At 37.9% G+C, this 72,089-nt stretch overlaps 2 protein-coding genes across 3 annotated transcripts; both read left to right on the top strand.

Moving 5' to 3' along the window:
• The first annotated feature begins 29,499 nt into the window (after positions 1 to 29,499).
• Positions 29,500 to 67,357, top strand: LOC109095473 (gastrula zinc finger protein XlCGF7.1-like). Of its 2 annotated transcripts, none has more exons than XM_042720989.1 (3): positions 29,500 to 29,803; positions 65,658 to 65,732; positions 66,043 to 67,357. In XM_042720989.1, exons 2-3 carry the CDS (start codon positions 65,699 to 65,701, stop codon positions 66,936 to 66,938), a joined length of 930 nt encoding a protein of 309 aa, XP_042576923.1. In that variant the 5' UTR covers positions 29,500 to 29,803; positions 65,658 to 65,698; the 3' UTR covers positions 66,939 to 67,357. The 2 variants fall into 2 exon arrangements, with proteins under 2 accessions (XP_042576923.1, XP_042576922.1); XM_042720988.1 differs by lacking the exon at positions 29,500 to 29,803 and adding an exon at positions 59,436 to 59,655 and having other exon boundaries at positions 66,043 to 67,356.
• LOC122136617 (zinc finger protein 239-like) lies at positions 47,977 to 56,982 on the top strand (the record flags this gene model as incomplete). Its single annotated transcript, XM_042720990.1, has 2 exons — positions 47,977 to 49,935; positions 56,933 to 56,982. Coding segments are annotated over exons 1-2 (738 nt in total), but the record flags the coding sequence as incomplete, so codon positions are not given.
• Positions 67,358 to 72,089: the final 4,732 nt, after the last annotated feature.

Below are 72,089 nucleotides of genomic sequence, written 5' to 3'. Positions count from 1 at the left end.
AACAAATCTTATTTAATTATTTAAAACACTTTTTAACTCTCATGGTTCTCGTTTCCTGTTTACACAACTGGTATTTGGAGTCCATATGACCCCAACAATTGAAGTAATTGTAAAAGAAAAATATACATTTTACTCATACAAATATATATATATATATATATATATAAAATTTTATTTATTTATATTTTACTTCTCATCTATACATTAATGCTGTGTACCTATTTAACACAAAATATCCTCAACTATACCATTAGCGTGAATGTAAAATATTTCCTTTTTATGAAAAAATAACTTAAATGATTATCCAAATTTAATTTAAGTTGTTTCTGGATATTGATCTAGGTCTTAGGTGTAGAATTCTGCCATCTGCTGGTTAGAGATAAAGCTAAAAGGATTACAATAAGAAATACATTGTTTTGACCCCGCAGAGGGCCATAAAGAGCCATTCATTTTACTGGATGTGGCCAACATTTGGGTATCACAACTTTTGTGATGCATTTTGTGAATTTATTTATATATAACCATTAGAAAAGACATTTAAAAAATAAATATGTTTTCAAATAGTCAAATTTTTGTATTTTTTATGCATTTTGAAATGTATGTTTTTACAAAATGCCACAGAAATTTGATGGAAAATTCCACATAAGACATAAAACATAAAATCAATAACAAACTACAAAAAATTAAAAATGTAAAACACATGGTAAAACAATAGTCAGTCCACGCATATTCTTGCATAGCCAGACCTTCAGACTGATGGTTGAAGGTCTGGAATTCATGGCAGCTTTCATTGGCCAAGGCCCGCCCTTAGGTCGTTTGACCGACATGTCAAACAACCAATCACAGTTTGTTTCGTTCAGTGTTACGAAAAAAAAAAGGGTTTTTTTCGCATTTCCCATACTTTTTCAAATACCAGATTAGTAAAAAATTTACATACCTTCAGAAAAAACGAATCAAGCCCAGTTTGTTTTTATATAAATATAGATACATGAAAATAGAAAGTGTAGAAAAGTCACAAAATCGTATGAAGGGAACAATTTTTTAAACTAAGGAAATCTTTACTGGGGTCATATTTGGGCCTTTCGCACCGCAGGAGCCTTTTCATAGTACCAGAACTATTTGTGTAACTACCCACTTTTGGGCGTTTTCACACCGCCGGAACTGGGTGCGATTTTAGTACTGGACTGCCTTTTTCGAGAACCAAATTAGCTCCTACTCCGGAGCAGGGTCGAACCAGTACAACTGATACTACCTGTGACGTAAGTATACATTTATTGGCCAAACGTGTTCAAAAACGCCCTCACCAGCAATGATTTAAAATGCCGTGTAACATACTGTAAACATTGTGTCAACTTATTTTGCAAGTTTGACGAACAGCGATAAATATACGGATGCTGAAGAGCAAATGTAAGTCAGTACTTCCAGTTGTCGTTGGAGATTAGTCCTCCATTCCGTTCTTTCAATCGCTTTACGTATACATCGACATTCCATGTCCATTATTGTGAACCTGCGAGACACAACCAAAACACCCTCAATCCTCCTGTTATTAACGTTGTTCTTCATTTGTTAACATTGTTAAAAGCCACGCACATATGATGCCGCTGTCGACCGGCTTACGTCACGCCCTAGTACACACTGTCGGTGCGATTGCAACCCTTTAAATGGTACTAGGAAACAGTTCGCGCAAAATCATCCCAGTACTTTAGTACTGTACATTTAGTTCTGGAACTAAAATGGTGCGAAAGGCCCTGTTGACCCTGAGGACAGATTGAGGGTTAAAGAGACCTCGTCCTCTGGTGTGACATCTTTGTCCTGTGGTGTGACAGTACAGGCGTCACACTGGGGGGCATTTTATGTCACACCACAGGATGTTTCAGCCTTTTTCTGTCAATTAATGACGTTGCTATTCAGAGCTAACCTGTCATTAGCAGTTAGCAAGAAACATTTGCATGATTTTCCATGATCGTGTAGTTTAACATAGTTTTTAATGTGATAATTATTTAGGGGTGTCACACCAAAGGACAACAAAACGTAACACTTTTACAGTGGTTCCAAAAATGTTAAGTATTTGAACAGTTCTGAGACAGAAATTGACCATGTGTTCATGTCATGGGCTTCACAAGGGGCTTCAGTTACATAATCATAAATGGGGTCCTTCAGCTAATGTAATTTTATTCTGGAATTGGCCAATTTAAAATCACGATATGGTGTCACACCATAGGACATGGTTTTCAGAGTCAAAATATATCAAGTTCCTACGCTTTCAGAAATATATGGATGAAAAAAATTATTGCCATTTACTAAAATAGACACTTGTACAATTATTCCAGAGGTATTTATTAACGTTTTTCTTTTTAATCTATAAAAGTTGTAATATACTGAACCATGCTTGAGACAGTCACCCCATAGGACAATTTAGAGATTTGGCTCAAAAATAAAAATAAAAATCTAATAACACTGCAGCTTTTGTAACAATAGGTCCATGTAGGACAAAGAAATCTTTAACCATTTACTGCATTTTAAATAATGACAACATTAATTATATTCATTTTTATCTTGTGGGACAGTGAAAGTGGAATGTCATGTCAACAACCCATTTAAAGACATTACACATTGAATGTGGTCACTTTTATGTTCACTTTTCTCAGCTATTAACAGGTTACCAAAAAATAACCATTTTTACTTTTATTTCAGAGTTCATTGAAGAAAAAGAGGACAATGAAGAATCAAGTGAAGTTGAGAAGAAAAATCATGTCACAACTGGAGGAAAACCCTTGAGTTCTCAAGACAAACAGAATGATTTAAAGAAAAGAAGAGCCAATAAATCTTTCACCTGTACTCAGTGTGGAAAGAGTTTCACACACAAAACAAGTTTTGGTTTTGTCTTGAGTGTTAATTGTGAATTGATACTTTTGAGTTGTTGTCAATGTGGGAATAGTTTCACACAATCAGCACACCTTAAGGTACACATGAATGTCCACACTAGAGAGAACCAGCATGCATGCGATCAATGCGGTAAAATGTTTTTATGGGCTTCAGTTCCGAAGAAACACTTGAAAGTTCATGCAAAGAAGAAGCCCCATACATGTCCTTTGTGTGGTAAGAGTTTTTTGCGTCTAAAAAATTTGAAATTACATCAGAAAATACATGCTGCTGTGGAAAAGTACATGTGCTTTGAGTGTGAGAAGACTTTTAGTTCAGCGACCCATTTAAAATTGCATGAGAGGATTCACACTGGAGAAAAACCTTATAAGTGTTCACACTGTGACGAGATTCAGTCAGTCAATACATCTGAAAACACACATAAGGATCCACAGTAGGAGAAACTTTATAAGTGTTCTCACTGTGACAAGAGATTCAGTCAGTTATCAAATCTGAAAACACACAAGATGATCCACACTGGAGAGAAACCTTACAAGTGTTCACACTACTACAAGAGATTCAGAAAGTCAGGAGACCTGAAAACACATGAGACGATCCACACTGGAGAGAAACTTTATAAGTGTTCTCACTGTGACAAAAGATTCAATCAGTTATCAAATCTAAAAAAACACAAGAGAATCCACACTGGAGAGAAACCTTATACGTGTTCTCACTGTGACAAGAAATTCAGTCAGTCAACAAATCTGAAAACACATGAGAGGATCCACACTAGAGAGAAACTTTATAAGTGTTCACACTGTGACAAAAGATTAAAAAAGTCAGGAGACCTGAAAACACATGAGAGGCTCCACACTGGAGAGAAACTTTATAAGTGTTCTCACTGTGACGAGAGATTCAGTCAGTTATCAAATCTGAAAACACACAAGAGAATCCACACTGGAGAGAAACTTTACAAATGTTCTCACTGACAAAAGATTCAATCGGTTACCAAATCTGAAAAGACGAGAGGATCCACACTGGTGTAAAACTGTATCTCTGCAATGCATGTGGGAAGTGTTTCATTCAGTCATCTGCTCTACACAGTCATACAAAAAAAAAAAAAAAAAAACAATCAGAGTAAGGCCCTGGACACATGGAGATGTGTTTAGCTTTATATGTAAATATTTTGTGTTTGTCAGACACTGCTATGTCATGTAACATGACTACATGTTTGTGTTCATGCTGCAGAAGCTACTGAGCCTATTACCTTTACTAAACTTACTAGTAGAGCTGCACAATATTGAAAAAAACCTCACATTTTGATTTTTTTTCTGCAATATATATTGCGATATGAAGAAAAAAAATCACCAGATGACTTGAACAGCTCTATTTGGAAAAATTAAACAAAAAACAATGATTGGGGTGATTTTGTAGGTGAATAAATCAGCATAGAAATGAACAAATTACAAACATGGATAAATACAACAGAAAAATTATACAAATTAAATAAACAGTGCTTTATATTCTTCAGGTAAGTCTAACTGTATTCAGGTACAGAAATTGAATAATCAAATGTAAAATAGTACTGCATAGTCTTCAGTGTATAAATTAAGTCTAATAAATCTGTGTTAAAGCTAAAAAGGTGCTTTTTCTCTGTGTTTTGTTGTTTGATTAAAATTCATGACACATAAAGCCTCAGGAACATTAAACTGCTGTGAACCAAAATACTATCCATTTACTTTCTCAGTTGTTTACTGCAGGGGTCGGCAAGTAAGTTTGGCATCAGACCAAAAAAAAAAAATTCACCACTAGATGACGGGCCAGAACATAGTCAAAGGATAATTTAAGAAATTTATTGATGAAAAATGCTACTGGAATTGCCTGTGACAGGCTGTTATAGTGTATTTTGTAACTGGTAGTGAGCTGTTACTCTGTAAATCCTGTAGGAGTACAAAAAGCCACATTTGTGTGGCGGTGTCCAGCAGAATATGCGAGCGGAGTGGGGCATCAACAACTTCTAAGAATTTAATAATCACTCCGCTCCGGGTTCACCATTTCCCACTCCCGCTTCACTCCTCGCTCACTGATATCAGTAACACCACTCCGCCTTTGCTCCATGTCCAAGTATTTCAGCATGTTTGAAATAGCACAGTTCTGTTCATAACGTATATTTAAAAAAATTAAATAACAGGAGAAAGTGGCTTATTGGAACACTAGTTTGCAAACTTTTTTCCTACCACATGACAAGCTGTTAAACTGTTAAGACCTGCAACTTTACCTGCGCGACTTCACTGAGCAACAAGCTTAAGTATTATTTTTATCTTCCCTTTACACACTCCCATATCCTGTCCTCTATTTTCCATCTCTATTATGTGTTTTCAAAACATTCCGGTTGTCTTGACAAAGCTCTAACGTCACACACAGATGGCAACGCAATCTTGCTAACCTGCATCCTATCTCTACATCCTCTACTGCACCTCTTTCTTTCTCTGTGGGTCTCTGGAATGGTCAGTCAGCTGTCAACAAAGCAGACTTAATTTCTGCTCTTACTTTAAAATCCACACTCAGCATCTTGGGCTTGACTGAGACCTGGATTCGTCCAGAAGACTCGGCAACCCCAGCTGCTCTGTCTAACAACTTCTCTTTCACTCACTCCCCCCATCAGGTTGGCCGGTGTGGCGGAACTGGTCTGTTCATTTCAAACAATTGGAAATACTCAACCCCATTCTCCCCTATGCAGTTATAACTCATTTGAATCTCATGTGATTACTGTAACAGCTCCTATAAAACTCCAGGTTGTTGTAGCTTACCGGCCTCCTGGCCAAATTCTAGGTACCCTCCTAGAGGAGCTGGATGGGCTGCTGTCCTTATTTCCGGAGGATGGCAGTCCACTTTTAGTCTTTGGTGACTTCAACATTCATCAGGACAAGCCTTATGCTACAGACTTCCATTCACTCCTTTCTTCATTTGTTCTCAAACACCTTACCACTACCATCACGCACAAATCAGGCAACCAACTTGACTTAATTTACACATGCAATTGTTTTGCAGACATGTTAGTAGAACCCCTACATATCTCTGACCATTTCTTTATTACATTTAAACTAAGTTTTGCTACCTGGTGGCAACAAACTTTATTTTGTTTACTTTTGGAAGAAACCTATGCTCCCTTTCCACTACCATCTTTTCCTAAGTAGTATCCTTCTTTCTTCCCTCACCTACCCATTTCTCATCTCTGGATGTGAATACAGCAACTGACACTTTATGCTCTACTTTAACCTATTGTCTAGATGATACTTGTCCTCTCTCCTCCAGGCCAGCACGGGCTGCCCCTTCTAACCCCTGGTTATCCAATGTTCTTCGTGAGCATCGGACCAAACTCAGGGCAGCAGAGAGAAAACGGCGCAAATCAAAAAATCTGTCAGACCAGAGTCTTCGTTTTCATCTTTCTCTGCTGAAGTCCATACTGCCAAATCTTCATACTTCCACAACATGATCAACAGCACTCCAGACACATGAAATCTCTTTAAAACATTTAATTATCTTCTTTGTCCCCCTCCACCACTTCTATAGCAGCTGATGATTTTGCCCTATTCTTCACAGACTAAACTAGAACAATCAGTAGTCAATTCTCAGCCTCACGCACAGGACCTCAAACCAACCACACCCACTGCTAATACTCCCATTTTCTCCTTCTGTCCCCTCACTGAGGCAGAAGTATCTCAACTTCTCCTCTCCAGACATCCTACAACATGCCCTCTAGACCCAATCCCCTCACACTTTCTCCAAGCAATCTCTCCTACACTCTTGCCAGCACTCACACACATCAACACATCTCCTCACAAGCACCTTCCCCACTGCATTCAAGCAGGCTCGGGTAACCCCACTGCTCAAAAAACCTACATTAAACACTTTTCTTATAGACAGTACAGACCTGACTCTCTCCTTCCATTCATAGCAAAAACCCTCGAACGACTTGTTTTTTTAACCAGGTATCATTGTTTCTTTCACAGAACAGCAAACTGGATGCTAACCAGTCAGGTTTATTGTTTGTTTTTCAGATAAGAATGTTGTACTGCCAGTCATGGAAGCCTTGCGGTTTCCAAAAGCGAATTGCAAAAGCTGATTCCAAATCATCAGTTCTTATCCTGCTGGATCTATCTGCTGCTTTTGACACTCAGTCATCAGAACCTCCTGTCTGCTCTCTCATCACTGGGCATCACAGGGATTCTACTTTGCTAGTTTAAATCCTATCTCAATGGTAGGTCTTTCAGGGTGGCCTGGGGAGAGGAGGTATCCAAAGCACACCAACTGGTCACTGGGGTTCCTCGGGGATCAAATCTTGGACCCCTCCTCTTCTCCATATACACTATATCACTGGGTCCCATCATACAGGCACATGACTTCTCCTACAGGCACATGACTTCTCCTACCATTGCTATGCTGATGACACACAGTTCCATCTCTTATTTCAACCAGATGATCCAACGGTAGCTGACCAGATCTCAGGCTGCCTGGCGGACATCTCAGCATGGATGAAAGAACATCACCTACAGCTCAACCTGGCAAAGATTGAGCTTCTTGTCCTCCCTGCCACTCCAACTCTACAGCATAATTTCACCATACAGCTAGGTTCTTCTACAATTACCCCATCAACTTTGGTCAGAAATCGTGGTGCAATCATGGATGACCAGCTGACCTTTAAAGACCACATTGCAAAAACTGCTCGATCTTGCAGGTTTGCATTGCACAACATCAGAAAGATCAGGCCCTTTCTAACCGAGCATGCTGCACAACTTCTTGTCCAGGCCCTTGTCATTTCTAGGCTGGACTACTGCAATGCTCTTCTGGCTGGATTTCCATCAAGCACTATCAAACCTCTACAGATGATTCAGAATGCAGCAGCATGACTGGTCTTCAACGAGCCCAAATTACGCCTCTCTTTATCTCCTTGCACTGGCTACCGGTTGCGGCTTGCATCAAGTTCAAGATATTGATGCTTACATATAGAACAGCCACAGGCTCAGCACCCGCCTACTTCCACTCACTACTACGAATCTGCATCCCCTCCAGAAGTCTGAATTCCGCGACGCCTCGTGGTACCATCACAGAGAGGCTCAAAATCACTTTCCAGAACATTCTCGTTCACCATTCCTGGCTGGTCTTTTTTTAACAAGTCTTTCTCTTAATTTATTCCTTCTCTTTCTAGCTTGTACTTATTTGAACAATGTCTAAAACTTGGTATTACAAGCACTAACTTTGTCTGTTTGCCTCTTTATGAAGAATCGCTTCATGTATCCACTGATGCTAAGTTGCTTTGGATAAAAGCGTCTGCAAAATGACTAAATGTAAATGATGTAAACGCCAGCCAAGAAAAGAGGCAAAGCAACAATCACAATCTTCTTTTATCTCTTCCTTGACCATGTGACTAAAAATCAAATGTGAAATATAGTGAAATAGCACAGTTCTGTTCATAAAGTATATTAAAAAATAAAATAACAGGAGTGTTTCAATGTGGCTTATTGGAACACTAGTGTGCAAACTTTTTTCGTATCACATGACAAGCTAATAACATGGTTGTCACTGTCACCATTAAAAGGTATAATTGCTGCATTTTGCGGTGCAAATTTAGTTTGTGATGAAAATGTATTTATTTATGATTTAACGCCATGTCAGCAGCAGTAGCTATATTCATGGCAAGAGGAAACATTTCAATTTCACAATTCAGTCATATATATCATGTCAAAACAATTATATAACAATTTTGTTTGAAAATTCTATATATATATATATATATATATATATATCAATGTATGTATGTATGTATATATATAGAATTTTCAAAACACCCAATTATATATATATAGAATTTTCAAAACAAAATTTGTATATAATATTGTTTTGACATGATATATATGATCTGACTGACATGTAGGTTTTTTTGTACTATTTGAATATGTATGTTTTTGTGTATGTTTGTACACACACACACACATATATATATATATATATATATATATATATATATATATATATGTATATGTGTGTGTGTAAAATAAATAAATATGTGCAAATATACAAAAACATACATATAATAAAAATAAGAAGAAGAGCAAAAGTAATAAGAACAATTATATAGTCTTTCAGTTTAATGCATGACAAAAAAAATTAAATTGTCCCAGAAGAATTATTTTTAAAAATGTCCATTAATATATTTTCTGAATAAAAAAGTTGCCTAGTATTATTTAAAATTGGACATTGTTTATTAAAAAATATTATAATTTTTTCTTGATTAATTTTCTCCTTTCACAGACCGGTTTCTCTTCCCCTTTCAACAGATAAGAATGAGTGAGTCTTTTTTGAACATTTTGTACATTGTCTGATCATATCGGTTTTCAAAATTATGTTTGTGATGAAAACAACAGTACGTTTTCGTCAGTTATTTTAGGTCGATGCATGTAGGGTTTTATGTGGGTGTATGCGCGCATCGAGTTTATATTTATGTGCGAGTGTTTATAGGTGGATATGCATGGATCCCTATCTCACGGCAATTCATACATATTTTACGAGGTGGCTAATTTGTACGAATTCATACGACCACACTCGTACAAATTCATACGATTTTTACCAAATCGTACATATTTTACGAGTTGCACAATTTGTATGAATTTGTACGAATGACCTACACCTAACACCCTCCCCACCCCCCAAACCTACCTGACACTGGGGTTTAGACAAATCATATAAAATCATACAAGTGAGGCTGTATATATAAGGATGTTATTCACAAGTGTATATGCATTCATTACTTACATACTCTATTAGTGCTATTGGATCTTAGCTTTGCGTTCAACACTATTGACCACAATATTCATTGCATAGACTAGAAATCTTTGTTGGTATTAATGGAAGTGCATTAGCATGGTTTAAATCGTACCTATATGACCACCATCTATTTGTAGCAGTGAATGAAGAGGTATCATATCGATCAGTGCAGCATGGAGTACCGCAAGGCTCAGTACTAGGGCCATTACTCTTCACGCTTTATATGTTACCCTTGGGAGATATCATCAGGAAACATGGTGTTAGCTTTCACTGTTATGCTGATGATACTCAGCTCTATATTTCTTCATGGCCCGGCGAAACATACCAACTTGAAAAACTAACGGAATGCATAGTCGATATAAAAAAACTGGATGACGAGTAATTTCTTACTACTAAATTCTGAAAAAACAGAGGTGTTAATTATAGGACATAAAAACTCTGCATGTAATAACCTAGAATGCTGTCTAAGACTTGATGGCTGCTCTGTCAATTCTTCGTCATCAGTTAGGAACCTAGGTGTGCTATTTGATAGCAATCTTTCCTTAGAAAGCCACGCTTCTAGCATTTGTAAAACTAAATTTTTCCATCTCAAAAATATATCTAAATTACGACCTATGCTCTCAATGTCAAATGCAGAAATGTTAATCCATGCGTTTATGACCTCAAGGTTAGATTATTGTAATGCTTTATTGGGTGGTTGTTCTGCACGCTTAATAAACACACTCCAGCTGGTCCAAAATGCAGCAGCTAAAGTTCTTACTAGAACCAGGAAGTATGACCATATTAGCCCGGTTCTGTCAAAACTGCACTGGCTACCTATTAAACATTGTATAGATTTTAAAATATCTTGCTTATTACTTATAAAGCCCTGAATGGTTTAGCACCTCAGTATTTGAACGAGCTCTTGTTTAAATTATAGTCCTCCACGTCTGCTGTGTTCTCAAAACTCTGGCAATTTGATAATACCTAGAATATCAAAATCAACTGTGGGCGGCAGATCCTTTTCCTATTTAGCGTCTAAACTCTGGAATGACCTACCTAACATTGTTCGGGAGGCAGACACACTCTTGCAGTTTAAATCTAGATTAAAGACCTATAACACACTAATATGCTTCTAATATCCAAATCCATTAAAGGATTTTTAGGCTGCATTAATTAGGTAAACCGGAACTGGTAACACTTCCCATAACACCTGATGTACTTGCTACATCTTTAGAAGAATGGCATCTACGCTAATATTAGTCTGTTTCTCTCTTATTCCGAGGTCACCGTAGCCACCAGTTCCAGTCTGTATCCAGATCAGATGGTCACTGCAGTCACCCGGATCCAGTACGTATCTAGCCCGGATGGTGAATCAGCACCTAGAAAGGACCTCTACAGCCCTGAAAGACAGCTGAGACTAGGACAACTAGATGAGCCCCAGATCCCCTGTAAAGACCTTGTCTCAGACGACCACCGGGACAAGACCACAGGAAACAGATGATTCTTCTGCACAATCTGACTTTGCTGCAGCCTGGAATTGAACTGCTGGTTTCGTCTGGTCAGAGGAGAACTGCCCCTCGACTGAGCCTCATTTCTCCCAAGGTTTTTTCTCCATTCTGTCACCACGTCGCTGTCGCCTCTGGCTTGCTTAGTTGAGGACACTTTATTTACAGCGATATCGTTGACTTGATTGCAAATGATTGCACAGATGCTATTTAAACTGAACTGAGCTGAATGATGACATCACTGAATTCAATGATGAACTGCCTTTAACTGTAATTTTGCATTATTGACACTGTTTTCCTAATTAATGTTGTTCAGTTGCTATGACACAATCTGTTTTGTATAAAGCGCTATATAAATAAAAGTGACTTGACATAAGATGTATTGGTAAGGATTTCATTTAAGTGTGCACGTGTATTTTCATATATATATTTTGAACATCCAATAGTATACATGTATATGTGAGTAATTTACATGTGTATATGCACATGTTTTATGTATGTATTGATAACCGAAGTTTGATTTAAATCCTACGTGGTGCCTCATAAAAACATTGTTTTTGCTTCAAAATTATTAAATTATACAATCTAATTATGTACATGAATTTATATACATGTATATTCAAAACATGTTTTTGCAAGAGTACTTAAATTAAAAGATAAACTAAAATTATACAGATTCAGGTTAAATTAACATTTCTTTATTTTTCTTCTTTTGAGGGCAGCAGCAGCTTTAGCAGCAAATCAATCTTTCACATCAAAAGCTGCAAGAAAGCCCATAATTCAGCAGATATTTTATGTAACAAATCAAAGAAACAATGAACAAATACTACTGATCAAAATATACGATGGTTTTTTTTTGTTGTTGTTGTTGTTGGTGTTTAACCAAGACATTTAAAAATAACATTTTAGAGCTGTACCTGCAATAGCGTTATAACTGTGATATTTTTGTTTAAAGTTTTTAATACCGTCACAATCTCATACCAGCCCATGACTACTGCCAAGGTGCATTATAGCTGTATATTTATATCTGAGAATGTTTCTGAGAAGGGACCATCTCACAGTTCAAAAATGTCGAAATTGCCCATGTAGTAGCCTTTATTAAAATACAAACTTTTAGGAGGTACCCCCGTAATAAGAATGATTTACTACAGTAGATTTTTTTCTTTAATTATTATAATTCACCAAAATAATTTTCTGATGTAAAGGGATTGTTCACCCAAAAATTTAAATTTGATGTTTTGAAATCTTTTAATTAAACTTTTAAATTAAATTTGGCACAGTGATGAAACCTAGCCACATTCTGCATTTTGGAATAAAACCACTTTCAAAACATTCAAGAGACTGATGAAAAACTAAGCTAAACATGATCGCTAAACATACAGCCACTGGTAATGTTATTTATTTGTTTTGTGAAATGTCTCCATTTCTCTTTTTTTCCTTTATGGCAGTGCACACTGATTCATGTGTGCAAAATTGTCGGCAACGTTCTGCTAAGTTGGACAGCTTCTGCCTTTTTTTGTAACGTAGCACGCAATTTGTTGTACACTGTGATGTCACAGGCCTCTAATTCAGCAAAGGCACACATATCCACAATCGTTTTCCTGTCCACGCTGCACTTGTGGTAATCCTCTGTTTTGGTTGATCCTTTTGACAGGTACCTCAGGACCTTTTTGTATCTTCCTATTATTTGCTCTGACAAAGAACAACATTTTTCTAGATTATAGTACGTTAGTAATATAATCTAGTAATAAAAACAACACTAAAATCCATTAATCTTAAGAAGTTTCTCCAAATATCATTAGTTTGTAGTTATTCTGAAAGTATATAGCCTAGGCAGACTCAACATGGGAGGAGCATATCATACTCCCAGAAGGTACTATATCAATGAATACATTTATAAATATAAGAAATTTGTTTGCCAGTAAAGGCAGACTTTCTGAAATCTGAAGTGAGTGAGTGTAAAGCCATAGCCACCCATGCATATTTGAGGGCTTCTGAGTATAATAAATAATATGTAACAGTATAATATAGTACTATACAAATTATTAAAATATTAAATTAATTTACTATTGCGTTATACCATAAAATGTTTTGTATTGAGCCAATGTGCTATTGGTCACATATGTTTACATTTCCAGGACAAGAGTTTACTAAACGTAAATTTTTGGAATGGAAGTGAATTAAGCACAACAGAATTAGTAAAAAGAATGCTGAAAGGCCACTGAACATACCTCTTCTGCTTTTTGCAATTTTCTGTGTTTTCTTTCCCTTCTTGTTCTTCTTGGTCTTGTGGGGTGATGAAGAAGAGTAAGAATCAGAGGAAGATGAGGGCTGGAAGGAACTCAAAGGTGATTTGTCTCTCTTGGTATTCTTGCTTCCCTTTCTGTACTTTTTCTTTCTGGTCGCACATGGTCCTCATCAGATGAATCTGTGATGACAATACACCTCTTTGACTCTTTTGCTTCTTTAGTTGACAGGGCTGTAAAAAATAAAGAATCATTTATTGTCATTATTATTAGTGTTGTGCAGTCAAACTATTCCTGAAGTCTCCTCGAAATATTGAATGTCACCCTTATTGGACACAGCCAGCTCAGTTAATGGAGTAGTGTACAGCATATGAGTTCATTTAGTTATGTTAAATAAAGTAGACATCTAAAATGTGCAATGCTGGGGAGCATAGGGAACAGTCTGAAAACCCATGGTGTAGAGCTTTTCACAATGGCCATTATTTCAAACCAGCTTTCTACAGATGGAAATCCAAAAAAGTTTGGAACAAAATGGCAATAAGGAAATGATAAGAGAATTACAGTTTATACAGAGTACAAGTTTTTTTTCTTTTACACTAACATTTGTTTTCTTTCTAGTAAATGTTTACCAAATAAAATGTATAATAACAATAATAAAATGGTCAGAGTAGTAAAAATAATAATAAATATTTTTTTTAAATAAATAAAATAACAAATGATAATGTGGATAAATAACTAACACTTTTGAAACAGTTCCCACTCATTTTCCACATCTTTGCATTTTTCTTCTAGGAACTTCAGAGTTTTCTTCTTTGAGTTAGGAAAAGAGTTTTCTTCTTTGAGTTTATTTATGGTCACATGTTGGCTTGGTGCTTGGGCTGGAATATAAAACAAACAAATAATCTATCAAACATAATTCAGAATGTTTAACACATGAAACACACATTGTTTAAAAACTACGAAGTTTACATAAATTCTCTCCAAGTTTAACCACAACTCACTTTCATGTCTTTTAGGAGATATGGATGATTTATTTTTAATCTGACAGCCTGTTATTACAATCATCTAACATGATAATTATGCTATACATTTTTTTAAACATTATATGTGAAATTCACAAAAATGTAAGTATCTATTTTATAAGACTAAGCTTTTTTAAATGAACAGGGAAAAAACCCCACAATTAGTCATTAACATTAACAAGTGTCTAGGTGCCAAGCTTTATGCATCGCTATGCAAATAATTAAATTAAATACGTTAAATAAAACGTTAGGAAACCTGGCGAGAAAGGAAAATCAAGTTTTTGTAATAATAATAATGACATATTTAGTGGGGTACCAGACGTGCAATTACGTTATATGCTTAAGCCTATACTATTATAAATGATGACGATAATGTTTGGCCATGTACTTAAATTACCTAGACACCAACCTAGATAGCTAGCTTGCTAACAAATTGTCAATGGCTGCTTATAACCAAAAAGATTATTCTACTCAATCTCAACTCTGGCCCTTAAAATCCACTTTCAGCATTAATCAAACACACCTGAACAAGCTAATCAAGGTTTGTATAATTACTAGAAAGATACGGTGAGACTGACCAAAGTTTGAACTAAACTCTGCAGTAAAGTGAATCTCCAGGGCCACAGTCGTGAACACTGGACACGATACCAACATCAAAGAAACATAAATGACACAATACATTACCGGCTTCTTCCTTGTCTTCCTCAATAAGTCGATATGGGGCTTTTTTTGTGAACAGTTTTACGCTCTTCCTCCTTCGCCATGCTGTCTTTTGTTTGTGAACTATCGCATTCGCTAAATCCAATATGGCGACACGTCAACGCATCGTTGCAGAAACTTGAATATGAATCGCCCATGAGTGAACGTCATGAACGTCATGATTAATTTCATCTGGAAGAGAAGACAAACATGCCGATGACCTCAGCTGTGTGGGAGCACTTTAAATTGAGTGAGGACAAGAAAGGCAGTGTGCCACAACAGCACATCAAGTTTGAAAAATCACCTAATTTCTGTAAGTAGTATGCCTATAGTATATTGCTGAGCTGCTTTTATCTGCCATGTTAATCAGTAATTTTACACATGAAAAACGTGCAGTTATTTTGCTTGGCCATAAAAAACGTAGTAAAAGTAAAAGTAGCCCAGTAGATGTCCTGACTCGATGGTGATTGGGAGTTTCTTCCCAGTGGAAAGTGAAAAAGACCTAAGAGAGACATCAGCTGAGATCCTAAGATCTTTGGTGAAGGGAAAGTCAAGGCGGAAGGCCTGGCACATGCTTAGGGGTCCAAGAGAGTTCTAGCTCATCCTCCTCATCCTCTTAGGATCTAAAAGAACCGCAGACTGAAGGCGGGTCACTGATGTGATGCCTTTAAGGTCTGAGAAGATTCATGCCTCTCAGGATGGGCTTGTCCAATGAGAAAGGCTGAAATTCCAAGTGGGAGGTTGGAAATATGGGAGAGTTTTACGACCCTTTGTGTGAGGACATAGTAATTTGCATATGGAACTCTATTGAGTGTTGAGTGCAAAATTACTAAAGATTCTTAGAACACTAATATATTGCCAATTTACCAACATATAATATACACTCTCGTTTAGATCATCAGAAAACAAATTCATAGATACTAAACATGGTAAGATTACATATAGGTAAAATTACATGAATGAGTAGTTCTATCACAAGCATGCATAAAACAGTATACAAGACAAAAAGACAATATACAAGAACAGTATACACAATGACCTGAAGTATATGTGTGTTCATTCAAAGAAAGGTTTTTCTAAGAATTAATTAGAGAAGAGTCAATTTTTATAGCAGTATGTTTCAGAGAAAACTTAGTAGGAGGAAGATTCTCTCCACATACTCTTATGTGGTCGTAAAAGTTATCTGGTCTGGCTGAGGAGTCGTGGGTGCCATGGTAACCAGGGGTCTGGGGTCGTTCGCAGACAGCCTGGTACCTAGTCGAAGTTAATTTCATCAACGAAGACGATGACAAAAAATATTCTTTAACGAAAAAAATTCTGTGACGAAGAAGAGACGTTGACAAACTAAAACTAATATATGAAGATAAAAATAACGACAAAATGTATGCTGCGTCGTTAATAATATGAAATGGGACTATAATGTTATTTGAGGACTACTGAACATTCAAAATACAACCTATAGGCTACTGTCTTTTCCTTCAAAATGTGTGTCCCTGTCATTGGATTGCAATCGGATATGTGACGTTTGCATATCTAGTCTCAGTATGGCAGCCGCAGTGGATGGATAGACTATCAAAATGCGAACTAGCGATCTGAAACAATGGCATCAGCACCCGAAGTGGTAAGGTGACCAGATGTCCCTTTTTCCCGGGAGTCACAATTTGTCAGTTAACTTAAAGGATACGCGGAATCGCACAGATAGAAGTGCTCTCTCTCGCGCACACTCCACTAATTCAGTTCTCATATACAGTCCAAATTTCTATTGTGTAGAGCAGTGGTTCCCAATCCTGGTCCTGGAGAACCCCCAAAACTGCACATTTTAGATGTCTCCCTATTCAATCACACCTGATTCAACTCATCAGCTCATTAGTTAAGACTCCAAGACCTCAAATGTGTGTGTCAGACAGAGTATGTGAGCGGAGCGGAGTGATTTTGACCTGAGCGAGGAGTGGATTTTTTTTTTTTAATCTTAAATTTTTTAAAAAGCTCTACCACCGCTCCATCATGAGTACAATTCATACCAATGGTCTGTAATATAACTGCATTTTTAGCATGAATTCACGTTAAACATATTTAGCTATAGCTTGATACAGATGGATCTCTCAAATCAGAAGGTTATAATGATGGCAATAGCCGAGCAGGAAGTTACAGGCTAGTTCTCAAGGAGTTTGTCTGTTCTTTTATTGAATATTTGCGGGTTAAAGCATGACAGGTACATTAAACAGGTACAGCACATTCACATGCAATTTTTTTTGCAATAATGCATTCAAACAAATGTAATTTTACAGTGCTACTTCATCTGTATCTGATTTTGAATGTGCAGAAATCTGTAAGAAATGCATTGATCTTTAGATAAAATAACTGATGAAAATGTAGTTATTTTCATCACAAACAAATTTGCACAGCAGAAAGCAGCATTTATACCTTGTAATGCTGACAACCACATTATTAGTTTGGCAGGAATGTGGTAGGAAAAAAAAGTTTGCACACAATAGCCTAAGCCACTTTGAAACCCTCCTGTTATTTTATTTTATTTTTTATTTTGATATAGGCTACGTTATGAACATAACATTCCAAACATACTGAAATACTTTAACCAAAGAGTGAAGGCGGAGTGGTGTTTTTATTATCAGTGAGCGCGGAATGGAGCGGGAGCGGGAAATTGTGAAGCTGGAGCGGAGTGATTATTAAATGCTCTGAGGACGGAAGGGGAAATTGTTGCTGCTCCACTTTGCTCACATACTCTGGTGTCAGATCCAGCCTGACCTGCAGCAGTTTACAAATAGAGCAAACAGATCTACAGAGGACAGCATCAGCCCAGCCCTTCACACTACACTCAACCTCCTCCAGCTCCAGGAGACCTGTGTAAAGGCCCCGGTATACTTCAAATGAAGTTCGTTTTCATTCTTCATTTGGGGGCAAAAAGAAGTTCGAAAGGGCTGAGCGACGGTATACTGTTTTTGAACATTCCAACACCCCCGCGCTGCTGGAGGCGGGGAGTGGATTAATGTAAAAATGTGTCACGATGCTCACGGGTATCCCCTAAACACAACAACTATGAAATGATTAAGTGTAGGCAATCTAGGTGTGAGACGGGCACTAATGGTCAGAATATTACAGTATAGACAAAATAATAATGATTAGCAGCAGTTCAGAGTCAAGTATCATGTTTGCAATACAAAAGAACCATTCTATTTCCACAATTAGTCCTTTATGGGAAGTGTGAATGTCTCATAGTCTGAAAACTTTAGCATGATGTTGAACAAATATTGGAGTCATCTCAATAACACAAACCTGTTTGTTACTTTATTTTATCAGTGTTCATTTATTTTATTAAATTGGAATAATTATTACACCTTTTTATATTTTATGTGATGTAATGATTTGATAAAAACAGGTTTATTATTGTATGCTCCACCCTGGATTCCTGCTCTGTTGGGACTGCCTCTGTCCACGGCCAATCCACTTCCACGTGGACCTGGCCCTCCATCCCTCCCCCTGTTCTGCCTCCGCTCCACCTCCCACCTGAACTTTGGACTGTTCTTAGTTAGGAGCATTTGGAAGCCAGTCCTTAAGGGGCGGGCTATGTCATGATCACAAATGAGAGTGTCTGTTCCCGGTTTACGATTACTGCTGCCTGCTTACTGGACTATATTGTTTGTTTTTTGGACTGTAATTCTCAGCTTGATACCCTGATATTCTGTCTGTGTACCAACCACGATTCTGCCTGTTCTTCCCTGTTGTGTTTGCTGTCATTGACCCCTGCCTGTACGACCACAATGTTTCTTATTAAAAGCTTGCAAGTGGATCTAACGTCTTTCCATATCATTATTACTTTTAGTTTTAGTTTCAAATTCAAATTTCATTTGATTCAAATGGTGAAAGCATGAACTAAAACTACACATTTAGAACACAAAACTAGTTACAACCCTGAACAGTGTCTGGTTATGTAAGTCCAGCAATAACTCCAAAGTAGACCAGGAATAGAATCAGAGAGTTGGACACTTAATGTTCAATTGTTTGCAAGTGTTCTGTGTTCCTTGGGGTCATTACAGTATCTTTTACATCATGTACAGTGACTAAAATAAGTATTTTACCACAGTAAAGTGACTTTTAATTCTGATACTTGACTGTTGTGCTTTTATTTTCATTGCCTCACTTTAAACCCATTTTTCTCAAAATATCATTCCTGAAAAGCCAACTTCAGATAGACATAACTTTTGTTACATTCAAGCTATGGACAAAATAGTTTTAGAATGGGTTTTGTGCTCGGTTTTAATTTTGTAGCAAAACCTAAAAAGGTAAAATTTCACCATGTGGTGGGTTTTCCTAGATCGCTTTTATTGTCTGCTAATTGTATTTGCATTAAGAAAATGTTTGCTTTTTGGGCTTTCTGTTTTAAATTTCTCAAAGCTTCTGAATTGAATTGAAAGCCTTTATTGTTATTGTAGCCTATTTTTCTGCACACTATTAAATTAAGAGCACTGCTCCTGACTGATGTTAGAAAACACAGATAAAAACACAGACAATAAATAAGACTATAGTCATACAGCACAATTATAAAAGTATATACCACAAGTCATAATACTGCACATTGAGTAATCTGAGTAAAGTGGGCATTGGCAGTACTGCACATAGACCTCTACATTGATATGAAACAGTAAGTATATACAAAAAGTAAAAATAAAAATGGAATAAGTGGCAGTAGTTATTAGTGACCAGATTTTGTATGCCACATTTAGTGCATTTGTTACAGTCCTGATTATTAAAGTGACTGGATAATCAATATTGCACATTGACATTCTAAATATTGTAACAGCAGCATAGACAGAAAAAGAGACTGGAATTAATCAAGAGACTGTAGTTGAATAATATGACTGGAAATATTATTTTAACATTGAGCTTTGCCTTAGTGCATTTGTGAAGTAAAGTCCTGACAGCAACTGGAATGAAACTATCCTGTAAGTGAGTGCTTCTTGTTCTTAAGAATCTGTGAGATGCAGTACATAGAGATACATTACACTAGAGATGCAGTGAACTAGAGATACATTATACTAGACATGCAGTACACTAGAGATACAGTACACTAGAGATGCACTACACCAGAGATGCAGGACACTAGAGATACATTACACTAGAGCTACAGTACACTAGAGATGCAGTACACCAGAGATACGGTACACTAGAGATGCGGTACACTAGAGATACAGTACACTAGAGATGCAGTACACTAGAGATACCAGGACACTAGAGATGCACTACACCAGAGATGCAGTACACTAGAGATACATTACACTAGAGATACAGTACACTAGAGATACAGTACACTAGAGATGCAGTACACTAGAGATGCAGTACACTAGAGATACATTACACTAGAGATGTAGTGAACTAGAGATACATTATACTACACATGCAGTACACTAGAGATACATTACACTAGAGCTACAGTACACTAGAGATACATTACACTAGAGATACAGTACACTAGAGATACAGTACACTAGAGATGCAGTACACTAGAGATGCAGTACACCAGAGATGCAGTACACCAGAGATGCAGGACACTAGAGATACAGTACACTAGAGATACAGCACACTAAAGATACAGCAGACACAGTAACTAGAGATACAGTACACTAGAGATAGAGTAGACCATGTTGGTACACTAGAGATGCAGTGCAATAGAGTACACTATAGATGCGGTACACCAGAGATGCGGTACACTAGAGGTGTGGTACACTAGAGATGCAGTACACTAAAGATACAGTACACTAGAGATGCAGTACACTAGAGATACATTACACTAGAGATGCAGTACACTAGAGATAGAGTACACCAGAGATGTGGTACACCAGAGATGCGGTGCACTAGAGATGCGGTACACTGAGGATGCGGTACACTAGAGATGTGGTATACCAGAGATGCAGTACACTAGAGATACAGTACACTAGAGATGCAGTGGAGTTTAGGTTCTGTAGTTTTGATGTGCAGTAGAATTGAAGTAGACTAGAGTAGAGATGCAGTACACTAGAGATACATTACACTAAAGATACAGTACACTAGAGATAGAGTACACCAGAGATGTGGTGCGGTGCACTAGAGATGGTACACCAGGTGCACTGCACTAGAGATGCGGTACACCAGAGATGACCTTACACTAGAGATGTGGTATACCAGAGACGCAGACACTAGAGATACAGTACACTATAGATGCAGTACATAGAGTAGAGATGCAGTACACTAGACTACTAGAGATGCAGTACTCTAGATGCAGTACCACTAGAGATACAGTACACTAGAGATTCAGTACTCTAGATATGCAGTACACTAGAAATACAGTAGACTAGAGTAGAGATGCAGTACACTAGAGATACATTACACTAAAGATACAGTACACTAGAGTAGCAGAGCCAGTACACATGAGATACAGTACTAGATATTCACCTAGAGAGTGTGGTACACTAGAGATGCAGTACACTAGAGATGCATGTACACTAGAGATCATTACACTTCCAGAGAGATGCGGTACACATTACAGTACCTAGAGATACATTACACTAGAGATACAGTACACTAGAGATGCAGTACACCGTAGATACAGTACACTAAGAGTCCAGTACATAGAGACCAGAGATGCGGTACACTAGAGATGTGGTGGCGAATACCAGAGATGCAGTACACTAGAGATATACAGATACAGCACACTAGAGATGCAGTACACTAGAGTACACTAGAGATGCAGTACACAGAGTATGGGGTACACCATACAGTAGTGCAATAGAGATACACTCAGTACACCAGGATACAGTATACTAGAGATGCAGTACACTAGTGCACTAGAGATTCAGTACTCTAGCAGTACATGCAGAAGTACACTAGAAATACAGTTAGACTAGAGATAGAGTACACCAGAGTAGAGTACACCAGAGATGTGGTTCACTAGAGATGCGGTACCATGAGGATGCTACAGAGATGTGGTATACCAGTACACTAGAGATACAGTATGTGGCACTAGAGATGCGTAGATCCGTATCTAGAGATACAGTACACTAGAGTAGAGATGCAGTACACTAGAGATACAGTACACTAGATATTCAGTACACTAGAGATACAGTACACTAGATATTCAGTACACTAGAGATACAGTACAGTACTAGAGATACTAGAAATACAGTGGCTTAGCGCCATTTTGGAGAATCTGAACTTTACGCAGACAGCATACTGTATGCTCTTCTGTATATATATTATATATATATATATTATATATATTATATATATATTTAGGCTTTGATTTGAAAGAAAACAGTGCATCAGTGCATCAGTGCAGCGCGGCTGACACAGAAGAGCGTAAGCTGCCTGCATACAGCTCAGATTCTCCAAAATGGCTCTACGCTGATGTGAAGTGACACAGGGTAGACAAATTGTTGAATAAAAATGTTATTTTTGTTTTATTCGCGTACACAAAAGTATTGTCATCACTTCACAATGTTATGGTTGAACCACTGATAGCAGATGGACTATTCTGACGATGCTTATACTTTTTCTGGACCTTGACACAGTGGTATTTACTTGGCAGTTTTTGAGACAGTCACAAGCCTCCCTGTTTTCATCCAAAATATTCTTAAATTGTGTTCTGAAAACGAACTTAACTTTTACGGTTTTGGAACGACATGGGGGCAAGTGATTAATGACAACATTTTCATTTTGGAGTTGAGTATCCCTTTAATTCTAACCGGTATAAGTTCCTGGAAGGTCAAAGTAAGTGAAAGCATTCAAACAGTAAGTTCAAAACAACACTGATAAATAGAAAACCAGTAGATTGGATTAGAGATGCCGGATGATGACTCCAGAAGTCAGTACATTAATCTTTTCAGCATGTATTTGTGTGTTTTATAATGGATGCCAGTACAATTTGCAAATTTGCCAGTACAACACTCAAGTCTCGCATGGGTCAATTTTAACAGATCAGGTTGTGGGTCAGTTTGGAGGACACACATGAAAATGTTTGTTTCTAGTACACTTCACCAAACCCAAACTAGAAAATAATCAAATTATCATGTAAAATCTGTAAACCATGAGATTATTATTTGTGACATTAGAATAAAATATATAAATATAATAATGTATAAAACTAAATTGAACAACAATTTCTTAAATTTATATCTTTTTTTAATTTAACATTTTAATTTCAATGACAATTGTTTAAAGCATGGACTTTCATTTAAAAGGCTCATTTTGTAAGTCAAGTCAAGTCAATTTATTTATAGAGCATAACATTAACACAACCCATCGGTTGATCCAAAGTGCTTTACAATAAAGGGTTCCTAAAAAGCAACAGAGATCAAAAATTAAAGGGGAAAGAGAAAAAAATATAAAATAAAATAAAAAACTATATATAAAAAAACACCATCAAAAGTTCCGTACACAACATCACTGAAATGCAAGGGTGTAAAAATGAGTCGTTAAGTTTGATTAACAAAACACTGAGCGATGGAGAGGCCCTGATAGTAAAGGGTAAACTGTTCCAAAGTTTTAGGGTGGCAGCAAACAGTGAAAGCTCTGTCACCTTTGGATTTACAACGAGAACAAGGTGGGGGACCGTTTAAAGAAAAAAAAAAACTGGTTACAAAGATCTGTAATGACTTAGAGGTTGTAATGGCTGGATAAGGTCACAGATATAATCCGGGGCTGACTTATGTAGTGCCTTATATACAAAAAGAAGGACCTTAAAATCAACTCTGAATTTGATAGGGAGCCAGTGCAATGAATCAAGAACAGGAATAATATGCTCCCACTTTTTTGTTCCTGGCGACAATGGCTGGCTGCCGCCATTTGAACCATCTGAAAGCCCGATAGAGTGCTTTGAGGAAGGGCCGACCTATACGAGAGAGTTACAATAGGTCCAGCCTTGAACAGATTAGTGCATGGATGACAATATCAAGATCTTTTCGAGGAGAGGGAAAATGTTTTACTTTTCGCAACAGATCTGAGGTGGAATAAGCTAACTCTTTACAAAACCGTGCTTACATGCTTGTCACAATTGTAGTAACGGATCGAAATGGACCCCTAGATTTTTTACATGGGGTTGTAAGTTATCACTAAGGAGGAGCCTACCTACTTGTCAGAGTAGTATTGAGTGCAGCGGGGCCTAGCAGGAAGCACCTCAGTTTTGTCAGTGTTTCAGTTGCAAGAAAGTGTTATCCATCCAAGTTCTCACTTCGTCAAAAACATGAGAAAAGAAGTTGTACAGAGAAGAATTCTTTTTCGATGGAAGTAGGGTTGTCGTAGCAAATGATAGTTAATACTATCTTTCTGGAGAAATGGCGTCCTAGGGTAAGCATGTAGGCGAGAGAAAACATAAAGGGGCCAAGAATAGAACCCTGAGGAACAACAATAATGTGGACGGGCGTAGGAAGGTGAGCGTGAAAGCGACCCCAAATATTACAATTGAAACGTACCTACCCTTTAAAATACGAGGTGAACCATCTGTAATGCCGTGCACTTGACCCCCTACTGCATATTGTAGTGCAATTCACAGAGGCTGTCTATGGTCCCATAGTGTCGAAGGCTGCACTGGCAGCGAAGCTTGCCAGGATTGAAAGCTGGCGAAAGGCTGCAAGGCTGCATCTAACAGTATCCAGAATGGCCAGGATGACCCTGATGAATCAATGGACAACAGACGATCACTCATACCTTTAAGCAAGGCTGACTCCGGTACTGTGAAGTGCTCTAAAACCAGATTGGGAAAACTTATCCATAATGTTAAAATTATCCAGGTAAGAAGTAAACTGTGAAAGCACTGCTTTCTCTAAAAACCTTAGAAATAAAATGGGGAGTTTAGAATTGGCTGGTAGTTTACTAAGGAACAGATGCATCGAGGTGAGATCTTTTTAATAGGGGCTGCTACAGAGCATGTTTAAAAGACTCTGGGAAAACCCCACTAGTCAAAGACTCTGTTTATAATAGTAAAAAGTGCAGGGCCATAGTGTCCAATTACCTTCTCTAAGGCAACACGGCCAGGCAGTACATCGGATTGACAATATGTAAATTTTCATTATTAGAAATTATTGCACTTAAACTTTGAGATTGAGTCACTGTTTTTAAAACTAGTGCAAATTGCTAGAAGGAGAGATCGGGTGAGAATCAGCCTGGTCAGGAGGAGAGAGGTGAGATCTGATATCTGTACTTCTTGTACAAAGAAACCCTAAACAATGCTATGCAGGTCTCGAGAATTGCCACCACGGGCTGAGCAAGTGGCGACTGGATTAAGAACTGAGTTTATAGAAGGTTTTGGCCTGTCTTGCATTCATGGCCAATCAAATTTGAAAATTATTGAGATTTTTTGCATCACTGACAGACTTTTGATAGGTGGCTCGAGACAATATTTTTAAAATTGATTAAGAACCTGAAGCCCATCCTTTTTCCCCTGCGTTCAGCCCTATGCTCTTGTCTGAGCACACGGGTAGAGACGCATTTAGCTGAGGTTTGGATTCGATCTAGCTTGCTGCTTTCTATCTTGCAGCAGCAGCAACAGTATTCAGATGCCAGCTAGACAAGCAGAAGATTCAAAACGAGAACTAGCTTGATTAGTGTGTCATATTCAGGTGACAAAGAGACCTCAACAATTAGAAAAGATTGTAGAGTAACATTTAGAGAATTCTAGTGCAGTTCACGGGGCTAAAGTGGCGGAAGAGATCGACAAATACACGCCGAGAGCGGCATACAGGCTGAGAGGGGATGGGCAGTTGTAGCATATGGGCTGCAGGTTTCAAACTATACAAAAGGGGGGGGGAACAGTGAGTCCGAAAATACCAGCATCGAGTACTTACCCCTGAGTGTAAAGAGAGCCGCGAGTCAAAATAATATCTAAGTGTGTGGCCTATGGTTGATGAGTAGGAGAAGAGAACACTGTACAAAATGAGCGAGTTCAATGAGATTCATTAAATTTTTAACCATAGGTTTGAGGGGCGCAGGACATAGGATGTAAAATCACCCAGAAGCAACAGTCTATTCACAGCTGACACTGGATTTGACCAGGAGTCGAGAGCTCATGAATAGACGTTGTGCTAACTTTTGGGTGGTCAGTAAATCAGGATGCAGATTAGAGGACCAGTGAGATAGATAGGGACGAGCTATAAAAAGAAAACAATCAGAAGGAAGATATACAGTTCACCTTGAGAGAAAGATCATCAGGTTTCAGTCACCAACAAGAAACATCCACGGTGTTGTAAGGAGGGACAAAAGTTGTTCATAATGAATCTTTTTATTGGCCAATTGACCTTAGCGTTTACTATGGCACACTTTTTCACTGAAGGCTGCTGAACTTGTAACTATGGCAGTAGAGCCCTGAAGTGGGATATATCCGATTGATTTAAAAAAAGTTAAATATTTCTACAGTTAACTTATTTATAATTGTAAATGTAAGCTATTAACTTTCAATTATAGGACGAGGGCATGCAAACTGGGTTCTTAATGAAAATGTAATTGGCCACCTTTACAACAATAGGTGATTATGTTCACCCAATCTATGCAAATGTCTTTTTATGTAGGCCTATAGAGACAAAAGAATGAGGATTAATATGCTTAGTTTAGTGATCATTTATATTTGCAAAGACACAGATGGAAGGTACACCACTACTGGATTTTGGTTTTGTTTATCAAACACAAAACCTCTTAGGAAGCAGATTAGATGTGAACATTAAATCTTATCTAAATGAATTTCTAAATATAATCTAAATTTCCAATCATCAAGATGCAAGACTTCAAGAGCAACTTTGTTTCTTGGCACTCTGCTTTCTTTTTAATGAGTCTGCCCCACAGGCAACTTAGGCTACATTAAATATGCATGTTTTAAATAGTAATGTTTGAGTATTAGTCAAATGTAGGGAAGCTGAACGTATTTTTTATGTCTTTTGTGGCTGCCTTATCAGTGATTAAGCCATATGATTTAGTTGGAAACGGCTTCATACTTTCCTCTGATTCAATTGGACCTTTTTTTTCAATGTAAATGGAGATTATGTTTCATGTTGTGGTTTTTATTCACAGGAATGTCTCCAGAATACTTGCAAAATATTTTTCTCTCACACATTATTTCCCTCTCTTTTGGCACCGCCGCCAGTCCAGCGGGTGGCGATAAACACATACAACGCAGTGAAGCCTCAGGGAAGAAGATTCCTGGCAGAAATACAGTGACTGTAGGTGTTATGATACATCAAGTCTGTGTAGGGAAATGCTGTCGGCAGGAGCCGTGATTAAGCGCTGCCTGTAAAGTCATTGTCCTGATAAGAGGCAGAGTCATCAAAGCTTTCGGACGCTGCTAGGGTTGGAGTCTTCAGAGGAGAGGGGAGAGGTAGGTAATTCTTTGGCTGCGTAAGAGCCATGTTACTTGCATTCATGCAGCAATATATAAAGTGCAGGGTTGCTCAGATCAGGGATTTTTGGGGCTGCAGATCATGATCGCGGGGAAGCAATGGAAGCCTACTATCTACCGATACTGTACCGATTTCAAAGCCTTTTTTTTTATCCAGTTATAACTATTTATAGTGATACTCATATGGAAGATAATTAATGACAGATGTCTGGAATATTGATTACATTAACAACAAAAAATAATGCATTGCTGGATTAACGGTGCTTACTTTTTAATGTCTTGTATTTTCAAGGCTTTACATTTTTAGATTTTCCAACATAATTTTGTTTATTTAAGCTGTGAATGTTTGAGTTCAAAATAACACACACATTTTCATATAATTTAAAATTCAATGAATTCATATTCACCTTTTGAGGTCACTTCCCAAATGTTAAGTCTGTTTAAAAATCTGATGTATTAGAACAGGCATGTTGATCCATTTATTTTACTTCCCTGATGGCTGCACAAAATTCCGGTTGAATTCAGCGAAGAACAAACACCACGTAAGGCTGCAGGAATGGCAGTAAGAGCACCAATGCTGTCAGTGCAGCTCACCAGCAGGTGGTATGAAGACATTGGCGAAGAGACCAAAGTAACAGGTGGATTAAGGGAAAAGTCCGCAGTTTTCCATATTTCACTATATTTCTTCCCTCAAGCGGTTGATGTGCCTCTCCCGTCTCGAATGGTGCAATTCCCGCTTTCAGCGTAGAAACACCTATATTGGCCTTTAAAGCAGCACATTAGTCCTTAGGATGCAAACAGGGATGAAATTCAGAAGCCACCAGCGCTTCCATGTTTTCATATTTAAAGGCGATTTGCATGAGTAGGGAAGGAATTAGTGGGGCTAGTTAAATGTAACATAGATGGCGCTCACATCTTTAAAGAAATCACTGGGGCAAGGGAAAGGAAAAATGCGTCAATACATCTAAGATGAGGGGGAAGAACATAGTGAAAGGCGATAATGAACCACTACGCTTCAATCAGTATTCACCATCATTTAACAGCATCACCTGAAACAGTCTTTCTACCGTCCTGCAACTCCAGTGCATTCAAAAAAGCATGTTTTTGTTTTTCCGTCACATCATTGTTTGTGCAATTTTTAAATCGACGGCTGGTATTAAACATTGTGTCAAATAGCTTCATTAAAGTGATGGTTTGCTTTGCACAGGATCAAAACGAAATCCTGGCTCAGGACTGTTTTTGATTATCATAACCCAGTAAGGTATTTTAAGGAAGTTACTCTGCACCAGTCAAAAGTTTTTGGTGTGGCATTAAGATTTTAATGTTTTTTTTGGAAAAAGAAGTCTCTTCTACTCCTTGAAGCCTGGTTTTACATTTTTTGCATCTTAAATGCAACCAAAGAAGCAGTAATATTGAAATCAGCTAAAACATGATTTAGAACCAAAACTTTCATTTGAATATATTTTATAGAAATGAATGCTTTTATTTAGCAGGGATGCTTTAAATTGATCAAAGTGATGATAAGGAGCATTTATATTATGCAAAAGATTTTCTATTTCAGGAATCGTCTTGTTTATTTCTGAACTGTCTGGCTTCATCGAAGAAACTGAAAATGTAAACAAATCACTGAAATGATAGGAAGACACGAGACACCCGGTGCTTGTGTGAGTGGTGTTAAGAAGAGGAGTCAGTGGAGCACATAATTATTAAGATGTAGGAGGTATGAGGAACAGAGAGTGATAATGGAGAATAATTTGAGGGGGAATTAGGGGTTCAGGAATTAACTTTAACAGGACTGATGAGCATAGGTGACAGAGCACAGGTTAGAATATTGTTAACTTTCTTAAGGGAAACAGGTTTGTTTAATAGATTATGAGGATAAACAGGGATATGGGAAAGGGTGTTGGGTAATGAATGATTGTGTGTAGGGGAAAAAAAATGGTTTATTATTTTTGTTTTTTTTTTTTTTTTTTGTTTTGTTTTTTTTTTTTTATGTGGAAACTAGATTGTAAGCCTATTGTCTGATTCACACTCTGAAGCAGAAGGTGGCGGTAATGCACCAAAAGCGGGTTGCCAACCGCCGTTAAAAACAAAGAAGAAGAAGAAGAAGAAACCTCAGAGGAAGAAGAATTACCAGCAAAGCTCTGTTGTAGATTGTTATGATGCCTCAGAAGTCTGTGTGAAATCACTGTCGGGAGGAACAAACGCTGCCTGTAAAGTCATTGTCTGATAAGGGAACGAGTCATCAAAGCTTTCGGACGCTGCTAGGGTTGAGTCTTCAGAGGAGAGGTGAGTAATTCACTGTATTTCGCATGAAACGCATGTTACACAGTTTGTTCATACAACAATATATAAAGTAGGGGTGCTCAGATCAGGATTTTTGAGGCTGCAGATCATCGATCGCAGGAAGCAGTAGGCCTACTATCTACCGATAACACCAATACCGATTTCAAAGCCTTATTTTTATTTTTATTTTTTTTATCGGTTATAACTATTTATAGTGATACTCATATGGAAGATAATTAATGACAGATGTCTTTGAAACAAAAAAAGCATGTTGAATTGCATTAACTGACAAAAATAATGCATTGGATTAACAGTGCTTGCTTTTTTAATGTCTTGTATTTTCAAGGCTTGCATTTTTAGGTCCTGAAATTCAACATAGTTGTTTATTTAAGCTGTGAATATTTAAATTCAAAATATTTCACACACATTTTCATAATTAAAAATTCAATAATTCATATTCACCTTTTAGAATTCACTTCCCAAATATTCAGTCTGTTTAAAAATACGATGTATTCGACAGGCATATTTCGGTCCATTTTATTTTACTTCCCAAATATGCTTCCACAAATTCAGTGGTTCAAATTCAGCAGAAAATTCAGCATTTCACATTCGGGAGCTGCAGGAATGGCAGTAGAGCACTAATGCTGTCAGTCGCTCACCAGCAGGTGGCGCAAGAGGCTGTTGACGAAGACCAAAGTAACAATTGGATTAAAGGAAAACGTCACAGTTTTTGAGGAGCGTCTCGCTGCAGCCTGCGGTGGACATCCAACCATAGACAGTAAAAGAAATGGACACAGCGACCCAATTGGAACTCAATTGAGACAAGTGAAGCCCATTTTTAGCGATTTTTAGCACTTCCGTTTCTGACGCGCAGACTCAAACTAAGCTTGATGACGTCAGCAACCTGTCTGACAGATGTAAATCTTCTAGTAGCTGTGCGAGCAAACTGCCATCGTTAATCTTGCAGAGACGGCGATCTTGAGCGGGGAGTTCTTTGGCGTGAGTGAGCAGGAGTAAGTATTCTGATTAATTATTTTGTATAGTATTTTAAAATGTAACGCCAGTACGCCCTATCTCTTGACGTCTCCCCGATTGCCTGCGAGCTTCTCCTCCTGTCTGTACGGTAATTTCTCTACTGTGTGACAGAGAGTCGAGTGGTTATGACGCAATCGTTAGCCTATTTTTACAAAAACTGTTTCTACGGGGCCATAATGTAACATAGAAGGTAATGGAGCCCTTTATACATTGTCGTGTATCTTTAGAAATAAATAATGGACAAATGGAGTCTTTAAACGCCTCATATGTAAAGTTATTCGCTGTCAAAGTGACGCAAAAATGAATGGGAGTCAATGGGATGCTAACGCAAGTGAAGTTCTGCTACAAGATGGCAGCACGCGGCCGACTTCAACTTCCGGTCGACTTCCTTGCCCCCTGCATCCAACCCGGCCCACATCCAAGTGTGACGTCACAGACTACGCCCATGTCAAAATACGTCACATTCTCAATCATTTTGAAACAGGAAGAAGCATCAATAAGAAGATAATTTGTATTGTTTGCCAACCGCTAAAAAAAGAAGCTGTTGTTTGCCGTGTCGGTAAGTAAAAAAAAATATCTTTGGTCTTTACCAAACGTTGACAACTTTAAGAAACGTGTGCGTCATTTGTGTGCATGTGCATAAACAACAGTATTTTTTATTTCAACTTCACACAGGCACGTTATTGCTAGCAACAAATATACTTATATATGTGTGTGTGTGTGTGTGTGTGTGTGTGTGTGTGTGTGTGTGTGGTGGGGGGGTGGGGGGTGAGATGAGTGTTTTTATGTTGGGGGCTCTATCTATCCACACATGTATGTATATATGTATGTATGTATTCGTGGCATGCATGCGTACACACACACACACAAATACATACATATTTACATACATGTGTAGATAGATAGAGAGACAGATAGATAGATAGATAGATAGATAGAAGGCACAAGTCTTACAACATAAAATCAATTATGAATCAATGTGCAATATTTTTTTATACCCTTCCCCCCCACACATAACACTCATCTTACCCACTCAGACACACACACACACTTCATCCCTCTCACACATATGTACTTACCTGTCCCCCACCACCACCACCACACACACACACACACACACACACACACACACACACACACACACACACACACACACACACAAAAAACACTCACATACATATGACATCTTTAATGATATACTCTGATCACAGTACCCATGCACAGTAACTTGGTTGGGCAACCGCATCATTTCATTATGTCTTGCTGGATATCTCTGTGTATGTCACAAATTATCTTTGTATTCTTCTATGTTAACGAAAAGATCACCTAATGTTTGTTTGTTATGTTTTACAGCATTCTACACATTTTCAGTCCAAGCCTGATGCAGGGCAGTTCTGCCGAGTTAAGGGGTCCCTGCTGCAGTTTCACCAGTAAAGAAAATTACTTGTAACAGTTCACTTGAAGGACCACATAAGCCGTGCAGTGGTGCATGGAGGTATGGTGAGAGCATTTCTTTAGATATTGATTGATTTTTGTGGTTTAAAATCATAAATATGTTTATGTAGAATGATTTTTGAGTGGTAAATAATATTTTAGTGGACACATATACCCCCAACACGTATGTATTCTCTATTTTTTAACAGGAGCGCTAAGAGGACATAAAGTGGAAGTTTGTAAGGGACATTGGTCCAGCGTGGTACAGAGTCATCGTGGGTTATTCTGTGGGGAGGTGACAGGGCCTGCCGTTCTCCAGATGGACAGTAAAAATCAACAGAATGCCATCAAAGACTACCTGGAGGGAGAATCGGAGGATATATTAAAGCAAGGAATCTCTCTGTGTAGTCTATGTATGTATGTGTGTGTACTGCATGTCAAGAACTGTTTATCTGATCATTCAGCTGCTCATTCAGCTGCTCAGACTTTATAATATCTGGAGCATACCTTTTGTTAAACACAACCAGTCAAAAGTTTTTGAACAGTGACATTTTTTTAATGTTTTTAAAGAATTATATTTTTTTGATCATTAATGAATTTATTTAATGTGAAGTACAGCAAAAACAGTCCAATTTTAAAATATTTGTATAATATTTTGCTTATGTAATATATTTTGCTATTTAAAATAACAATTTTCTATATTTCTATTAAAATGAAATTTATTCCTGTGATTTCAAAGGTGACTTACTCCAGTCACATGTTCCTTCATTCTAATATGCTGATTTGATGCTCAAAAAACATTTTATTATTATTATGTTAATACACTGAAGACTGGAGTAATGATGAAGAAAATTCAGCTTGATCACAGGAATAAACTGCATTTTAAAATACATTCAAATAGAAAGCAGTTCTTTTAAATTGTAAAAATATTTTACATTACTGTTTTTGCTGTGTTTTGGATCAAATAAATCCTGGCTTGGTGAGCAGAAGAGACTTTAAAAAATAATAAAAATCTTACTGTTCAAAAACTGGTGGTGTTTATTATTATTATTATTATTATTATTTTTTTTTTTTTTGTAAAATTGTACATGTAATTATTTTTATAAAATAATAAATATAAAAAATACACAATGAAACAATGGATGCCTTTTTCATTCATCTTTAAGTATGTGGAGGACCTGGACATGTTTCATATCAAGTTGTGATGAACAAGGCCTGAAGGTCCAATGTCATGTTACTTATATAATCTATCAATGGAATCTTTATTCTGCCCCCTCAGAGTATGTGTAGCCTACTGCATATGGGTAACTGTTGATTCTATCATTCAAATGTTAACACGTTATGATAAGTGGAATAAATCTTTAGAAAATTAAATGTCAATTATACAATACCAACTTTTACAATAAATTTGCATACTTTTACAATACCAAAATCTAATTGTCCCCTTTAAATTTGATGCATTTCAATTTTGCCTTGGGTAGATCAAAATCGTTTTTTAATAAATGTGAATTTATCTCATTACATAAATGAACAAGGTAAGGTTTTAAAAATTTTTAATTGACAATAAGCCTACTTTAATCAACATAAGCGTTTTAGGAGCTGTTATGATGACAAAATCAGCTCCGTATATTAGACATATTAAATATATATTAGATTTAAGTTGTGCCATTTTAGCCTAGACATCCTTTACAAAAAATAAGAAAACGTGTATTAGTAAAACGAAGGACAACATTATTTTATTTAGATCCCATTAACTTCCATAAATTGTTTCAACATACTTCCGGGTTTCCAGGTACGGGGATGGGGAAATCACATGAGGAGACGTATTTGATATGGGCGTGGCTTTCATTTACGTCACACTTGGACGTGGGCGGGGTTGTGTCGGGATGGGCGTGGCTTCTGACGTCACACTTGAATGTGGGCGGGGTTGTGTCGGGGATGGGCGTGACTTCTGACGTCACACTTGGATGTGGGCGGGGTTGGATGTCCACCGCAGGCTGCAGCGAGCCCTACTTGCAGTTTTTCCATGTTTCACTATGTTCTTCCCTCAAACGAGTTGATACATACCTCTCCCGTCTCAGTGCGTGCACTTAAAGGAACACTCCGACTTTTTGGGACTTTAGCTTATTCACAGTATCCCCAGAGTTAGATAAGTCCATACATACCTTTTTCATTTCTGTGCGTTCTGTAAGTGTTATTTGACGCACACACCGCTAGCCTAGCTTAGCACAAAGACTGGATGTAAATGGATAATGGTAGCATAGTAATCCCAGTAAGTGACAAAATAATGCAAACATTTTCCTATTTACATGTTGTGATCTGTATAGTCACAGCGTGTACAAATAACAAGGCTATATGAGACAGAGACCATTTTTAATCGTATAAAATACTGGGAACTATATTCTCACTAGGCGTAGGAGCACAGTTAAAGTTACTTGGGCGGAGTGGCTACTTGGGTGGGTGGAGTGATTAGCGCAGCACTCGAGACGCGCCGTGGTGAGGAGCAGAGAGTTCGCTCAGAGTTGGAGTAATAGAGTCAGCAATTACTAGATAGTAAATTTATAGTGTACAATCATGGGTGTTCGCTGTATTGTAAAGAGCTGCGACAAATAAACAGGGGAGACCAGGTAATACTATGATGTTTCATAGAATTCCAACCAAAAAACGCTGACCTGATGAATCGATGGCTACTTGTTCTGGGTATAGTTCCAAACACACCTGTAAACACCATCCATCACATCGTTTGCTCTGAACATTTTACTGTAGACGACTATTTTGAAAAAATGCAAGTTGCCACACGGACCATGAAGCGTGTGATAAAGGATACAGGTATCCCAATAAAGACAGGACAAATTGGATCACCTGTTGCTGCGGTAAGTGTTCCGTTATGTTTTGAGATGACTAACATTAGCCATACTGTAACAGTGCCATGCTAATGTAATATAACCTTAGTGGTGACACTATTACGTGAATAGGGGCTCCGTGTATCCCCTTTATTGTTATTATTGTGTTGTCATGAACACACTGTATCGCTCAATAACAAATGAGCGGCGCTAAATGCAACTCTCAGGACTAATACATTCAACTTACTAATGAATTGGAGGGGGATGGGCAGTTTTCTTTTTTGAGAAAATGTTTGTGAAATAGTAGGCTAACGTTACTGTCTGTGGGTTCATTGTGCAAAAACTATTTGCCTTCAGCTATTACTTTCCCCATATTCTTGGCTATTGTAATGCAATTATCTAACATTACTGTATTATATGCTGTTGAATGTATTTGGTCAGCTGTAATAAGTTGCATTTCAAATATATCAATTCCTGTAATAATTCTTTATACATTTTCTGTGATAATTATCAATCAGGATGAGATGAGTGTTCTACAGCACTTTGTAACTCCTCGTCTGTGTATTCTGGCTCAAAACTATATGGTTCTGGATCTTGGTTTGATACACAGTAAAATTCCTCTGAGTCTGACAATTCCTCAAAGTCAGCCATGATCACCAGTCACGTCTAGCTAGTTAGTCACGTTTGTTTTGTTTACGGAACCATCAACAGGGCGTCTCGTGTGCTGCGCTAATCACTCCGCCCAAGTAGCCACTCCGCCCAAGTAATGTTAGCTGTGCTCCTACGCCTAGTGAGAATATAGTTCCCAGTATTTATACGATTACAAATGGGCTCTGTCTCATATAGCCTTGTTATTTGTACACGCTGTGACTATACAGATCACAACATGTAAATAGGAAAATTTTGCATTATTTTGTCACTTATTGGGATTACTATGCTACCATTATCCATTTACATCCAGTCTTTGTGCTAAGCTTGGATAGCGGTGGGTGTGTCAAATAACACTTACAGAATGCACAGAAATGAAAAAGGTATGTATGGACTTATCTAACTCTGGGGGATACTGTGAATAAGCTAAAGTCCCAAAAAGTCGGAGTGTTCCTTTAATTGCTTTAGCACATGGCGCCACTATGTTAGCCTTTAGCTTAGCACCATTAATTCCTTAGGATCCAAACAGGGATGAATTTCGAAGCCACCAAACGCTTCCATGTTTTCCCTATTTAAAGACGGTTACATGAGTAGGAAGGAATTAATGGGGCTAAGTTAAATGCTAACATAGTGGCACCATGCGCTAAAGCGCTTAAGTGCACCCACTGAGACGGGAGAGGTACGTATCAACTCATCTAAGTTGAGGGAAGAACACAGTGAAATATGGAAAAACGGTGGCGTTTTCCTTTAATCCAATTGTTACTTTGGTCTTCATCAACAGCCGCATGCGCCACCTGCTGGTGAGCGACTGACAGCATTGGTGCTCTACTGCCATTCCTGCAGCTCCCGGATGTGAAATGCTGTTTTGTTCCAAAAAAGCATGTTTTGTTTTCACGTCACATCTATAGTATTTTATGCAATACCTTAAATCAAGCAGCTTTACGGTATTAAACATTATTATTAAATATTTCATTAAAGTGATAGTTTGCTTTGCTGAGATCAAAGCTTAATCTAGCTCAGGACTGTTTTGATTATCATAACCCAGTAAGGTATTTTAAGAGAGATTACTCTACCAGTCAAAAGTTTTTGAACGGTAACATTAAGATTTTTAATGTTTTTTGGAAAAAGAAGTCTCTTCTGCTCACCAAGCCTGCATTTATTTTATCTTAAATACAGCAAAAGCAGTAATATTGTGAAATATTTTTTATGATTTAAAATAACGGCTTTCTATTTGAATATATTTTATAGAAATGAATACTTTTATTTAGCAAGGATGCTTTAAATTGATCAAAAGTGATGATAAAGACATTTATAATGTCACAAAAGATTTCTGTTTCAGATAAATGCTGTTCTTCTGAACTGTCTATTCATCAAAGAAACCTAAAAAAAAATATATTCAGCCATTTTTAACATAATTATAATATTTTTTGAGCAGCAAATCAGAATATTAGAATGATTTCTGAAGGATCATGTGACTGAGGTATTGATGCTAAAAATTCAGCTTTGAAATCACAGGAATAAATTACATTTTAAAATATACTGAAATAAAAAAAAAGTTATTTTAAATAGTACAAAATCTTTCAAAATTGTACTGTTTTGCTGTACTTTGGATCAAATGCATGTAGGCTTGATGAGCACAAGAGACTTCTTTAAAAAAAAAAAGTTACTGTTCAAAAATGTTTGACTGGTAGTTTATATTGTGAATAAAATTGTTTATCCAAAAATCTAATCAAGTACTAATCACTTACCTTTATTTTGTTTCTTACAAAAGGAGATGTTAGGCAGAATGATGTGTCATTCAACTACTTTTCATAAAGTAATTAAATGGTAAATAAGAAGGTTTCTCTGTGTCATCTCATTTTGTGTGCCAAATATATTTATTTGTATAAATTAATTGTATAATAATTGTAATTACATAATATAATTATGAAAAGCTGAAGTGATTAGACTACCTTTTATTTATGTATAACAGTGTTTTAAGTAATTGCAAGAGCTGAATAATCAATAAAATTCTATTGATTAATCAGTGATTAATCGTTCTAAAAAACGTTAAATTAATCGATTATCAAAATAATCGTTTGTTGCAGTCCTAATTCCATATGTAACCAAATTAATTTATGTGTAAATTATGTGCAATGTATTAGCTACTAGGGATTGTTACATAGGGCTATACAGGCATCTAGTGGCAACACAATGATATTACAGATAATAAATTGTGCAAAATGTTTATCTTAACAGTCAGTTTACAAATAATGCATTCAGATTTGTGGAACTCACAATGCCCTTAATCTCCACAAATTAGTGTCGTTACTATGACAACCAGTTTGACTGTGACAAGAAACTGGTGTCTGAAAAAGAATACATAAATTAACTAATATAGTGATATATAGGTTACAGTGAAGTGATAAATACAGTGAAGACTTTATTGATGATGTGAACCAAATTCAGGTTTGAATTCATTTGAATACATACAAGGTGAGTGTGAATTTTTAAATTATGAAAATGTGCAAAAAAAATTTAATTGAAATATTCACAGCTTAAATAAACAACTATGTTAAATTTCAGGACCTAAAAATGCAAGCACTTAATTCAATGCATTATTTTTTCAGTTAGTGCAATTTAACATGATTTTTTTTGTTTCAAAGACATTTATTCAGGGCCTGAATTTCATTTTTGAAAATGGGGGGAATTCTCCTCTTAGGTGTCTCTTGTGAGAGGGGAAGCAGCATGGACTGTGCTTTCACACACGAGTCTGCTACTGATCCTTGGCTGTTTACCACAAACACAACATTTATCCATTATTTTGATTTCAAATCCAAACATTTTCACTGAAAATGCTTTTTTAGCATTGCCATTTTTTTCTTTTTTTACACAGTACAGTAATACAATCTTTCACAGACAGGTTTAAACACAATAAGCAACACATTATTCAATGCATTTTACTTTTGCATTTACTTCTAGGTTTATATATTAAGTTGCTCAAGCAAGTGCCAAAATTTAACTACTTCTCTTACGTTATCATGAACTTACAGCATTCAACAAGCATGTGAGGAAAACATTTTAAAGGGGTCATATGATGCGATTTCAAGTTTTTCTTTATCTTTGGAGTGTAACAAGCTGTTCGTGAATAGATAAGATCCCTAAGGTTGCAAAGACTCAAGTCTCAAACCCAAAGAGATATTCTTTATAAAAGTTAAGACCCGTCCACGCCCTTCTTAAACACCTCGTTTAAATACGCCCCTACATGTCTACGTCACAATGTGTGGAAGATTTGCATAACGCCACCCAAATGTTCACGCAAAGAAAGAAGTCGTAACTTTATTGTTGCTGCCACTGCAGCCACCATGTTGTGGAGAAGCTGTGTGTTTCGTTGCGAAAGCGAAAATACTTTGTTTGGTCTTCCAAAAGAGGACACAACTAGAAATCAGTGGTTAAGTTGTATTTACAACACTGTGTGCAGCGCATTTTATGGAGGACTGTTTCCTGAACCTGGGAGAGTAGACTACAGTGCTGGGTGTTCTGGTACATAGTCTGTAAGTAAATTTACATTTACATTTTAAAGGATTTGCCACTGATGTTTCAATTGTGAGTTTTTAGCAGTGTAGAGTAGCGCTTGTTGTTTCTCTGATCACAAATGCAGATATGGTTTTATGTTTATGCGGCACAATGCAACGTAACACGTAAAAAGACAGTAAAAGTCATTATAATCTGTAATGATGTCCCAACTGGATGCTAAAAATGCCTCGTTTGTAATGGGTTTTATTGTTTTGGTCTCATCATGCCCTAACGCTTTGATTTGCTACAGGAGGCCTTTATTAACACCCTGGAGTCATGTGAGGCACTTTTTAATATGGATGGATGCACTTTATTTGACGACTTTTTGACTGGTGAACAGAAAAACCCGCCCATGCCATTATAAAGCTTGGAAAAACCAGGATTTTTTTTTTTTATATATATAACTCTGATTGGATTTGTCTGAAAGAAGAAAGTAAGATACACTTAGGATGCTTTGAGGTTGAGTAAAACATTGACTTATTTTCATTTTTGGGTGAACTAACCCTTTAGTTTGTGACGTGAACTTCATGAAAATGGGATTTGAATTTAAAACGACTCGTTCAGCAGTTCAGAGTCAACTCTTTCTTTTGAGAGACAATAACTTTATTCATGCACTTTCAGGTTAACAACTTTGCAGACTGTTTACATTCACATCAAGCTACATTACACACTGCATGAAAGGTCATTTTTAAAAATCCATAATTGGGGCACTTTAAATAAAATTTTAATTTTAATGTAAAGTCTATCATTTGCAGATATCATATATTACAATAAATAAGTAAATTAAAAAAATCCAGAACAATCCAGAATCAAGTAATTGGCTTTTATATTGACATTGTACTGAAGTCAAGGCAATTTAATGGAATATTACCTTAACAATGATTTACTTTACTTCAGTCAGCTAAAATCACAGAAGAGTGTTTCTGCTGTCATGATGACAGATGAGTTTGTGTGTCAGTAAAGTGTGCAGTGTTTTTTCCATCACTTACCCTGTGGCAGCGGTTCTTCACCAGCGTGTGGATCAGCAGGATCCGCGCCATAATGGTAACATCTGGGAGGGAGGGCGGACAAGGAGAGCTTTCAGGGCGGAGCAGGCAGTTCGGGAGGATACTCCGTGGATCGGGCTCTGGTGGGCACTCTGGAGAAGTGGGCACCTGAGGGTACTCAGGAAGGCGCTTTCGAGGAGCAGGCACTGGAGGGTTCTCTGGCGACAAAGGAGGGCTGGAAGGGACCAGCGGAGGCAACAGAGATTCAGGAGATGATGAAGAGCTGGACAGGACTGAACATCCAGCATCGTAGTAATCGTTACAGTTAATTCCTCTCAAGCATGCGCAGAACGCACGTGTTAGTTTGCCATTGGGTGTAGTTTGTGCGGTGTGTTCGAGTGCAGCTTTTTGGTCCGACACTGTTGACAAGAGGCAAACAACACCGTCGGATTTCATCGCCACTAGTTCTTTGAAGTCAGCTTGGTGTGTCCGGCCATTCACTCTCGCCGACGCCCCCGGTGGCAAACTGCCACCGATGTGTGCACAATGAGAGCCGATGAGTGGAACACCCCAAACAAACTAGCCCGACCATTGCTCGCCATCTGCCCGCCGATGGCCAATGGCTTGGTGTGTCCCGGGCTTAAAAGTTCACTAAATCGTCTGAATGAATTGATTATATTTTCCTCACATGCTCGCTGCTACTGCTGCACTAAATGTTTATTTCAGGAGGAAGACGCCATAAATGATGCACATGTAGCGCTGAATCCGATGAAAACAATAAATAAGCCTGCATGTAAAATGCTGCTTAAAAGGTATAAAGTGTGTTTGATGGTAATTTAAATATGTGAAATACCGTGAACTGCTTAAAGGCCCCAATATACTTCAGATGAAGTTCGTTTTCGTTCTTCGTTTCGGGGCAAAAAGAAGTTTGAAAAGGCTGAGCGACGGTATACTGTTAACAAACTTTTCATCACCCCCGCGCGGGGTGTAGATTAATATAAACATGTGTCTCGACGCTAGCATGTAACCCCTAAACGAAACAAAGATGAAATGAAGAAGTGTAGGCAATCTAGGTGTGAGACAGGGCCCAATGGTCAGAATATTAATACAAAAGAAATATTCCATAATCAGTCCTTTATGGGAAGTGTGAATGGCTCATAGTCTGAAAGCTTTAGCATGATGTGGGAAAAAAAAATATTGGAATCAGTTTGTTGCTTTATTTTATTGATGTTCATTTATTTTATTAAACTGGATAAATTGTTTTGATGTACAATAATAAACCTTTGATTTTATTCATTTGACATTTCATTTACTGTGTACCCTTTAAATTCGCTTATTGAAAGAACAACAGCAGCAGTATGGTGTAACATTTATTTGAAACATGTATTTGATAGAATCCAAGATGGTGGTGATTGAAATTGAAGATGTTTATTTATTTATTAGATGTAAGGTGTTTTATTTTTTTTGTCTTGTGAGTCGCAGTGTTTTTGTACGTCTTCATCGCGTTTACCTGTCTTTAAGCGCGCATACAGTCGTGAGTTTCTGCTGGATGTCGGCAGAACCATATTTTTAGAGTTAAACTCCACGCACGCGGAACAGCTGTGGGATCTCGGTCTGCTCCGGAGGCCTACATCATCACCGACCCCCACTGCTGCATCTCGCCCTCAGTGGAGGTGCCACAAGCGGCATGAGAGGAAGCAGAAGAGGGGTAAGCGCGGAGGTATCCGGGCTAGGCTAACAGCTAACCCACCCAAGCCATCTATCCCCACCATCGTACTGGCTAACGTACGCTCTTTGGACAATAAACTGGACTACATCCGATTACTACGTTCAACTCAGAGTACTGTAAGAGACTGTTGTGTTTTTGTGTTCACGGAAACATGGCTTAGCAACAGCGTTCCGGACTGCGTTATTTAGCTCGATTAGCTTACATGCTATCGAGCGGACAGAGCTCTCGTCGCGGGAGGAAAAACCGGCCGTTCTATCTGCCAAGGGAATATACTGCCATACTGCTCGTTTCGGTTTACATTCCCCCGAACAACAACAACTGCAACAGGAACGATGCACTAAATTAACTGCACCAGCACATCAGTGAGCAGCAGACAGCACACCTTGATGCTTTTCTCATCATAGCTGGGGATTTCAACCATGCTGACTTAAAGAGTGTGTTTCCAATAATACACTTTCCAACACGAGGTAAAAACATTTTAGACTTTGTTTACACCACACAGAGAGGAGCTTACAAAGCCCTCCCCCTCCCCCACCTCGGAGCCTCAGACCACATCACTGTCATGCTAATGCCTGCATACAGACCACTCATTAAAGTCGCCAAACCAGTTCAAAAATAGATTCAAGTGTGGCCAGAAGGATCGTCAGAGGCTCTTCAAGACTGCTTTGACACAACTGACTGGAATATGTTTAAGCAGGCTGCCACTTACAATAACACCACTGACCTCCAGGAGTACTCCGAGACTGTCACTGCCTACATCAACAAGTGTATTGATGATGTAACGGTCACAAAAACCATCACTGTCCGGGCCAACCAGAAGCCGTGGATGACAGGGGAGGTCTACAGACTCCTGGAGACGCGGAACGCTGCATTCAGAGCTGGAGATGAGGTGGGCCTGAGAACAGCCAGGGCCAACCTATCCCACAGCATCAGAGAGGCTGAGAGACAGCACTCCGGGAGGATAGCCCATCAATTCAGCGATGGCAGAGACACTCAGAGCCTGTGGCAGGGGATAACAGACCATTACGGACTACAAGCCCCCACCACGGACCTGTGACAGCAACATCTCTCTGCTGAACGAGCTGAACACCTACTTCGCTTGCATTGAGAAACAAAACAGCCCCACTGCACAGAAGACTCCACCTCCTCCCGGTAACCAGGTGATGACGCTGACCCCAGACAGCGTGAGGAGATCCTTCAGCAGGATCAATGTACGCAAAGCTCCGGGTCCTGACAACATTCCTGGGGGTGTACTGAGAGACTGTGCAGCAGAACTCACTGATGTCTTCACAGACATTTTCAACATCTCACTTAGTCAGGCTGTTGTTCCCACATGTTTCAAAACTACCACCATCATTCTAGTCCCGACGAAGCCATCTCCATCCTGCTTCAATGACTACCGTCCTGTTGCACTTACTCCCATCCTCATGAAATGCTTTGAACGGCTAGTCATGCACCACATCGAGTCTGCCCTCCCCCCCTCCCTGGACCCATTCCAGTTTGCATATCGGTCCAACCGGTCGAACGATGATGCCATTGCCACTGCCCTCCACTCAGCACTCACACATATAGACAAAAAAGACTCATACGTCAGAATGCTGTTCTTAGACTTCAGTTCAGCATTCAACACAATCATCCCTCAACAGCTCATTCAGAAACTGGTCGAGCTGGGGCTCAACACTTCGCTGTGCAACTGGCTGTTGGACTTTCTGACTGGAAGACCTCAGGCAGTACGGGTCTGCAGCAACACATCCAGCACCATCACACTGAACACTGGGGCCCCCCAAGGATGTGTGTTGAGCCCCCTCCTCTTCACTCTGCTGACCCACGACTGCACACCGTCACACAACTCCAACCTCTTCATTAAGTTTGCGGATGACACGACTGTGGTGGGTCTCATTAGCAACAAGGATGAGACAAACTACAGGAGTGAGGTGAGCTGACTGGCCGGGTGGTGCAGTGACAACAATCTCTCTCTGAACGTGGAGAAGACAAAGGAGATTGTTGTTGACTTCAGGAGAGCACACTCTCGGCATGTTCCTCTGACCATCAACGGTGCGACTGTGGAGAGAGTGAGCAGCACCAAGTTCCTGGGTGTGCACATCACAGAGGACCTCTCTTGGACCGACAACACCGCAGCACTGGCCAAGAAATCACAACAGCATCTCTACTTCCTCCGCAAACTGAGGAGAGCCAGAGCCCCACCCCCCATCATGTACACCTTCTACAGAGGCACAATCGAGAGCATTCTGACTAGCTGCATCACTGTGTGGTATGGTGCCTACAACACATCATTGCCGGAAGACTCTGCAACGCATAGTGAGAGCAGCTGAGAAGATCATTGGTGTCTCTCTCCCCTCCCTCCAGGAAATTTACGGAACCCGTCTCACTCGCAAAGCCCTCTGCATCGCAGGTGATCCCACCCACCCATCACACAGCTTCTTTAGTCTGCTGCCATCAGGGAGGAGACTGCGGAGTCTCCAGGCCAGGACCAGCAGACTGAAGGACAGCTTCATCCATCAGGCTCGTTCCCGAACTTGCCCCCCCCCCCCAAATCCCACATCCCTAGGTCCTTCCAAGCACCCCCCCTCCACTAACATACAATGACATGCACCAGTCACTTTGTGCAGCATTGGTCTGCTAACTACCTCCTTCACCATGGAACTGATGTCATTTTACCACCTCATCAGTCAGTTTAAATCAAATAACTGCTCTTTGTCACTTTAATCAGACTGAATAAGCTTTTTTGCACTAAAAATCTTTTTATCTGCACTTTGTTCATTCACTGGTTTGAACTCTATCTGCCATGTGCCTTGCGCTGCTTTATTTAACTTTATTTAAAATGTTTATTATATTTCTTTTTTACATTCCCTTATTGTATAGTTGTATCTTATATTTTATATTTGATCTAGATTTTTAGGCTCTGCTGTTAGTGTTATCTGTATGCACCGGAGGTCTGAGAGTAACGCAATTTCGATTCTCTATATGTGTATACTGTACATGTGGAAGAATTGACAATAAAGCAGACTTGACTTGACTTGACTTGGTACTTGCTACCTTATATCTTTACTCTTTCCTTTCATTCTTTTCATGGCTTTGGAAAACTTGTCTCGGATGTTTCTCTGCTTCGCTTTTTGCATAACTCCGGGTCTTCGACACCAAGCTTCGTTGCCATTTCTTTCTAGGAATGAAATACTGTCTCTACATCTTTAAAGTCTGTCCGAGTGATCGTACAGGTGCGGATATATTTGTGCAGCTCAGCTATTCGACACTCCAGTGTATTCAGGAGATGTTGCTCTCCTTAATGACCTCCGCAGAATGAGGAAAGAACAGAGAAAAAAAAAATTGCGCGTCAAAGAAGGTGTAGTTTCAGAACATACCCACCGATTGCAAAACCGCCACGGACCAATAGAAACTCAAAGGTGTTTAGGAGCCGAAACAAACTCGCCCAGAAAGTTTGCTTTGGTGAGCCGTTTCGAACTGCCAAAACGAACTTCATTTTGGCCTGATTTTGTTCGAAATGACTTCATATCAGTTTGTTCTTCGATTTTGTTTGAAGTATATCGGGGCCTTAATTCTCCTCAAAAGACTCTCCTGTTGGTTATTTTTGGCGGGGTTTGTCTGTGTTTGAATAAAGATCTGGCGCCATCTGCTGGATGCTCCACTGATTTTCATTCGCCTGAGATTTTAGAATTATTTATTTATTTATTTGTTTATTTTATTTATTTATTTTGTTTTTTTTTTTTTGTTGTTGCTTTATTTTTTTTGAAACAGGGGTGCAGCACCAAATCTCAGGCAGATTATGCTTACTTGTTAAAACTGAAATATATAGAACTTCTAAACACGTTGCCCCTGTAAGGAGTAGCCTAACAAGGGAAATTTCAATTCTATTCATTAATGCGAATATAGATATCAATTAAGTCTGATAAAAGAAAACATTAAATATTGCTGGAGCTCTTTATTTTTAAAAGTTTTATGATCGTTGTCAGTTTCTGTAGCCTACGTGAAAAATGTTAATTATCTAATTAATTTATTGCAATTACTGTAGTTAGTAGAAAACCAAAATATACTAAGATTCATATGGACATGTTAGGCTATGGTGTTGTTGATAGGTATTTACCTGAGTGATATTGGCGTTTTTGTATTAATGATGTTTTATCCATGTCACATCGTGAGAAATAACAGCATATATCCTGACTCAAATTATGTGTTTCTAACAGCAAACACTCAGAATAAAGTGAGATGATCTGCTAATGATCCTGAATGTCTTGTTAAATGAGTGTTGATTGTCTGAGGCTCATCAGTATTAACAGAGCTGCTGAAAAGACTCATTACATGTCAATAGTTACTGTTTTCACCTCATTTATTATGCTGATGTCTTCCTTGAAAGTAGCTTTAAGGCAATTTACAGGAGATCTGGTCTCAATGCTGAGGATATTTGTTGGTTACAAATCTGTAGATGCATTTCTGTGTTTGTTTTCAACAATTTTTTTACCAATATTTGAAAAAAAAAATAATACATTGTTTATATTGTCCTATGAAAATGATCTGCAGTAAGTGATATAGATATATATGTTTTTGTTTTTGATATGAAGTATGTTATATAGATAATATTGTCCTATTAAAATGTTATTTAGTCTCTTATTTATATTAATTATAAATTATGGTGTTTGATTATTTAGTTCAGTTGTGAAGTGGAGAATAGAATCATATGGTAGGGATGAAATCTGCAGTTTATTAAAGAGGACAGAGAGAAGATGAGAGATCAAGAGCTGAAGATACTTGACTTGACTTCAACTTTATTAACCCTCACCAGCAACCATACAATGAAATATAAACAACTTTTATCATAAAAACTTGTTCTCCAGTATCAAGTTTGCAAAGCATTGTCTATATAAAAAACATAAATCCTAAAAAAAGTATGACCAATAACACTGATTATACACCTAATTGCCGTTGGGAAAAAAGACTTCCTATAACGCTCCCTGTAAACAGCGTGGATGGATCAATCTTCATTTCATTTTCAATCGATTTTCACAAGCATATTTTACCGAATTTCACAGGAGGACTATCCTGCATTTATCCTCACGCAGTGCAGACACCACTCCCTCAAATCGTCACAGAACCTGCCTTCTTTATTAGTTTATTTTAACTTAAATCCTTTCAGTTCCCCAACTTGTGCAGAGAGTACAATATCACAGATGAGACCACAGAAGGTCTTAAGTAGTACATGACTTTACACCAAAGGACCTCAGCCGCCTTAACAAATGATACGACCCTTTCGGACCAATTCGACTTATTATTTCAAATATACACCCAAAATCTTGTACGTTTTTACAATCTCAAGACTCTCTTATTTTTACTGTACCGGTGGACTGCCCTGTGCTGAGGAAAACTACTAAAATCAACTACAACTTTCCTTGTCGGTCTTACTTGCATTTAACCTAAGACCATTGTTTCTCACACCAGTCACAACTCTTTAGTAGCTCCCTATAGATGGTCAAGAACCCAATTGCAGAATCAGAAAACTGAAGGTGACTAGAAGTATGAAAACTGTATAAAAAAGATGGAGCTAAACAGGACTGGGTCTTTATTTTTCTGGTCTACTTTATTAATACCATACCTGATCCAGCATTTTTCAGTCTTACTTTGTGCAAATGCTTATTAAATGCAAGACAGATCAAAGAAAGTAATCCTGACAGTACTGTCCCCGGGGTCTCTAAATGGACTTAAAGATTATGCTGTAACAGGAAAAAATCTTTAGAGCTCTGCAATAATATAGTACTGATCAAACACCTTCAACTGTGACGTTAATAAGGCAGGAATTCGACTGCGACCATTTTTTCTTCTTTATTATAATGCCGTGACTTCAAAATGTTTTACTTTAGCGCATTGCTTCCCAACTAATAAGTGCTGCCCGTGACCATTTTTCTATGCTGCCTATTGCATATGCGAAACCTCAAACGGAAAATGAAACTAAAGTGTAACAAAACAGCGCTACTCTTTTGAGCGGTTTATCAGCTCGGACCAATAATTGAGCGCAGCGCTAACGCATGCAAACATCAGAGCTCAGAACAGAACCAATGCTGATCTCGCCACACTGTTACTACACACTGCTGTGAGATCCAGAAAGAAGTGCTTGAATTCTGCACAGAAATATCTGTTATAAACAGATCACACAGCAATAATGTAGAAAACCATAACTAACTAACGCTAATAACATAGTGTTGTGGCAGAAATAGTCAAATGTTATGTCCTCATTCATTTCAATTGAAATTCATTTTACATCAACTTTGACAAATTCAGCCAAATAAATTTTAAATCCCCCCAAAACTGCACTTTTTTTATTTTTGAAGTTGGACAGAAACATTTTGTTGTTGTACTATGTATAATTACAGGCAAGCAAAATAGCATAACATAATATTAGCCTACTTTAGTGAGATGAGTGATCTCCCCACTTTTTTTTCTTTGGCATATAATAAAGTGAAAATTAGTGTCAATTGCACCATTGCATGCAGGTTTTATTTTTACAGCGTTCTGCATTATAACAAATCACACATGATTCAGTTGAGTTTATGTAGACAATCAGAGGTGTTCAGATTAATCATCACTGAAACACAAGATTTTTGTTCAGTGCACGGTTCTTAAATCTGCCACTAATTGTACATTTAATCAGAGTAGAATATATTAATTTTCTTTGTAAAAAATTAGAATTGGCATGTTAATATTGTTCATAAAAGTACATTTTGTATGATTTCCAACTCAAGCTTAGTGTTTAACTGTTAAATGTGCATTACCAAGAAATTAATGTGTAATATTAGTAATAATTTGAAGATCAGTGTATCTCATTCATGGAAAAATTCCAAGCACGTATAGTTTACAAAGATTCTTCAAAATGACCAACATTTTGTATAACAATTATCTAATTTACACTGCTATATCTGGGATCATCTTTATGTCCACATTTATCTGGTTTCTTTGAGTTATTTAGAAATTAACCTTTTTTTACTTTTATTTTAGAGTTATTTAAAGAAAATGTGAAGAATGAAGAATTGAGTGAATCTGAGGAGAAAAATCATGCTGAAGAAACTGGAGAAAAATCGTTGAGTTGGTCTCAAACCAAACAGAAAGATTTAATTAAAAGAACAGCCAAGAAATCTTTCACCTGCACTCAGTGTGGAAAGAGTTTGACAAGAAAAAATAGTCTTGATGTTCACATGAGAGTTCATACTGGAGAGAAACCGTTCACTTGTGATCAATGTGGGAAGAGTTTCACACAATCATCAAGCCTTAAGAAGCACATGAACATCCACACTGGAGAAAAAACGTACATGTGTTCACACTGTGACAAGAGATTCAGTCGGTCAGGAGACCTAAAAACACATGAGAGGATCCACACTGGAGAGAAACTGTACACATGTGATCAATGCGGCAAAACATTTTCGAGCGCTTCATACCTGAGAAAACACCTGAGAGTTCATACAAAGGAGAAGCTACATGCGTGTTATTTGTGTGGAAAGAGTTTTTCATGTCTACAAAATTTGAAAGTACATCAGAAAATACATACTGGTGTGAGAGAGTACATGTGCTTTGAGTGTGAAAAGACTTTTACTACAGCAAACTGTTTAAAACTGCACCAGAGGATTCACTCTGGAGAAAAACCTTACAAGTGTTCACACTGTGACAAGAGATTCAGTCATTTAGCAACTCTGAAAACACACGAGAGAATTCACACTGGAGAAAAACCTTACAAGTGTTCACACTGTGACAAGACATTTAGTCATTCAGCAACTCTGAAAACACACGAGAGGATCCACACTGGAGAGAAACCGTATCACTGCACTGACTGTGGGAAGTGTTTCATTCAATCTTCTTCTCTACACAGACACACAAAAAACATTCACAGTAAGTAGATCATCTTCAGATCCAGCACTTTCAGGTCTAATGAGCATCCTCACCAAATATTGCATCAAGCAATAAAATATCATGTGGATAAATCTGTCATGACCAGACATTACAAGCAGCGTGAAAAAGAAACATTATCTAATGTTTCACAGTGAATAAAGTTCATCTTCAAAACCATCAGATTGAACTGAGATTCAGATCAACTAAAAGATGGAGCTCGTCACCAAAGAACAATGTCGGAAAGTTATATTCTTATATTTCATTTTGCCTCATTATATAAATATTCTGCTTTCTTATGAGTTTCATATTATGTTCAAATGTTCACTTGTTTAGTGCAGAAAAATAGCGATCTAAAATGTTTATTTATTAATTCTAAATACATATTTTTTTAAATATCAAGAGATGGCGGAGTGTAAGAAAACAACACAGTCTGAAGTAGCTGCTCACTTAAGCGATCTTGCTCATCTCAGTCTGCTCAATCTTGATGATGTCAGTGCTCTAAACAGTGTTATAATGGACTATTTCACATCCAGAGATGAAGGATCGGATGATGAAATTACTAAAGAGGAGGAGTCCGATGACAGTCTGTTATATGCACAGGTGCGCTGCGCTCGCTTTTCTAAATGTAAACTACAAGGTATACTAATCATGCAATCTAAACATGCAAGGGTTGATCAAAAGAGACTATACCCATCTTGATAAACAACGGAAACGGTCCTCTTCAGGGTAACGTTAGTCTGTTTGTGTAATGATGCTCCTGACAGACAGCTCTCATTCTTAAAGGGCCCCCAGCACCATTTTCATATCATTATTACTTTTAGTTTTAGTTTCAAATTCAAATTTCATTTGATTCAAATGGTGAAAACTAAATTGAACTAAAACTACAAGTTTAGAACACAAAGCTACAAGTTACAACCCTGAACAGTGTCTGGTTATGTAAGTCCAGCAATAACTCCAAAGTAGACCTGGAAAAGAATTGTAGAGTTGGACACAATGTTCAATTGTTTGCAAGTGTTCTGTTTTCCTTGGGGACATTTTGTATCTTTTACATCATGTACAGTGACTAAAATAATTATTTTACCACAGTAAAGTGACTTTTACTTCTGATACTTGACTGTTGTGCTTCTATTTTCATTGTATCACTTTAAACCAGTTTTTCTCAAAATTTAATTCCAGGAAAGCCAACTTCAGATAGCCATAACTTTTGTTACATTCAAGCTATGGACAAAATAGTCTTAGAAAGGGCTTGAACTCGGCTTTCATATTGTACCAAAACCAAAATGGTAAAATTTCACCATGTGGTGGGTTTTCCTAGATCGCATCACATATTTTATCAACAACTTTTATTGTCTGCTAATTGTATTTGCATTAAGAAAATGTTTGCTTTTTGGGCTTTTTGTTTTAAATTTCTCAATAATGCTTCTGAATTGAATTGAATTGAAATCCTTTATTGTTATTGTAGCCTATTTTTTTCTGCACACTATTAAATTAAGAGCACTGCTCCTGACTGATGTTAGAAAACACACATATAACCACAGACAATAAATAAGACTATAGACATACAGTACAATTATAGAAGTATATACCACAAGTCATAATATTGCACATATTATGCAAGTAATCTGAGTAAAGTGGGCATTGGCAGTACTGCACATTGACCTCTACATTAATATGAAACAGTAAGTATTTTTTTTAAAAAGTACAAATTAAAATGGAATAAGTGGCAGTAGTTATTAGTGACCAGATCTTGCACATTGATATGCCCCATTTAGTGCATTTGTTATAGTCCTGATTATTACAGGGACTGGATAATCATATTGCACATTGACATTCTGCATATTGTATAAAAACAGCAGCACAGACAGAAAAAGAGACTGAAATTAATAAAGAGACTGTAGTTGAATAATATGACTGGAAATATTATTTTAACATTGAGCTTTGCCTTAGTGCATTTGTGAAGTAAAGTCCTGACAGCAACTGGAATGAAACTATCCTGTAAGTGAGTGCTTCTTGTTCTTTAGAATCTGTGAGATGCAGTGCACTAGAGATACATTACACTAGAGATGCAGTACACTAGAGATACAGTACACTAGAAATGCGGTACACCAGATATGCGGTATACCAGAGATGCGGTACACCAGAGGTGCGGTACACTAGAGATGAGGTATACCAGAGATGCGGTACACCAGAGGTGCGGTACACTAGAGATGCAGTACACCAGAGATGCGGTACACCAGAGAGGCGGTACACTAGAGATGCGGTACACAAGAGGTACGGCACACTAGAGATGCAGTTCACCAGAGATGCAGTTTATCGGAGATGCGGTACACTAGAGATGCGGTACACCAGAGGTGCGGTTCACCAGAGATGCGATACACCAGAGGTGCGGTACACCAGAGGTGCAGTACACTAGAGATACAGTACACTAGAGATGCGGTACACTAGAGATGCAGTACACCAGAGATGCGGTACACCAGAGAGGCGGTACACTAGAGATGCGGTACACTAGAGATGTGGTACACAAGAGGTACGGCACACTAGAGATGCAGTTCACCAGAGATGCAGTTTATCGGAGATGCGGTACACTAGAGATGCGGTACACCAGAGGTGCGGTTTCACCAGAGATGCGATACACCAGAGGTGCGGTACACCAGAGGTGCAGTACACTAGAGATACAGTACACTAGAGATGCGGTACACTAGAGTAGCAGTGGCTTCTTGTTAGAAGTATGGTAGAACCATCACTTCTACCACAAAAGACTGCTTTGTAATAATCTTCCTGATGTATCCCAATTCCTTAGCGTATCCAAAACCTCAGAACTTGATGATGTAACAGAAACTATGGACTTTCTCTTTTCTAGCATTTTAAATACAGTTGCTCCTTTACGCTTAAGGAAGGTTAAGGAAAACAGTCTGACACCGTGGTATAATGAGCATACTCACACCCTAAAGAGAGCAGCCCGGAAAATGGAGCGCAGCTGGAGGAAAACAAAACTAGAGGTATTTCATATTGCTTGGAGGGAAAGTAACCTATCTTACAGAAAAGCATTAAAAAATTCTAAATCTGATTACTTTTCATCTCTTTTAGAAGAAAACAAACAACCCCAGTTATTTATTCAATACAGTGGCTAAATTAACGAAAAATAAAGCATCAACAAGTGTTGACATTTCCCAACATCACAGCAGTAATGACTTTATGAACTTCTTTACTTCTAAAGTTGATACTATTAGAGATAAAATTGTAACCATGCAGCCAACAGCTACAGGATCACATCAGACAGTGCACTATAGATCCCCTGAGGAACAGTTCCACTTATTCTCTACTATAGGAGAGGAAGAATTGTATAAACTTGTTAAAACATCTAAACCAACAACATGTATGTTAGACCCTATTCCATCTAAGCTCCTAAAAGAGGTGCTTCCGGAAGTCATAGATCCTCTTCTGACTATTATTAATTCGTCATTGTCATTAGGATATGTCCCCAACACCTTCAAATTGGCTGTTATTAAGCCTCTCATCAAAAAAAACACATCTTGACCCCAAAGAACTAGTTAATTATAGACCGATCTCGAATCTCCCTTTTCTGTCCAAGATACTAGAAAAGGTAGTATCCTCACAATTATATTCCTTCTTAGAGAAAAATGGCATCTGTGAGGATTTCCAGTATGCTTGGGCGGTATCCAAATTTTGATACCGTCAAACCTCCTCCCTATTTTACCTTGGTATACGGTATTACCGTGAATAATTAAAAAATTATGACGTAAGGCTCAGACAGCGTCACCAAACTGTTGGATTGTGCCTAAACCGTTCAGAAACTGAATACCAAACACTAATACTGAAACAATAACAAAATAACATGCACAACAATATTAACAACTTTTATTAGCAACAAATAGCTGTTTATAAAAAAGTGCAAATACAACAGTCAAACAGAATTAAATTAACATAAACATCCAGAACAGTTTTCGCGCAGAGACGCGAACACAATTCAATTAAATTAAATCACACCGCCCGAACAACTTTTAATAACAAAGAGCAGCTTATAAAAAAGTGCAAATAGACCCACAACAGTCAACCAGAGTTGAATTAACATAAACATCCATATTATAAAAATTATAGGCAATAGGCCTAAATAAAACCTTCTTTCCAGTCTTCTTTACAATATTGTTTTTAACGAAAACCAAATAAAAATAGGCTACCTGAATCAATTAAATAAAAATAAACAGTGCGAATAGGAACGAAGATTTTTCGCTAGAAAAAACAGCATGTTTACTTTGTCCGGCTTTAACAGGGCATGTTGTGGACCGACAACTTTACCTGCGGTGCTGAAAACCCGCTCCGATGGTGTGCTTGTGGCACAGACGCATAGGTACTTTCGTGCCACTCGCGACATCTGGGGAAAACGCCAGGCAGCATTTTTCCACCAGAGAAGTGGGTCCTCGTCTCCTTGAGTGACTGGCTCCAAACAGTATGCTGTTATTTCAGCTCCGATTCGGTCCTCTACGGTGCCGATGCCGACGGGACCTGCCATTGCATCGGCTTTTTTTTTGCAGCATACTTCCCAGAGTCATCTTTTTTCGTGAGGGTTCGGGTTGCGCCTCTCCCTCTTCCACTCTGATGGCCACTGGACCTACTGCCTCTAAGCTCACGATCTCAGCCTGTAATTCAGCCTTGGTCTCAGCCAATGCATTATCATCCGTCTCATATCCTCCAAGGTAACGAGGGTCGAGCAAAGTGCATTTTCGCATTATTTTGCGCACTGAATCGGATTCATACTTGGCCTCCAGCTTTGTTAGAATTCCAGTTTTTATTGACTTTGTTAGCTGGAGGTCATTTTCTGACTCAACCAACACATTGTCTGACAAAATATCAGTGAAGTCACCGACTGGTTTCAGTGCGGCTTTCAAACGTAAACGAAATTCGTTTATTTAGGCCTATTCATTCATTCATTCATTTAACGAATGAATGAATTAATTGTCCTAAATAAACGAATGAATGAATAGGCCTCATAACGGTAAGCATAAAACGTGCAGCGAGTTCCTCAGGGGCAGGGGCTCAAATGTAAAAAAGGGGCATATATATATGCTTTGCATCACATAAATAAATTATATTTAAAAGTAAGCTATATTAAAATAGAAAAACATTTTTAAATTGTAATTTTTTTCTGTATTTTTTATCAAATAAATGCAGGCTTGATGCGCATAAGGGACTTATTTAAAAAAAAAATTGCATGCAAATTTGACCAAATGGAATAATATACATTAATTGACTTATTTATTTATGCATTCATTCGTTTATTTAGGCCTATTCATTCATTCATTCATTCATTCATTCGTTTATTTAGGCCAATTTATTCATTCATTAGGTCCTTACTGGTGCGCGACTCTCCATCTTTCCCCCTCTCTCTTTCTCCTCCACGCTATCACGTGATGACAACCACGCATACGCATTTTTAGGCATTAAATAAATAATAATAATTTAATATTCAATCCCTGTCTCCTATATAAGTGCATTTTTTTATGACGGTATTGAAACTGATACCGTTGCTATTTTTAGATCCCGCGGTATACCATATTACCGTATTACTGCCCAAGCCTAATTTCCAGTCAGGATTTAGACCGTATCATAGTACTGAGACTGCTCTCCTTAGAGTTACAAATGACCTGCTCTTATCATCTGATCGTGGTTGTATCTCTCTATTAGTGCTATTGGATCTTAGTGCTGCATTTGACACTATTGACCACACTATTCTTTTGCATAGACTAGAACACTTTGTTGGCATTAATGGAAGTGCATTAGCATGGTTTAAATCATACTTATATGACCGCCATCAATTCGTAGCAGTGAATGAAGAGGTATCACATCGTTCACAAGTGCTGTATGGAGTACCTCAAGGCTCAGTACTAGGGCCGTTACTCTTCATGCTTTACACATTACCCTTGGGAAATATCATCAGGAAACACGGTGTTAGCTTTCACTGTTATGCTGATGATAATCGGCTCTATATTTCTTCGTGGCCCGGCGAAACATACCAATTTGAAAAACTAACGGAATGCATAGTTGATATAAAAAACTGAATGACGAGTAATTTCTTACTGCTAAATTCTGAAAAAACAGAGGTGTTAATTATAGGACCTAAAAGTTCTGCATGTAATAACCTAGAACGCTGTCTAAGATTTGATGGCTGCTTTGTCAATTCTTCGTCATCAGTTAGGAACCTAGGTGTGCTATTTGATAGCAACCTTTCCTTAGAAAGCCACGTTTCTAGCATTTGTAAAACTGCATTTTTCCATCTCAAAAATATATCTAAATTACGGCCTACGCTCTCAATGTCAAATGCAGAAAAATGTTAATCCATGCGTTTATGACCTCAAGGTTAGACTATTGTAATGCTCTATTGGGTGGTTGTTCTGCACGCTTAATAAACAAACTCCAGTCAGTCCAAAATGCAGCAGCTAGAGTTCTTACTAGAACCAGGAAGTATGACCATATTAGCCCGGTCCTGTCAACACTGCACTGGCTTCCTATTAAACATCGTATAGATTTTAAAATCTTGCTTATTACTTATAAAGCCCTGAATGGTTTAGCACCTTAGTATTTGAACGATGATCTGCTCTTGTTACATTATAGTCCTCCACGTCCGCTGCGTTCTCAAAACTCTGGCAATTTGATAATACCTAGAATATCAAAGTCAACTGCAGGCGGCAGATCCTTCTCCTATTTAGCGCCCAAACTCTGGAATAACCTACCTGACATTGTTCGGGAAGCAGACACACTCTTGCAGTTTAAACCTAGATTAAAGACCCATCTCTTTAACCTGGGTTACACATAACATACTAATACACTTCTAATATCCAAATCCGTTAAAGGATTTTTAGGCTGCATTAATTAGGTAAACCGGAACCGGGAACACTTCCCATAATACCCGATGTACTTGCTACATCGTTAGAAGAATGGCATCTACGCTCATATTAGTCTGTTTCTCTCTTATTCCGAGGTCACCATAGCCACCAGATCCAGTCTGTATCCAAGTCAGAGGGTCACTGCAGTCACCCGGATCCAGTATGTATCCAGCCCAGATGGTGGATCAGCACCTAGAGAGGACCTTTACAGCCCTGAAAGACAGTGGAGACCAGGACAACTAGAGCCCCAGAGACAGATCCCCTTTAAAGACCTTGTCTCAGATGACCACCGGGACAAGACCATAGGAAACAGATGATTCTTCTGCACAATCTGACTTTGCTGCAGCCTGGAATTGAACTGCTGGTTTCGTCTGGTCAGAGGAGAACTGAACCTCCGACTGAGCTTGGTTTCTCCCAAGGTTTTTTCTCCATTCTGTCACCGATGGAGTTTTGGTTCCTTGCCGCTGTCACGTCTGGCTTGCTTAGTTGGGGACACTTCATTTACAGCGATATCGTTGACCTGATTGCAAATTATTGCACAGATACTATTTAAACTGAACTGAGCTGCATGATGACATCACTGAATTCAATGATGAGCTGCCTTTAACTGTCATTTTGCATTATTGACACACTGTTTTCCTAATTAATGTTGTTCAGTTGCTTTGACGCAAGTTTTTTTGTTTAAAGCGCTATATAAATAAAGGTGACTTGACTTGACTTGACCGGAGATGCGGTACACTAGAGATGCAGTACACTAGAGGTGCGGTATACTAGAGATGCGGTACACAAGAGGTACAGTACACTAGAGATGCAGTACACTAGAGATATAGTACACTAGAGATACATTACAGTACTAGAGATACAGTGGCATAGTGCCATTTTGGAGAATCTGAGCTGTACGCAGGCAGCATATGCTCTTCTGTGTCAGCCGTGCCACAAGGATACGTTTTTTACGTATATTTAGGCTTTGATTTGAAAGAAAACAGTGCATCAGTGCAGCGCGGCTGACACCGAAGAGCGTAAGCTGCCTGCATACAGCTCAGATTCTCCAAAATGGTGCTACGCTGATGTGGAGTGACACAGGGTAAATTGTTGAATAAAGTTGTTATTTTTGTTTTATTCGCGTACAAAAAGTATTGTCATCGCTTCATAGCGTTAAGGTTGAACCACTGATAGCAGATGGAATATTCTAACGATGCTTATACTTTTCTGGACCTTGACAGTGTATTTTACTTGGCAGTCTATGGGACAGTCACAAGCCTCACTGTTTTCATCCAAAATATCTTAAATTGTGCTCTGAAGATGAACTAAACTTTTGTGGGTTTTGAACGACATGGGGGCAAGTGATTAATGACAACATTTTCACTTTGGAGTGGAGTATCCCTTTAATTCTAAACCAATATAAGCTCCTGGAAGGTCCAAGTAAGTGAAAGCCTTCAAACAGTAAGTTCAAAACAACACTGATGAATAGAAAACCATAAAATTTCATTAGAGATGCCGGATGACTCCAGAAGTCAGTACATTAATCTTTTCAGCATGTATTTGTCTTAAAAGCAAGAGTGTTTTATAATGGATGCCAGTACAATTTGCAATTTGCCAGTACAGCACTCACGTCTCGCATGGGTCAATTTTAACTGATCAGGTTGTGGGTCAGTTTGTAGTTCATGAGTAAATGTGTTTTTTTTTTTATTTATAAAAATTTTAATTTGTGGGTTTATTTGGATTATAATGTTGAATATGTTTACCATGAGATTATTATTTGTGACATTAGAATAAAATATATAAATATAATGAATAAAACTAAATTGAACATTAACATTATAAATGTATATTTTTTTAATTTAACATTTTAATTTAATTGATAATTGTATTAAAAACGGACTTTCATTAAAAGGCTGATTTTGTAAATGTAAGCTATTAATTTAAATTATAGAGAAGCGCAAACTGGGTGCTTGATGCAAATGTAATTGGCCACATTTACAAAAATAGGTGATTATGTTCACCAATCTATGCAAATGTCTCTTTATGTAGGCCTATAGAGACAAAAGAATGAGGTTAATCATAGCAGTTTTAGTGTTCATTTATATTTGAAAAGACACTGATGGAAGGTACACCACTACAGATTTTGGTTTTGTTTATCAAACACAAAACCTCTTTAAGCAATTAGAGTGAACTAAATCGTATCTAAATGAATTCTAAATTTAATCTAATTTCAATCATCACGATGCAAGACTTCAAGGCAACTTTGTTTCTGCACTCTGCTTTCTTTAATGGTCTGCACAGGCTAAAGTAAATAATGCATGTTTTAAATAATAATTTTTGAGTATTAGTCAAATAAGGGAAGCTGAACATTTTTTTATGTCTTTGTGGCTGCACCTTATCGGTGATTAGCCATCATGATTTATGATTAGGCTTATTTCATACTTTCTCTGATTCAGACAGACACCTTTTTCAAATGTAAATGGAGCTGTTTATGTTCATGTTTGTGTTTTTATTCTGAGAATGTCTCAGGGTATGGAGCTGACTTTGTCAAATTTAAATCTGTAGACTTGCAAAATATTTTCTCTCACATTATTTCCCTCCTCTCACCGCTTCACACTCCAGTCCTGCTGGTGGCGATAAACACATACAACACCAGTAAACCTCAGAGGAAGAAGAATTACCAGCAAAGCTCTGTTGTAGATTGTTATGATGCCTCAGAAGTCTGTGTAAAATCACTGTCGGGAGGAACAAACGCTGCCTGTAAAGTCATTGTCTGATAAGGGAGCGAGTCATCAAAGCTTTCGGACGCTGCTAGGGTTGAGTCTTCAGAGGAGAGGTGAGTAATTTCACTGTATTTCGCATGAAACGCATGTTACACAGTTTGTTCATACAACAATATATAAAGTAGGGGTGCTCAGATCAAGATTTTTGAGGCTGCAGATCATCGATCGCAGTAGGCCTACTATCTGCCGATACCACTAATACCGATTTTAAAGCATTCTTTTTATCAGTTATAACTATTTATAGTGATACTCATATGGAAGATAATTAATGACAAATGTCTTTTGAAACAAAAAAGCATGTTGAATTGCACTAACTGAAAAAAATGCATTGAATGCAATGCATTGAAATAACAGTGCTTGCTTTTTTTAATGCCTTGTATTTTCAAAACTTGCATTTTTAGGTCCTGAAATTTAGCATAGTTGTTTATTTAAGCTGTGAATATTTAAATTCAAAATATTTCACACATTTTCATAATTAAAAATTCAATAATTCATATTCACCTTCTAGTATTCGCTTCCCTAATATTCAGTCTGTTTAAAAGTTTGATGTACTCGACAGGCATATTTCGGCCCATTTTATTTTACTTTCCAAATATGCTTCCACAAATTCAGTGGTTTAAATTTAGCAGAAAATTTGGCATTTCACATCCGGGAGCTGCAGGAATGGCAGTAGAGCACTGATTCATTCACAAAAACTGATTTGTAGAAATGGAGCAAGCGGTGAATAGAAGTTATGATTTTCAGGGCAAGCATCGATATTCAGGAAAAGTACCTAGGGCGCCACCAGATGAAAGGGTGCTAACGAGCGCACACACTGGCACTACATTTTAACAGTGTTGTGATAAAGAATGGCACGGTCACCCTGAAATATGATTGCCACCCCCACTGGATCCCCCAACATCATTAGGGGCTTTCGCACCGCGTAGTTCTAGGAACAAGCCAGCAAGGTAGTTCCTAGAGAGCCAATTTCTCCCTCGGGCCGTTTTCATCCTTTATTAAACCACTTGGTCAAGTTTAATGCATCCGTACAGAGGTGTCGAAATTCTGAATCAATTCATTCACTTATAACAGCACTTAATAGGAGCGGCATCATACACATAGAGGTCAGAGCGTCACGTTATTTAAAGGGGAAGTTCACGCGTTAATGAGTAGCAAAGGATTAAGTAGCTACACTGATTACTTTTATACCACTGATCAGGCTTTTATATGTAGTTTGGAGTAACAAATGTTTATAGATGTTTGACTGAAATAATAATGCAATAACTGACACTTTAAATCAATGTTTCAAACAACAACAACAAAACAATTGAACAAAAAACAGATAAAGACATAAAGTAGCCATTGATAATATCTAAACATGTATCCAAATCCAAATGTAATGAAATTAAGTTATGTGTAAATTATGTACAATGTCTTCGCTACTAGGGATTGTTACATTGGGCTATACAGGCATCTAGTGGCAACACAATAAATTGTGCAAAATGTTTATCTTAACAGTCAATTTACAAATAATGCATTCAGATTTGTGGAACTCACAATGCACTTAATCTCCAGAAATTAGTGTCGTTACTATGACAACCAGTTTGAATGTGACAAGAAACTGGTGTCTGAACAAAAAAAAAAAAAATATATATATATATTAACTAATACAGTGATATATAGGCTACAGTGAAGATCTCATATCTCAGAATATACTTTATTGATGATGTGAACCAAATTCAGGTTTGAATTCATACAAGGTGAGTGTGATTTTTTTTTAATTATGAAAATGTGCAAAAAAATGTTGAATTGAAATATTCACACCTTAAATAAACAACTATGTTAAATTTCAGGACCTAAAAATGCAAGCACTGTTAATTCAATCATTATTTTTTCAGTTAGTGCAATTCAACTTGCTTTTTTGTTTCAAAGACATTTGTCATTAATTTTCTTCCATATACTCCAATCATGATTTTTAGACATTTATTCAGGGCCTGAATTTCATTTTTGAAAATGGGGGGAATTCTCCTCTTAGGTGTCTCTTGTGAGAGGGGAAGCAGCACGGACTGTGCTTTCACAAACGAGTCTGCTACTGATCCTTGGCTGTTTACCACAAACACAACATTTATCCATTATTTTGATTTCAAATCCAAACATTTTCACTGAAAATGCTTTTTTAGCATTGCAATTCTTTTTTTTACACAGTACAGTAATACAATCTTTCACAGACAGGTTTAAACACAAGCAACACATTATTCAATGCTTTTTACTTTTGCATTTACTTCTAGGTTTATATATTAAGTTGCTCAAGCAAGTGGCAAACAATATTATCTACTTTTCTTACGTTATCACAAACTTACAGCATTCAACAAGCATGTGAGGAAAACATTTTAAAGGGGTCATATGATGCAATTTCAAGTTTTCCTTTCTCTTTGGAGTGTAACAAGCTGTTTGTAAATAGATAAGATCCCTAAAGTTGCAAAGACTCAAGCTTCAAACCCAAAGAGATATTCTTTATAAAAGTTAAGACCCGTCCACGCCCTTCTTAAACACCTCGTTTAAATACGCCCCTACATGTCTACGTCACAATGTGTGGAAGATTTGCATAACGTCGCCCAAATGTTCACACAAAAAAGAAGGAGTAACTTTATTGTTACTGCCACTGCAGCCACCATGTCGTGGAGAAGCTGTGTGTTTCGTTGCGAAAGCGAAAATACTTTGTTTGGTCTTCCAAAAGAGGACACAACTAGAAATCAGTGGTTAAGTTGTATTTACAACACTGTTCCAGAACAGTTCAACCCAAACATTCAGATGTGTGCTGCACATTTTATGGAGGACTGTTTCCTGAACCTGGGAGAGTAGACTACAGTGCCGGCTGTTCTGACTCATAGTCTTTAAGTACGTTTTTATATTTAAAGGATTTGCCACTGATGATTCAAACGCGTGCAGTTTAGTGTAGCGCTTGTTGTTTGTCGTTTCTCTGATCACAAATGCAGATACGGTTTTATGTTTATGCGGCACAATACAACCTAATGCATAAAAAGACAGTACAGTATAATCCGTAATTGTTCCCACTGGTATGCTACAAATGCCTTGTTTGTAATTTGTTTTTATGTTTTTGTCTCGTCATGCCTGGTGACGGCATCACAGTATGTTAAGGGGCATAACATTTCCGTCACATGCTTGAGACATTTGTCCAGTCACAGCGTACTGGATAGCTGGCCAATCAGAGCACACCTTGCTTTTTCAGAACGATGAGCTTTGTAAAAATCGATGCATTTTCAGAAAGGCATAGAGGGCATAGAGGAGCAACAATAATGTACAGTATGTGGAAGTTATTGTTTTTTTTGAAATTTAGGCCGCGTATTCACATTTTTTTACACCAAATACACAAAATTAATGTCCTTTTTTAAGCAACATCATATGACTTCTCTATGTATGTCCGTGTGAATAATTGTTTCGATGTTTGGAGTGATAATGTTGCTGAATGTCTCGTTATCTGTGAGGGAAATTAACACGAACCAATATCAAGCTTTGCTGCTGCAATTTTTTTATAATGTTTTTTTTTTTTTTTTGAGGTTTGTCTGTTATATCTGTTATAGTTGCTTTACGTGGTTAAAATTAAGAACAGATACTGCCTAATACTTCATATAATTAGTCCGTATCCCATGTGGGATATTTTAAATCTCTACAGAAATATGAAGACATTTATAAATATTAATTTTTTTTGCTTTGTGGTAGCCTCTGTTTAAAGATTTTATGATCACTGTCAATTACTGCATACATAAAACTAGGGATGTTCATTTTAACCGGCTAACCGATTATTTACCAATTATTTATTTATTTTCAGTAATTTATCAAAATATTTATAAAGGTTTGCTGCATGGTTAAAATATGCTATGCGTTTAAACAAATTGTTTTTTTAGAGAGAGAGGGAGAAAAAGTTTTGTATAAGTCACATTTTATAATTTCATTCAGAAATAGGCCTAATGCCGACTCAAAATATTTACAAACATTATAATAAAAATTGTAAACATAGCTAGGTTATTTTAGTTCCCCTCACTCTACAACAAATCCTTTCAATTAACAGTAGGCTATTTAGAAAAGAACAATAATTAAAAATATAAGAAGCTATAGTAATATAAACGACAAGCCAAAACGAATTAATTTAGGTTAAAACGAAACTGAAACCAACATTGGGTCTCTCATTCGACACAAAATTAAATGTTTCCGTATTCGCTATATATTTGAATGCCAAATTATTATTTATTATGTAGCCTACTTCACGGACTTCCCAATATCCACGTAAAACAAAATGTTTTGCATAACATCACGGCGGTACGGTGATAACACTTAACGGCACAGATTTTACTACATAGCCTATTTAAAATGAGCAGTGTGTTTTTCCCATATGTTTGACTGACTGTATTTTATAATGATAATGAACAGGCTGCATTGTCAAGGTAGCAAAACTTAACTGTGTGCATGCATGCAGCACCAGCACAATCACTTAAAATTTGTTCTTCTAACAGTGAAGGCAACTACTCCTTTTAGTCATAAAGATAATCGTAATTGTAAAATGTTTGCCTTTATTTGTGTACATTCACAATAAAAACAAATCTTTGTGCTTTTGTAATATAAGCCTAAAGAAAAATAGGATTCTGCTTTCTGCCATCTTTTTCCTTTCACGCAGCACAAAAATAAACCGAAAATCTGCATACTAGGCTACTTGTTGCACAATTTTTTTTTTCATTTTCTTAATTTATTATTTAAAAAATATAATTCTTCATTATACACAGGCCTATATATAGCCTAGCTTTATTATATTTTTCTCCTCTCGCAGAAGCGCTGCAGGTGCGTGATGTGATATGAAGACCATGTGAATCCTAATGTTTTGTTGTTTGCTGCTTTTTGCGCATGTAAAATGAATTCCCGGGAAACAAATGTTAGTATTTTTAACGGGTCATAGACACTTAGCTATCATTTCTAATTTAATTCAGTTCTAATTTAAAATAATGTTGTCATTTAACGGTTAATAATCGGTTAACGAGCGTCGGTTGTCAGTTAGGAAGAATAACTGAAATTAACATCCCTATATAAAACTATAACACGTTCATAATTTACTTTAATTGCTCTGAATGTAGCTGTTAGAAAAACAAACTATATTTAGATGTGCTCTAGTGTAGTTATTTACCTGTAATTGTTAACGAAGATGGATGTCATCAAATGTCTGATTTGATGACATCGAATATGATCAAATATGTTTATGCTTAAATTTTTCATGCTTACTGTTATTTATATTTGGAAGAATTTACATTATATTCGGTTCTATATTTCTAGACGGATATATTCTTATGTGTTAAAGCTGCAGTCGGTAACTTTTGGGGCTTGCGTCTGGCGGAAGAACATTGTAGCCGGAGCTACTTCTCTCTGTTTACATCTATGGTGAGTCACGCAGGTACTGTGCTACTCTGCAGCGTTGCCGACCCCTACCAGACTAAAATAGTCAGAATATAAACACTTATTATAGGTGTACCGTAGTGATTCAGGATAAGACAAAAACACGGTTTGGAAAAATGATTCATGATGTTCTCGCTCATTATATATTTTTACATTTTCAACACAAAACAACAGTGTGGCACAGCCCTGCGCTGATTGGACCAGAAGAGCCGGGAGCGGTGGATTTTGTTTATATTGGAGAGAGGTAGCTCCGGCTACAATGTTCTTCCGCCAGACGCGAGCCCCAAAAGTTACCGACTGCAGCTTTAATAAGGCAGAATGAAAAATATAATATGGTTAGTGTTGTTAACAATAGAAAGACAGACAAAACAGAAATGCACAGAATGTGTGAATAAGCGCATATGAGTGCAGTGTTTCTGAATTTTAAATTGATCTGCTCTGTGTTGACACTGGTACTTTTAATATAGTAAAAAAATGATTTACAAAGAGACAACACTTTGTATTAGTAAGGCTCTGGTCTCTTCTGCTTCTAATACATAAATGCTTAAATGTGTAAACTATTTAAAAAAAGAACTGATTTCTTGTTGTTTTTGGCAAATCTGCTTCTTCCACACAGAAATTCATGTTCAGTGAAGCTCCTCCCACAAATCCTGCAGAATGACACACAAAGAAGATAATGAAGAGCAAACAGGTTCTTGTTTATTCTTCATTAATAATGCTGATGGTTATAAAGCTTCAAGCTGATTTAGATTTGTTGTAATAGGGTAAGTTTATCAATTTTATTAATGTTGGATAATTGTATAGTTGATTAAACATATTTAATAGTTCTTCCTATAGAAACACTTTATTTGTGCCTATAATGGTTGTAAAAAAAAACATTAACCCTACAAAAATGCATCAAAATTACCAAAATTTGTTATAGCAGTTGTCGTCTTTACAGTGTTACATCAGAGTTAATCAGGGTTACAGAGTTTACAAACCATTTTAACTTTTTATTTCAGAGTTGATTGAAGAAAATGAGGAGAATGAAGAATTGAGTGAAGTTGAGGAGAAAAATCATGCTAAAACTGGAGAAAAACCATTGAGTTGCGAACAGGAAGATTTAAATGAAATAGCCAATAAATCTTTCACCTGCATTCAGTGTGGAAAGGGTTTCTCATTCAAACATCAACTTGTGCTTCATATGAGAGTTCATACTGGAGAGAAACCATACACATGTGATCAATGTGGGAAGAGCTTCACTCAATCATCAAGCCTTAAGGAGCACATGAACATCCACACTGGAGAGAAACTATACAAGTGTTCACACTGTGACAAGAGATTCAGTAGGTTAAGAGACGTGAAAACACACGAGAAGATCCACACTGGAGTGAAACCATACACATGTGATCAGTGCGGGAAGAGTTTCACACTAAAAGGACACCTTACAGAGCACATGCGAGTTCACACTGGAGAGAAGCCGTTCACTTGTGTTCAGTGTGGAAAGTGTTTCTCACGATCATCAAACCTTAACGAACACATGAACATCCACACTAGAGAGAAACTGCATGCATGTGATCAATGCAGCAAAACATTTTTGAGAGCTTCAGTTCTGAAGAATCACCTGAGAGTTCATTCAAAGGAGAAACCACATTCATGTCATTTGTGTGGAAAGAGTTTTTCATTTCTACAAAATTTGAAAGTACATCAGAAAACACACACTGGTGTGAGAGAGTACATGTGCTTTGAGCGTGAAAAGACTTTAACTACAGAAAACTGTTTAAAACACACAAGAGGATCCACACTGGAGAAAAACCGTATCACTGCACTGCATGTGGGAAGTGTTTCAAACATTCATCTTCTCTACACAGTCATACAAAAACCAATCACAGTATCATCTTCAGATCCAGCACTTTAATATCTGATGCTGGGTCCTCACCACGTGTGACACAATCCATCAAGCAATAAAATATCATCTGATAAATCTGTCATTACAAGTGACATGACAAAGAAACATTTAAAGTTTTCACAGTGAATAAAGTTCATCTTCATCTTCAAAACCAGCAGATTTAACTGAGATTCAGATCAGCTCAAAGATGTAGTTCCTCCCCAAAAAACAATGTCAGAAAGGTTTATTCTTGTGTATCATTTTGCTTCAAGATATAAATGATATCTTTGTGTTTTCTTATGAGCCTCATGTTATGTTCAGTTGTCTTCTAATGCATGTATCACTTGTAGGGCTGTGCAAAAAATCGAGTACGATTTTCATGAGCATCTCTTCAGTAAAGACGCTCCTGTGATAAGTAGTATATCTCCAGCACGTGCGTTAAGATCAGGGTTGCCAGGTTTTCACAACAAATCCTGCCCAGTTGCTTCTCAAAACTAGTCCAAAACTAGCCCAATCGCGTTTCCAGGAGGATCCCTGATAAAAATTGCATCCCGGGGTTAAAATATACGTTTTTGGCAGGGTTGCCCTGGTAATATTCACATTTTAGGGGCTAAATATCACATTATTGGTATTGGGGTCGCTTCAACCCACGGACATGAAAAACAACCGCAGACTTGGCAACACTGGTTCAGGTGGAGCGGCATTTACTACACAGAGCCATAGTCCACCGACAAGCTACACAAAATCGCTTTCAAAATCGACAAAGAATCGCCTGCGATTTTAAAATCGATTTTGTGTAGATTGTCAGTGAACTAGGGCTCTGTGCAGTAAATGCCGCTCCACCTGAACCAGTGTTGCCAAGTCTGCGGTTGTTTTTCATGTCCGCGGGTTGAAGTGACCCCAATACCAATAACGTGATATTTAGCCCCTAAAATGTGAATATTACCAGGGCAACCCTGACAAAAAACTTATATTTTAACCCCGGGATGCAATTTTTATCGGGGAACCTCCTGAAAACGCGATTGGGCTAGTTTTGGACTAGTTTTGAGAAGCAACTGGGCAGGATTTGTTTTGTGAAAACCTGGCAACCCTGATCTGAACGCACGTGCTAGAGATATACTACTAATCACAGGAGCGTTTTTACTGAAGAGATGCGCATGAAAATCGTATTAGATTTTTTGCACAGCCCTAATCACTTGTACTGTGAGATACAGACGGTAAAAGTTTCTCCTGACACCTTGAGATTGAAATAACTTGATAATAGATGGACTCATGAAGCAGTTCATTCGTCATTTCTGTGATGTGAAGCTCAAGTATGATGTAGTAATGATGATGTTTGGTTTATACTGTGTGTTCATTATGTTTGAACTGGACTAACAGACATGATCACAGCAGTCCTACTGACTTCAGTTACTGCTGGATCATTATTCTGAGGTACCACACACGTCTTTACATTGTTTGCTGTATTATACCTTTCATTTCTTTCCCAGTTTCACAGATTGAGTCTGTTTTTTTTCCTCTCTTGATTGTCTGTCATCTGTCCACACATCTTTCCTGCTGTAATTGTGATTATTGTTGAGTTTACAGTGTTTGCTGCTCCTACTGTGTAAAAAGATCTGGTGAGTTTTTCAGCCTCACAAAATTAAAATTCTGGCCAGAGAAGAACTGACCCCCAACTGAACCTGCTCTTTCACAAGGGGTGTTTTTTTTTTTGTCTCTCTCAATTTCTGTCTCACACTGAGTTTTGGTTCCTTGCCACAATCTCCTTTGTCTTGCTTAGTTAGGACACTTAATATCTGGCAGGATTGTCAACTTAATTGCACAGATATTATTTGAACTGAACTGAGCTGGGCGATGATATCAGTGAATTAATGATGAACTAAACTTTAACTGGAAAACTGACTGTTCTCTGTGTTGTACTCTTGCATTATCAGCACACCTTTTTCCTGTTTAACTCTGTAAAGCTGCTTTGACACAATCTGTATTGTATAAAGCATTATAGAAGTAAAGGTGACCTGACTTGACAATCGGATGATATTATGCTGTCTTCCTTTCTATTCCCAGAAATTATCCTCTCATTTCCAACTATTTTTTTGAATATTATACAAATTTCATCCTATATTCTCACCATCCCATTTACTTTACCACTGTAAGGTCCGCCCACTGGTCCAACACTGGCAGCCAAAGGCACGGTAGAAGTCTTTCCTTTTACGCAATAATATTAGATTAAATATATTTTCCTTAACACATGACCTCTTTAATTCGACTCCAAAATTAAAAAAATTGAAGAGATGAGTAATAATTGTTAAATTTCGGTAAATATTTATTTATTCGATTTAGCCTTTACTCTGTTATACTCATTCATTCAGTTTACTATAACACTTTGAGTATTTTATCAGTTTGATGTACAAATCTCTTACCCACAAACTCGTCAGTCTTGGTCATTAGACAGAGGCGACCAATATTCTAATCTAGAAGGCACATACCAGAATATACTAATATATTCTAGAATATACTAATTAGTCCCCATAGGTCTGTATAGGTCTGAACTTAACTTCCTCTAATGTAACTTTATATAATCATCCCGTGATTTCTCACGTACACTGTAGTTAGACTAATTTTACAATAATCAGAGGTTGAGGCTGACCTGAAAGGATTATTGGTGCCCCCTGCTCACTCTTCAAGAACTGTATACATCCAGAGAGAGGAAAAGGGCTCAGAAATTCACTCTGGATTTCTCACATCCAAGTTAACCCCTTTTTGAACTTTTACCATCTGGCTGGCGCTACAGAGCATCAAAAACCAGGGACAGCCAGGCACAGGAACAGTTTCTTTCCACAGGCAATCTACCTCATGAACAGTTAAATGTTCCCCACTTAATGCAATAAAAACATGTGCAATAATCTTATATTTATTTATTACCACCTACATCCTGTTACATCCCTGCATCTCACTCTATTCTATTCCTATACTATCATCTACAGCACAACTGTATGTACAACTTATTTATTTTTCAATTTATTTTTCAATTTTCATCTTTTTATATTTACATATGTGTATTTTTTATTCTCATCTCATTTTTATTGTCAAATTCCTTGTATGTGCAAGCATACTTGGCAATAAAGCATTTTCTGATTCTGATTCTAAAATGTCTTGTCTTGTCGAAGATGTAACACTCTTTAAACTTGATAATGCTGAAAAAGAGTCTTAACATATGACCACTTCAGGTATATCAATCTATTCAACCCACTGAAGAGCCAATAATATTGCAACTATTTCTTTAACTATTCCTTGAACTTATTGTATGTAGTTTTTTACACTACTAATGTAAAACCCCATCTTTGGAAAAAACTATTTGAAGTGTAAATAAATTATTTAGTTTGTCTCATCAGATTGCATGGAGGGGGCGGGGTTAATGACCTATTCTGAGTCCAGTTACTTGGGGGCGATCGAGATGCTCTGGCTTAACTCTGCAGGGCTCGTGAGGCTCACTCGGTGTGCGCATGCGAGAGTAAGCGGGCGGAGAGTTCTACGGTGAGTTAGAGCCCTCTTTTTCTTCTCTATTACTTGCTTTTTGGTGTCATGCATATTTTATTTTGCATAATTAAATTTGAGGGTAACAGGAATTTGAGGTAAATTTCAGCTTCTCTCATGAATAGCGCTGTATTAATTTTAGATAGATATAACATGTTCAATGCAGAAAGGAGACTTTTACTCCAGTAATGCCCTTCGTTCAAGCAGCAAAAACAATCATATTGTGTCTAATGTTCCTCCATTTATAAAAGATGAGTTGAATACGGAGTTGTTCAGGACAAATAGTTTCACAAATGAGGAAAGTCCCTTTAGTTTGTAAATCTCAGTTAGACAATGCCTTTGTAACAACAAGCAGTTGTTCTATTAACGTGGGCTGACTGGAGCTAAGATAAACTGTTATTAATCTAACGGCTAGCAGGGTGCTAGCACCTATACGTCGCAATTTACTTTCGCTAGGGGGCAGAGCGAGCACTCGCGTCCCATACACCGCACGACCGTGAGTCTCTCTGTGAGCAGAGTTATTAACAAACCAGCCGACAGGAGGCAGTATTGTCTGTTACTTTTTTAATTCTGAACTTAATATTCGAACTTACACAGGCAAGGCCATATCACAAGTCACTCCTCTACACATCTCTCTCCATGACGGTGACAGTCACCCATTTATATAACAGGGCTGTAAATGAACCCAAATCAACCCAAATTAAGTTGGACATGAACACACATAACATTACTAACACAAAAACTTAACCATCTTGCTTAAATAACCCATAATTGAACGCTAAACAAATACCCATAATGCACCTGGCTGCCAGTGCTGACTTCCGGGTCATTACATAACCCCCCCAAGAGGGTTAGTGTCCCCACAACCCTATTCTCCCACAACAAAATCCAACAAATGTCCTGGCCAGTGTTGAACACGCTTCGGCCTCCCTGATGTTTTACTCCCAGCGCCAGGCTCAACCCTAAGTCCGTTATTGTCCGTTGCGGCGCTGGGAGGAGATGGTGGGGAGCTTCCCTGGCTTCCACCATTCTCTTGTTCTGGGGCCAGTGGGTGGTACGGTGCCAACCAATCCTTGTGAAGCACCACCCATCTACCCTGTCCAGGCATTCGGACCCGGAAGACCACCTCCGAAATTTGATCTAGAATCTCTCCGGGTCCCTGCAAATGATGAGTCAGTTTGGGTGACAACCCCCGCTTTCTCTGAGGGCAGAACACCCACACTCTGTCCCCTGGCTTAAGGGTAGTCCCGTGGGCCCGGGTACCGGTGTGCACTGACTTGACTCCTGCACTGCTGTCCTATATGCCCACAGGACCAGGGGCAGATGCTGGTCCCAGTCTCTCTGGTGCAGACTAGTCAAGATGGCAAGTTGGGTGGCCACGGTTGAACCGCTCAACCAGTCCATCACTTTGAGGGTGGAGGGGAGTTGTTCTTGTTTTCTTTACCCCCAGCCGCTGGCACACCTCACTGAACAACCGACTTTCAAAGCTCCGCCCCTGGTCACTGTGAAGTTCATCCGGCACCCCGAAATGGGCAAACATCTCATCCACTAGTCGCTGTGCCGACGTGGAAGCACTCTGATCCGGCACCGCATATGCTTCAGGCCACTTCGTAAAATAGTCCATAGCTAGCAGGACAAAGTGGTTGC

This window comes from Cyprinus carpio, chromosome B3, assembly GCF_018340385.1.
Source record: "Cyprinus carpio isolate SPL01 chromosome B3, ASM1834038v1, whole genome shotgun sequence".
NCBI classification, from domain to species: domain Eukaryota; kingdom Metazoa; phylum Chordata; class Actinopteri; order Cypriniformes; family Cyprinidae; genus Cyprinus; species Cyprinus carpio.
The sequence above is the reverse complement of the archived record's forward strand: the minus strand, read 5'-3'. Positions and strand labels throughout refer to the sequence as shown.

Excerpts from the sequence above, each read along its gene's own strand:
- LOC109095473 (XM_042720989.1), top strand. The coding sequence starts at position 65,699 with ATGACACACAAAGAAGATAATGAAGAGCAAACAG. Across the intron at positions 65,733-66,042 it reads AGATAATGAAGAGCAAACAG|AGTTGATTGAAGAAAATGAG; the intron begins GTTCTTGTTTAT and ends TTTTTATTTCAG.